Genomic DNA, 71,622 nt, shown 5'->3' on the forward strand with positions numbered 1-71,622 from the left:
GATGAATAGGGGAGTAGATGTGTGGATGGCAGGGTCTAGTATTAACCCTTTCCTTATTATATGTAGATGAGAGGGTGGCACTAGATGATGTCTAAAGTTTACTGTTCTGCAAATATTTCTATACACTGATCTTGCTTATTTCCACTCCTTGAGATTCCGGTTTTGTGGAATTTATTTCTACTCTTTAAGCTTCACCAGTATAGAGAAAACTATAACTAAATCGGTGCCGTTTACTTTAGCTGCTTTTTCCTCTTCTCAAAGCAGACAGAGATTTTGTATCTATTGTTTTGTGTTTCTGAGAAAACAAGCACTAACAGCTTCGAGGATAAATATGCTTATCAAAGAGAAGTATCTGTCCACTGTCATATTAATTTCTATCTGTAAAGAAAATCCATTCTGTGTTTATTATTTTGTATCATTGCCATAGACAATGAAATCCTGATACAATTTCAAACTGCCATCACTGCCAGCAATTCTCAACAATCACATACAGCTGAATCAAGGCATCAAGATGGCAGAGGAAGAGCCAGCGAGGCTTCCAGAAGCATGGCTCATACTAAAGGAGCAGCAGGTGCCTGGGCATGCTCATGCCACGGTGGAGGGCTGGAGGACCAGAGACCAAGTCAGACTACGCAGACACATTCCAAGCCTCAGCTGGGATGTGGCCAAGGTCATGTCCACCACTCACATTCCATTGGCCAAAACAAAGCTCACGGCCAAGCCCAATATCCAGAGGGCAGGGCAGTACACTGGGTTCACGCTGGGGAAGGGAAGAGTAAATATTTGTTGGATAATAGGACACGGTATCACAGGGGGTCATTCAAACCTTAACTCTCAAGGCCCCTGTTGCCTCCTCTCAGTCCCTGGGAGCTCTGCCTGCTTTTTATGTTTTGGTGGCTTTTACCACTTAACAAGTAAAGATAATAACAAAGTGTGTCCTCACTTACTGAGTACTTAATATGTCCCTGCCACTTCCTATATATCTATGTATTTTAATTCTCAGCACAGATTGGTCAGGTAGGAGCTGTTATGTCCACATTACGTGTGAGAAGGCTACAGATCAAAAAGAGAAAGTATTTAGTCCAATGTCACTAAGCCCATGCCAGAGATAGATGGCAAGCCCAGTTCTAGCAGCCCATCTAATTCCCCATGAGCCCTTTCCATCTTCTTAGGGGTGCTCAGTTTTATTGATCATCTTATCTGATTGACTGACTGATCGATTAATTGATGCCAGTGAAGAACACAATGAAATAGTCCTACACACCAAGGACTAATTTAAAAGATTCAAAATACCAAGTGTTTGGAAGATGTAGAGTGTGAAGAACTCCATACACTGCAAGTGGCAATGGAAATGGGAACTTTGGAAAGCAATCTTCCCAAGCATGGACGTGATGTATGGAGACAGAGATGTAGATGATGTAGATACAGATACAGGCATAGACACACACATAGATGTATAAGCAAACAATATTTTTCAAGGTTTCTTTTTTTTCAGATCTTTATTGGAGTATAATTGCTTTACAACAATATTAAGAGGAAAAAAAAAAAAAAACTGTCTCAAGTTGAGAGGACTAAAGAGGGAGAAATGTCCTTCAAGAAAGCCAGGATCCTAAGGTAGCAAGAACATAAGGTAACATTTAACAAAAAGTTACAGAATACAGGGAAATTGGCTGGTGGGACTGTGAGTTTTGGAGCACTGATGGAAGGGTTTGGAGAATCAGAAAGAATGGGCAACAGTCACATTAAGGATTAAGAGCTGGCTGGGATGAAGACACTGGGAAGCTTGAACTCTGGGTGATGACTCAAGTAAGCAGGAATGCACAACGGTATTCATCTGAACCGTCCATTGGGAGAAGGGTAACCATTTCTACTTAGAGCCTCACCTGGAATTGCCTGGGGGTGGGGGGGCTCAGGACCAGTTCTTCAATCAGATCACAGAGATTGAGACCCTCCCTTGACAGCACCCCTTAAACCATGCAAAGTTGAAACCGGGAGACTGAGCTAAGTTATGCCTCCTTGTGCATGTTATTGAAACAATTTCACAGACTCAAATTAATCGCTGCTAAAATTTATCTCGCTAAGTCAAGCCCATTTTCTCAGCCAGCTGAAGGTTTTTTCCATGTATATATGTTCAGTTTTTCCCAAGGGTTCTTCAAAAATTAAAAAAACAAAAACAAACAAAATAACAATTCAAATACTACTGCAGAGGGCTTTTGTTTGAAAAGCAACCCTCTCCCACCACATACTCCCCCACTCACAGCTCATAGGCCTGCTCTCAAAAGGCTCTTTTACCATCTCTAATAGGAGACCTCCAGTGGGTTAGTTCATTTTTCTAGATAATATACAAATTATCTTAGTTTTTGACTTGCCAACCTCAGACGACGTGTATTGGCTTTTTATGCCAGTTACTCTTCATTTACCCCCATCCCAGATTGATCCTGGCCTTACTCATGCCCAAAGGAAGGACGCTGCTAGTAAGGGCGTATCAGCAGAATGTCCAAATAGGTTCGGCCAAAGAAGGCCCCCACATGCGGCAGGTGGAGTGAGGCCCTTAACCCAGCACATCCTCAAAACTCTGTGAGTCCATTCCTTTCATCATTGTCACTCCAGAGTCCCGAGAATGATGGCAGGTTAGCACTCTGGCACCACCCCACTTCCTTCCCCCTCTTTCTTCAAAACTCAAACAGTTGTATCATTATGTTTGGTCTTAGTTGATTGTCTTTGCAACTTTTCACGAGATGTGCAGGGTGCACACCTGTGTCATCAAATGCCATCCATACCTCCACACCCTCTGTGTCAATCAAGAATACCAGCATCCTTCCCCTCCACCTCTATCACCATGGACCTGGACTTGCAAAATGTTATCAAAAACTGCAGTCTGTGCTCTGACCCCAATTGTCTTCCATGGTATTATTTTATTTTTGTTTTTTGGTTTTTTTCTATATGCTGATTCTGAACCTGAATACCAATTAACAGTGTCTTTGTGTGGTAGCCACAGAACATTTCCACTGCAGAGCCCAATGGTGTGGGAGGTTTATGTCTTCTGTTCTTGGGGTCCAACATCTTGATCCCAGCAGTTCCCCAAAGAGAATGTCCCCAGACTTGTGGCAAAATGAATGATCTTTTCTCACCTTCCATAAATGACCCCAAATGATGCCCTATTTTAGTTGACTTCAAATTTGGACCATGACTTATTTGTATAGATTTTTGTTTACTTTCCTGGGGTTTTAGCCAACATTATTTTTTCCTTGTGGAGAAGATATGTATGCATTCTCACCGCATTTTCAGGTGTATCCAGCCATTCACTGTCTTGTCTCCTGCAGCATTACCCCTCCTGAAGTTCACCAACCCCCAGAAGGAAAGGAAAACCCTGGAACCTCCCTGCTCTCCAGCAACACCCACTGTTGCCTGGATCCCAGGACTCCTCTGCTGGGGCAGTCTCCCTTTTCTGGCAAATTTTATCCTCCAACAGCTTTCTTCTGTTTTTAAGAACTAAGTGTTTTGAGTCTGTGCATATCCAGAGGTATCTTTATTCTTCTCTCACAGTCAATTGCTCTTTCAGCCAGGAATTAGATTAAAGGTTCAAGGGCATCTCCACCCCCTTGAACTTTGAAAGCACTGCCTTGTTGTCTTCTAGCATCCTGTGCTATTCATGTGAGTTCTGATGCCAGTTTGATTTTACTCTTCTGTAGAAGGTGGCCCTGCTGCCCAGCCCCCACCCACTGGCCTCTGAAAGCTTTTAAAAATGTTCTTTTCATCCTTGTTGCTCTGAAGTTACATAATACAGAGATATATGCATTTTTCCAATTCAGCCCTTCCAGTCTGAAGACCTATATTCTTTTTTAGCTCCGGACTATGTCCTCCTTCCTTTTTTGTCTTCTTCACGTAATTTACATGTAATTTTCTCCCTTCCATCTTCTCTGTTCTCTCTTTAAGAAATTCATCCTAGTTGAACCTCCTAAGTCATCTCTCATCATTTCTCTCCTGTTTTGCCCTGAGTCTAGGAGAACTTCATTAGCTTTAACTTTCAAACTTTCTTTGAATTTTCACTTCAGCCATCATCATACTGTTAATTTTCAAGAATTCTTTCTGATTATTTGATTTTCCTTTTTCATAGCACACTACTCTTATTGTTTTAATATTTTCTGAAATCTCTGAGCATATCATAATTCTGCCTTTGCCCCTTCGCTTTAGGTTTTTTTCTTATTTATTTCTGTTTCTTTCACTGAGATTAGTTTTTCCTTTTGTTCAACTTGGCCTTTTTCTTTCACGCACTGGTTCTTGTATGTGACTTGGTGGTCATATACAGTTGTCTATCAACATTTAAAAATGAAAGACCAGGCTGATTATTCCAAAGGATTACTAGTAACTTCCTCTTCTATTCTGTGAATCCATCTGCTTCCTGATCAGCCTTTCTTTGGGGAGGAAAATTCTGGCTGGGAGGTCTGTGTTCCTGAATTATACGGTCACTGCTTTAGGGTGTGTGGAAGTGGAGCTTCCTGACAGCCTATGGTCCCCCATATCCCAGAAAGAGCAGGGTTTTACTGAAAAAAATCTCCTTTCCACACTTGCAGCCTTGGTTCACTTACACAGTTTCTTAGTTTTCCTAAATATAGCCACATGTTTTTGTCCCTGGGCAAAGTTCTGTGGGGGGACTGACATTTTGTTCCCAAAGGTTGGGAGGGGGGAGGAGTTGCCCCCATCCCAAATGGACCTTCAGCAGATTTCCTTGTCTTCACCCCCACTTCTAACTCCCACCCTCCAACCTGCTGACTTTGAGCCTAAACTCTGTGTCTCTGAAAGGCTTAGTCACAATCCCCAGCCTGCCTACCCCACCGTGGCCAACCATCCAGCCTCCCCCTGAGCTTCTCAGGGCTGGAGCCTCCATCTCCCTACTTCCCCCCCTCAACCTGCTTCACACCCCATCCATCTTCCTGGAATTCTTGAAATCTCGTACATGCTGAAGGATCTCCTTAAAGCCTCCTCACTTTGGAAGCGAATTTCTTTCTTTTTTTAATTAAAGTATAGTTGATTTACAATGTTGTGTTAGTTTCTACTGTACAGCAAAGTGACTCAGTTATACATATATCTATTCTTTTTCACATTCTTTTCCATCATAGTTTATTACAGGATAGTGCATAGATTTGCCTGTGCTCTACAGTAGGACCTTGTTGTTTATCCATTCTCTATATAATAGTTTGCATGGAAGCTAATTTCTTTTATTATTCCTTTCACATAATTGTAATGAGCTATCAAAAGTGAGAAAGCACAAAATACACTAAGTTTATTGTCCTAAGGCACCTAAAGAAACTTTTACTTTATTTTATTTATTTATTTATTTACTTATTTACTTATTTACTTATTGGCTGTGTTGGGTCTTCATTTCTGTGCATGGGCTTTCTCTAGTTGTGGTGAGTGGGGGTTACTCTTCATTGTGGTGTGTGGGCTCCTCATTGTGGTGGCTTCTCTCTTGCTGTGGAGCACAGGTTCTAGGTGCATGGGCTTCAGTAGTTGCAGCACATGGGATCAATAGTTGTGGCTCATGGGCTTTACAGCACAGGCTCAGTAGTTGTGGCACACAGGATTAGTTGCTCCACGGCACGTGGGGTCTTCCTGCACCAGGGCTTGAACCCATGTCTCCTGCATTGGCAGGCGGATTCTTAACCACTGCACCATCTAGGAAGTCACAGCTGAAGAAACTTATTATAAATGGGAGAAATAGAAAAACAGTCACTCCTGTCCACATGACCTTGCCATGACCATTCCCATCTGGAGGTGGGCCAATTATATCTAGTGGTGGTCATGGCACATTTGTGTCTATCTGTGTGTTTATTTCCCGTGATATTTTAATTTTTTTTCTACGTTCCTTTGCCTTTATTATTGTAATGAATGTGTGAGCTTCCAAGGGGGACCTGCATCAACTCCCTAAAGCACACCAGTGTGGGTGTACATTAACCCTAGTTAGCACATGAGAAGATTGGTAGGCACAGACACTTAGCAAAGTGGCAAGTGGTGAACCACGAGTGAGAAGTCATGTGGCCATGTTCCAAATCCTGGTCTTTCCTTGCTCGTGAGACTGCCCTGGGGATTAAATGAGATGAAATAAGTAGGGCTCACAGCAAAGTCTGGCAAATAGAACCACCACTGCAGTTCCCTCTTCCTTGTCACAGAGCTCCATACCCAGAAATCCTCCCTCCTCTTGGCCCAAGACAATAAAAGCCACAACAAAAAGTCAAAGGAGGAAGCTGCCCCTTCCCTTATTGGGCCCAAGAGCTCAGCTGGGAGCAGCTGGAGAAGACATTTTTTAGCTCAGTTTCATACCAACCGCTTATATCCAGAAAGAAAGGGCTGTGACCCAAACAGGGCTCCCTGGAAGTTTGTAATTCACTAATTGCTGGAAGATTCTATTTCCCTATGTTCTGATGGGACCCCCTGGAAACTCGTCCAGCAACTCTCTGCCTTTCCTTGTGTCTTGGAGCCTCCAGCATGAATAGCCTCCTTAAGCTGAATAGGAAACCAGCAAGTCACCAAGGAACACGGGGCTGAGCCAGAGGGGTTCTGAGGAGAGTGACCTGGCCACCCTTCCCCCACAGCAGAGCTGTCCCTGAGGAGTTGTGTGAGCAGGAGCAGTTTCTTCACCTCTCTGGTCCCCAGTTTCCTCTCCTGCAAAATGAAGAAGATGAAAAAGAAAAAACAAACAAAACAAAGCACCTCCTGCCCTGTAAGGACACTGTGACATTAGCGACAATCACTTGTGAGAGGTCCTCACGTAGCCTCAGGCCTGGCATGTCCTAGGTGTTCAGGAAATTGTCCCTATTGGTCCCTGTGCCTGCTGGGATGTGTTTCCATGGAAATTTACATATTCCCTATAGTGTGGGAACCACCCAGGCTGACCTCCAGGCTGTGCCCTTTGCACGGACTCTTCTAAGATTCAGGCCAGCCCCACCCTCCATATTTCTCTGCACTCTTTTTGTCAGTTTGTTAGTTAGTTTGTTTGTTTGTTTGTTTGTTGTCCCAGCCTGAAGCTTCCTAGCTTATCTCAATCCTAGCCCGTAACAGGCTGACTTGAGATATGTCTCCAATGTGTGAGATTTTGCCCATAGTCACTTCTAACTATCCAGACCACCTGGCATTCCTGCTGGGTTTCCATGCCATCCCTCTTCTCTAGCTCTGGTTTGGAAGCTTCCAGAAACAGGCCATTATGGATGCTTAAAGATCTGTCCTTGGATAAGGCGCTCTGTAAGTCACACATGGGCCGTAGCTCAGGGTCTTGCAGCCTCACTGACTTTGAACTTGGGACACCCTCCTCTCTGCCTGCAAGCTGAGAGCCAGCCTTTAGCAATGTCTAGACCAAAGGGGGCTGACAGCTCAGTGTTAGCGACCAACATTAGATCTCCTCCCTCTCAGCCTTCACACCTCCTCACTGAAGGATTCTGAGAAAGACCTGTGTGCTGCTGAGTTTCCTGGGAGACTGCAGAGCCTGCCACCCTAGGTCTCTCTGTGCTTCTCTGCACCCTGCCTTCTCCACTCTGCTCCCCGTGGTCATCATTATTCACAGCTTGTGACCACATTACTGAACCAAACCCCTGTTTCTTCTCTCCACTCCTCTTAAAATACACAGAGCCACAGTCTGGTTTCCTTAAAAGCTGCCAACTTGCCAATCAGATAAGTCAAACTATTTCTGTGCCAATGGGAAAGAACCAGAAAAAGACCTAAGGAGAAAATATTTGTAATACAGTAAGTCCTCTACATAGGAACCTTCAGGTTGCGAATTTGCAAAGATGCAAACGTGCCCAAATAAAGGACAAAGAGGGACAAGAGGAAGAAGTAGCTGAAGAACCAAAGAGATTCATGATGCTGGAAATGGCAGGGGGATTTTCTTTATGTGAGGAGGCACTGTTTGTTTTTGAGGCACAGGACCCAAATGTAGAAGGGTACAGAAGGTTGCAGCAGGCATTCAGAATGCAATGCCATGCTATCATGTCATCTATCATGAGAAAAAAAGAGCTACTACCCAGACATCACAGGACTGCTTTTTCAAGAATGGAATATTACTCATCCATAAAAAGGAATGAAATTGAGCTATCTGTAGTGAGGTGGATGGACCTAGAGTCTGTCATACAGAGTGAAGGAAGCCAGAAAGAGAAAAACAAATACCATATGCTAACACATATATACGGAATCTAGAAAAATGGTACTGATGAATCTAGTGGCAGGGTAGGAATAGAGATGTAGATGTAGAGAACAGACTTGAAGACCCCGGGGGGAGGGGAAGCTGGGACATAGTGAGAGAGTAGCATCAGCATATACACACTAACAAATGTAAAATAGATGGCTAGTGGGAAGCTACTACAGAGCACAGGCAGGTCAGCTTGATGCTTTGTGAAGATTTAAAGGGGTGGGATAGGGAGGTTGGGAGGGAGGCTCAAGAGGGAGGGGACATGGGGATATATGTATACATGTGGCTCTTTCATTTTGCTGTACAGCAGAAACGAACACAATACTGTAAAACAATTATACTCCAATAAAGATTAAAAAATAAAATAAAGAGTGTAGCTAGAATTGAATCCAGCAAGGGACCAGAACCTGTGCCATCAACATCAGGCGGGAGTGAAACTGCAGCTCGCCCTCCGTCTCCTGTTGCTGACCATCCTTCAGCTCCAGCATCTCCCACCTCCTGTCCCTCCTCCAGTCAGTAACTCTTCTTGCCTGTTCACTCAATGTCAGCCCCTATACGCCAGCTCTTATACTGTACTACTGTACTCTTCAAGGTATGCTACCGTAAGATTAAAAATGTTTATTTTTTGTGTTTGTTTTTATGTATGATTTGTGTGAAAAGTATTATAAACCTATTACAGTACAGTACTGTATAGCCGATTGTGTTAGTCGGGTGCCTAGGCTAACTTTGTTGTACTCATGAACAAACTGGACTTACGAACATGCTCTTGGAAAGGAACTCATTCATGTGTAGGGGACTTACTGTATACATGAAAAGGCATTGTTGCCTTTTGTGTGTAGAGTTCAGATAAATCAACAAGAAAGACGTTAACTCCCTCTCTGAATTTGGAAACGGCATAAAAAATATATTCGCCTAAAAGAACATGTAATTTGTAAATATGCCTATAACAGCATATTCAACCTCACGAGTCATCAAGAAAATGCAAATGCAAATAACTACATGTTTCTCAGCTACAGAATCTACAGAATGATTTAAAATCTAATGCTTAATTCTGAGATGAGCACTGGTACTCTTGATTGGAGAGAATACAAATTGTTACAGCCACAATTCATGAATGTATCAAACGCTTCAAACACACTCTTAATCTTTGATGCAGTAATTCCACTTGTTGGGATACAAGCTAAGGGGAAAGAAATATATGAAATTAAGATATTTATGTTCACAGGGTTATCAGAGCAGTGTTTAGCGAAGAAAAGGAAACAACTTAGTAATTAAAATGATTTAAAATGCTTTTATACTTCTACATGGAAAAACGGTTGTGACATAATGTTTGGGAGTGAAAACTCAGCACTCAAAATCACATATTCAGGAAAATCTCAGTAGTACAAAAGTCCACAAACGCAAAAAAAAAAAAAAAAAAAAGGTTAGAAATAAATATATCAATGTACTAGAAATTATTAGCAGTTGCTAGGGTTTGAGTTTGATTTTTTTCTCTCACTTTTTTTATACAAAGACCATCTATTACTTTGATACAGGGCAGAACTTTTTATTAGAAATTTTAAAATTTTTATTCGAAATTAAAGTTCAAATTTTAAAGGACTCAAGTAAAATCTGTCCACCTCTGCCTATAAGAACTAACAGCCAGAAGACAGCGACCACAGCAGGGGTACCTCCAAGCCCCCTCCCAAGAAGGGGACCAGCACTGAGTGTGTGTTAGTTTGGGGTGGGGATAAAGCAGGCAGGGGTACACCCCCCCATGGGCAGCTCCTGCCCTGTGTGGCACTGGGAAGGAAGAGAAAATCCCCTGTCAGGGCCTCCATCATACCCTCTCACCCCGGGAGACCTCAGCACCTTATACCAGCCCCATCCCACACACATTCCAGAGCCTACCAGAGCTGAGTCTCACTCCTGACTCCGCTGCCTTGGACCAGTTCTTGTCACTGTTGCCAACCTCAGTTCTTTCACCTTTAAAATGGGCTCTTGGCAACATCCTCTTTGAAGGTATTTATGGGAAATAAGATAAAAACCAATTTATTTTTACAAGATATAACTGAGTTCTTTACTCCATTAACAAACATCCAACACATGAAGACACACTTGCCATGTGTTGCTGTGATTTAACGTCAGACTCTTGCCATATAATCTAATGGTTCATGTAATTATTTTAAATAGCCCTCGTTTCTTTAAAATTAGACACTTCCATGGTTAAATCTTCTAAAATATACCAAACGTGTTCCTGCTAGCTGAACTACTCACTATTAAATACTGCTTACCTTCTTTTCAGAATGGCCTGGGGTCCTTACCATAAAACAAGTGTTCCTATGGAAAGGAAGGGGACCGATATCTTTGCTTATATGTGCTGAGTAAGACATCATACCATCCCATTCATGATTAATTGTCTAATGTATCACTCACAACAACCAAACTTGGCAGATTACTTCAATATCATAGACGAGAAAAGGGAGGCTCAGAGAAGTTCAGCAAAATGCTGACGGCTACCCAGCTAGAAGGCAGTAAAGATTCAAACCCAGATAAGTCCCAAAGCCTCAGCTCCTTGGTAGCCCACCGTACAGTCACATCTTCCACATAAGGATGGAGCTGAGATGTTTTAGCTGTATAATAAATGCTACTTTGTTCTTGTATCTGAACTGTATAGTTTGTCCTGCTTTCTACCTTTGTTGTTCAGTTGTTTAGATAGTTACTTAGTTTTTGGCTTCCTGTCTATAAGGAATTGTTGTTGGTTTTTGATGCTTTTAACCTGTCTACCCCAAGAAATTAATTAAGCAAACCTCTTATGCTTATGCCTAAAGGCCAGTTAACTACAAGTCAGTCTCTGAGAAGTTCTCCCATAAGTGAGATGCAATGACCTAGGGACTTGTTCTTGGATTACCTGGTGGGTCTTTGGCTTCCTTTCAGCTCCTTAGCTGCATTTCAGATAACTGAAGTTGTTTTATGAATTCTGAACACAGGGGATACTATTACCCAACATGGACCTATATGTATTACAGAACAAAATGTTAAATTGTTACAGTAATCATTGTGGGCTTCTACTAAATGTCTTTCCTGCCCCACTGTTATTTTATAGATGTTGCCTCTCTAAAACTCTGTGATGTAAGTGGTTTTGTCTCCATTTTACAGATGAGGAAACTGAGAGTCAAAATTTCCACACCTGGCCAAAGACATTCTGTGAATAGTCAAACACTGTCATGTCGAGCATGAAAGTCTGATTAAAGACCTATACACATTATCTAACTAAAGAGAATTAGGAATACTTTCCCACTGTGTCAAACAGGCAGTTGTAATAAAGATGCCTGGATAGGATCAAGATGGCGGAGTGGGAGGACGTGCACGCACTCCCTCTTGCAAGAACACTGGAATTACAACTAACTGCTGAACAATCATCAACAGAAAGACACTAGAACTCACCAAAAAAGACACCCCACATGCAGAGACAAAGGAGAAGCTGCAATGAGACAATAGGAGGGGCGCAATCATGTTAAAATCAAATCCCATAAATGCTGGGTGGGTGACGCACAAACTGGAGGACAGTTATACTGCAGAAATCCACCCACTAAAGTGAGGGTTCTGAGCCCCATGTCAGGCTTCCCAACCTGGGAGTCCAGCAATGGGAGGAGGAATCCCCAGAGAATCAGACCCTGAAAGTCAGCAGGATTTGATTGCAGGACCTCCACAGGACTGGTGGAAACAGAGACTCCACTCTTGGAGGGCACACAAAAAAGTGTGCTCACCAGGACCCAGGGGGAAGGAGCAGTGACCCCATAGGAGACCGAACCAGACCTACCTGCTGGTGTTGGAGGGTTGCCTGCAGAGGTGGGGGGCAGATGTGGCTCACCGATGAGACATGGACACTGGCAGACTGGGACACTGGCGGCAGTGGTTCTGGGAAGTGCTCACTGGTGTGAGCCCTCCCAGAGTCTGCCATTAGCCCCACCAAAGAGCCTGTGGTCTCCAGTGCTAGGTAGCCTCAGGCCAAACAACCAACAGGGTGAGAGCACAGCCCCACCCACTGGTGACAATCAGGTTAAAGTTTTACTGAGCTCCACCCACCAAATCAGATTAAAGTCTTACTGAGCTCCGCCCACCCAGCCCTACCCAACATCTGTCCCTCCCATCAGGAAGCACCCACAAGCCTCCTAGATAGCTTCCTCCACAAGAGGGCAGACAGCGGTATCAAACAGTGTCAGCAGTATTTCATCTTGTGAAACTGAAAACCACAGCCACAGAAAGATAGAGAAAATGAAAAAGCAGAGGACTTTGTACCAGATGAAGGGACAGGATAAAACCCCAGAAAAACAACTAAATGAAGAGGAGATTATTCCAGAAAAAGAATTCAGAATAATGATGGTGAAGATGATCCAGGACTTTGAAAAAAGACTGGATGCAAAGATCAAAAAGTTTACTAAAGACCTAGAAGAATTAAGAAACAACCAAACAGAGATATGCAACACAACAACTGAAGTGAAAAGTACACTAGAAGGAACCAATAGCAGATTAACTGAGGCAGAAGGGCAAATAAGTGATCTGGATGACAGAATGGTGATAATCACTGATGTGGAAAAGAATAAAGAAAAAAGAATGAAAAGAACTGAAGACAGCCTAAGAGACCTCTGGGACAATGTTAAACACACCAACATTTGCATTATAGAAGTCCCAGAAGGAGACGAGAGAGAGAAAGGACCTGAGAAAATACTGGAAGAGATTATAGTTGAAAACTTCCCTAACATGGGAAAGGAAATAGCTACCCAAGTCCAGGAAGCGCAGAGAGTCCCAGGCAGGATAAACCCAAGGAGAAACACACCAAGACATACAGTAGTCAAGCTGACAAAAATTAAAGACAGAGAAAAGTTATTAAAAGCAACAAGGGAAAAACGACAAATAACATACAAGGGAACTCCCATAAGGGTAACAGATGATTTCTCAGCAGAAACTCTGCAAGCCAGAAGGGAGTGGCATGATATATTTAAAGTGCTGAAAGGGAAAAACCTACAACCAAGAATACTCTACCCAACAAGGACCTCATTCAGATTCGACGGAGAAATCAAAATCTTTACAGACAAGCAACAGCTAAGAGAATTCAGCACCACCAAACCAGCCCTACAACAAATGCTAAAGGAAATTCTCTAAGCGGGGAAACATAAGAGAAGAAAAGGACCTACAAAAACAACAACAAAACAATGAAGAAAATGGTAATAGGAACATACATATCGATAATTACCTTGAATGTAAATGGAATAAATGCAGCAACCAAAAGACACAGACTGGCTGAATGAATACCAAAACAAGACCCATATATATGCTGTCTATAAGAGACTCACTTCAGACCTAGGGACACATACAGACTGAAAGTGAGGGGATGGAAAAAGATATTCCATGCAAATGAAAATCAAAAGAAAGCTGGAGTAGCAATACTCATATCAGATAAAATAGCCTTTAAAATAAAAAATTTTACAAGAGACAAGAAAGAACATTACATAAAGATCAAGGGATCCATCCAAGAAGAGGAGATAACAATTATAAATATATATGCACCCAATATAGGAGTACCTCAATACATAAGGCAAGTGCTAACAACTATGAAAGAGGAAATGCAAGGTAGAAATAGAGACACAGATGTAGAGAACAAACATATGGACACCAAGTGGAGAAAGTGGAGAGGGTTGGGGGAAAATGAATTGGAAGATTGGGATACCAAATTGTACATTCTGAATATATGCTGTTTATTGTCTGTTAACTATATCTCAATAAAAGTTCTTTAACAAAAAAAGAAAGAAATTAAATGTGATAAGGAAAAAAAAATTCCTGGAGTGGTCCAGCCTGGGAGGAACTGGACACCTGCATCGCACACCTCCAGGGGGCAGTCTTGAGTTGTGTTCAATTTGGAAGGTACTCCCAACCGCACACACATTGTACAGACAGCTGGAATGGTGCCCCGGGATTGCAGCAAAGATGAGGACTGTTAGGTAAACAGCAAAAATGAAAAGCCCCACAAGAAAGATCAGACGTAAGACGGGATAAGCACAGGGTGTTTCCTGGGACTGGGATTTAAAACAAGGATGACATGTTCTCAAGCTCCCTGCCTTTCTCTCTGCCGGATGAGAACATAATGCTACATATCACATAACATACTTTTTGGCTGAGATGGGTAGACTCCACGTAACTAACCAGAGGGTCAAAATCCATTTCGAAGTTTTTATTGCCTAATAAAGTGAGTTCTCCACAAACTCCACTCTGTCTGGAAGCCTCACACAAAGGTGATCCAAATAAGACACAGGGTCTTTGTCCAACAATCCTTTTTCTCTAAGAATCTTTCTCAAACATTCGCCCATGGATTGGGACGGTGCCCCTAAAGGGCCAGCAAGCCAGGAACTCTCCCCAGGCCACGAAAGCTCTGCGGCTCTGCGAGGGCGCATAAGGACCTGCTCAGGCTCAAACGCAGGTCTGGCCGTATTTGGTCACCGTCCCGGAGGGTGGCGGGGCAGGCCATCATGTCACAGATGGGAGTTTTTCAGCACACACACGAGGTAGCTCTCAACCACAACCTCTGTATCTGGTAGCTGCAGATGGAAACAGAAACTAGTTAGAAATATGTGATTCTTGCGCAGGAAAGTCGGAGCACAGAAGAGTTCAGAAGTGGGCGGGAGTCTGCGTTTAAAAAAAAAAAAAAAAAGGGTGGAATCCCCACCAGCCAAGTCTGCAGAAAAAAACTAAATGAAGTCTGCCTATCTCCGGGCCGGAGCCCCTCCCCTCGGGCCGCGCCGAGGAGCGTGACACAGGTGCCGCTTCCTCCCGGCTGCTGAGGGTCAGGAGCAGCCGATCGCGACCCTTGCCACCGTTCCCCGGGCCGCGCCCCGCATCGGTCGGCGATGAACAGCTCCCAGGTCACGACGCCGCCGCCGCCCACGCCCCGCCAAGGTGAGTACCCGCCGGAAGACGGGTCCGCGGGGGCCGAGCTGTGCGCAAGGGGCCCCGGGGCTCCGGCCGCGCGCCCAGCCTCCTGGGGGACGAGGGGCACGCCCGGCCGCGTTCCCGGGCATCGCGGGGTCTCGGGCATCACAGCGTCCCCGGGTATCGCGGGGTCCTGGTCCAGAGCCCCGAGCCTGGTGCACGGGCTCCGCGCGCCCTGGGCCTGGAGAGGCCACCTCCGCCCCCGCGGCCATCCGCTGGCTTTCTGATTCTTTGTGTGGTGATGGGGAAGTGCTTGTGGCCAGAACTTTTCCTCGAAGAGAAGAAAGAGGGAGCGGTAGATCCGTACCCAGCGCGGAGAGAAAGCACAGTTGTTTTCCGCGGCTGCCCGCGCAGGACGGTGGAGGCGCGTTCGGAGAAACTCTTGAGTTAACTCTGCCGACTCGCGGACTCTCAACCCGGGCCGGGCGGGAACAAGGCTCACGCAGATGTTGCAGGGATCCGCTCGCCTTGACCGTAGGGGCGGTTATAATTCTTCCGAGCCTGTTTTCTTTCTTTTTAAAACCAGCACATGCTTTCTTGTGGACAGGAAATCGGCCAGATTCTCTGTGACTCTCAAAAGCAATGTTCGAAAACACTGCTGGGCCTCCCCCCACGCCTCCCCCACCACTGGGCTTTTGTAATAAAAAAGTAAATTTATTAAAAAAAAAAAAAAAAAAAGAATGCTGATCCCTCCTGTCCCCACCCTGGCTAGGTCTGATCTATGAAACTGTCAGAGAGGATACGTTCTGAGTCTATAATGTAATCACGTTAAGTAATTAATATGATCATGACATGGGTTTATAAGTCTTCAAAAAAAAAAAAACCTGTGACCTTAGGCGGCAAACTTGAGCCTGGGTGAGTGCGGCTGGGTCTGTATTTGCATACTCTGTTCCTCTGTGTGTACAGGGCCACCTGTGTGCGGGTGAGGGTGTGTAGTGTGTTCTGGGTGTGCCCAGAGCTGAGTCCTGGACTCAGGGCCTTGCTGCCTGTGTTGGGACCGGGTGTGCCACTTATTACAAGGACCTGAGGCAAGCCAACCTCTCTAAGCTGTAGTTTCATCATCCACAAAATGGAAATAATAGGATAGTGTGTGCTTCTTTGGGCTGTGAGAATTCAGTGCACGTCAGGGACTCTAGTGCACCTCGGTGGCTCAGCACAGAGATGAACACATGTTAAGTGCTTGGTAAACGTCAGGCATCGTTATTTTCACTTTACATCATACTGTGGATTCATGAGCTCGTGTGAGTTAGTGTCTACATGTGTGTACGTGTCTGTGAGGGTGAGTCAGACACTAGTGAGTGTGAGTGTGTGTGTGTCGGGACCAGGGTTGAGGGGGGAGGCACTGTAATCCTTCCAATTCAGGCATCGAGAAGTGCGGGCATATAGGCCTTCCAGTCTGGAGAGGACAGGCTTGCTTCGGGTGCCTTGCCCCTGCCCTTGATCACCCCACTCTTCCCACTCCCCACCCCCCACCCTCCACCCCCCCCCACCCCCCCACCAGCAGTTCTCCAGGATTCAAGTTTCAGACCTTGACCAATGACTGCAAACACTTCCCTTCCGGAACTGATGGGAATGCAGCCCTTACTTGGATACCATTCCAGATTACCCTTAGGATTTACTTTCTAGCAGGATCTCTGCCGTGGGAGAACCACAGGGCTCCATTTCTCGTCATTAACTCAGGCAGGATGTGTCCACATCCTGTCTCAGTTTACATCACTGCCCGTCAGAACCAGAGGTTAGAACAGAGAGGAACCCTTTGCTCCCTCTTGGTCAGGCCTCCCCTACCCAGCAGGGTTCAGCCAACTCCCATAAGCCCACAGGCCACAATTATTGCGGAGGAGTCATGTGCAGAAATCCATCGCCTTGCCCTTGGAGGGAAGGGGTCAGGCTCAGCGAGGAGATAGAGAGGCCTGGCAGCTTTATATAGAATGTGCCACCTCTGGCAAAAGCAGGGAGGATTGCGTTCAGTGCCAAATGAAATTCCATCACAGCCATTGCTCAACCCCTCCAGATATCTGTGGCTTTGAGAGTCACATGGCCTTGGCACAGCCAGCAGCTGGACCTTCCAAGGGTGCCCAGAGTTGGGCAGGTTATTTCTGGGGACTTGCAGTGCCCCCTGGGAAACAGGAGTGTGGGGTAAGAGGCACTCTGTGTTTGCGGTGGGAGCACATGTGCCCATCCACCATGGGGAGAGACCAGACAGGCCCTTCACCAGCACAGAGACTGGCAAGTCAAGTCAGTTTGCCTCTTTGGGTGACAGATATGTAGTCCATCAAATGCCCTTCTGAGACCCCAACTGAAACCTTCCAAAGAGTGAGCAAACACAACAGGCCCAATAAGCAAAAGCTACAAACAGAACAAACAAATTTAAACAATGTGTGAAGAGTTCATGATAAAAAAGGATACTTTCTTCCCACTTCCAGGGCAGTAAGGTTATCCATTTATGAGAATCCTTCTAGAAGTATTATATGTATATACAATTACTTTTCCAGTTACAAAATGAAACATATATTTGACTTCATCTTTTTTTTTTCATAAGACTGTATCCTACAGATGATACCTTATCACCATATATAGACTCATCGTTCCGGGGCTGCATAATGTGAATATATAAATGAATTGGTTATTTTATTTAATGAGTTCCCCCACAAATGGACATTTGGGTTGTGTACAAATTTCTTTTTTTAACCAGACACAGTGCTGCCATGCCAATCCTTGTAAGTAGGGTTTTACATGCATGTGTTTATATACCTTTAGGATAAATTCCCCCAGAATGTAATTTCTGGGATGAAGAGTATGTACATTTAAAATGTTTCAGTAGATACTGAAAAAATGCCCTCCAAAGGGTCACATGAATTTCTAACACTTACCAATAGCCAATGAAAATCGTTATTTCCCCACATCCTCCTTCACACTGTGTGGTTTTTATCTTGGCCAATCTGAAGAGTAAACCATGTTGTCACTTTTTAGTGTGCCTCTGTAATTACACGTGTTTCTGTACCTCTCTAAGATACTGTATTCATTTTGCTAGGAAGTACCTTATATGCCTTTTGCCCACTTCCTACCAGGTCCTCTGCCCCCAGGGAGGAAACACGCCCCAGAAGTTAAATGATATATCCTTTCTCTCATGGCGAGTTAGACGGTGGACCAGATCCCCACACATGCTGTGGAGTCAGACCAGATGTGATCCCATCCCCAACACTTACTGGCTTTGGGCAGGTGCACGACACCTTGGAGCCTCAGTTCTCTCATCTGTAAAGTGGGAATGATAACAGCTACTATGCAGGAGTCACGTGGTGAACAAGAGACGAGGGGACTGGCGCCATGCCCAGTGGTAGTGGTATTTTCGGCTGTTGTTGTTAACAGAACCTATCAAAGCAAACCTGGCCTGCAGGTGCTGGTTTTCCGGGAGTCTCGCTAGTGGACAGCAGCTGGGTTTGTGTTTGACAACGTAAGAACAACGTCAGTACCTACTGCCAAGGCCTGTGGTCCAGCCTTGCACGGGTCCCTCCTCCACAGCCTGGTCTCACAGGCATATTCTTCCCTGTTTTGCAGATGAAACTCTGGAGTCTGGGGGATGATGACCGTCACCAGGGCTCCCAGGTCCCAAGGGCACAGCCAGGCTGTGGACACAGGCTGTCAGACCCCAGAGCCAACACAGGCCACCCTGAGGGGGGGGCATTAGGGTGCACGTGAGCCTGCTGCCCCTTGTGTGCCAGGCAGGGCCTTCCACCGCCCTCGCACACTGTGAGAAGTATGCCCAGGAAGTCACGGCTGTGACTTTGTGCAAACACTCAGAACCTGCCAACCACACCGCAGCTTTTCAGCCAGGCCTGTGGTCCAACCTCAGCCCACGGCTGCCCGCCATCACCCCCTTCTCTGTGGTTAGGCCTGACCCACACCGGGCCAGCTGCTGCCCTCCACCCTGCCTGCCACCTGCCAGCTCAGGCTGTCCCCTAGGGCCCCCCTCCATGCCTGGATCACCCCATCCCTCCAGCTTCACCTTCACACCTGCCTGCTTCAGACCCCCAAGCTCTCTGGGTACCACTCCCCACACACACCTACACCTGCTGGTCAGTTAAGGCCACCTTGGGCCGTCCCGACACTAGAAAACCACCCACACTGGCCTTGGTGACACTTTGCAGGCCAGACAGATTTCTGAGTCTGTCACCTTCTAGGAACCCTGACTTCCAAGAAGCTCTGTGACCCCACTTGCCCCCTGTCACTCGGGGCTAGCTCAGAGAGGTGCTTAGCTAGCAACTGGGACACAAACAATTGGCTGCACAGACCACCCAAAGGCCAACGCTCCCAGGCCTGTGTCCCCTCCAAAGACAAAAAGCTCCTTTTAAAAATCATCCGCTCAGTAGCTCCTAATCCAGAACTTGGAGGACAGTAAATAATAAATTGAAATGGACAGAAAGTCAAAGCAAAACAAATTCTAAGATGATGCTGTTGGGTCCCAGCCATCACCACCTAGCTCTCCCTCCCACCCAGCACCGATTGGGTATTTCATCCTCTCCCTCCTTCCCCCGCCCCTCCCCCTCATGCCCTTCCCCATCCTTTGCTTAGGGTTTCCTTCAGATCATTTTATAATCTGAACTTCTTCAGGAACACCACTTCCTGCCCTTAGTCATTATAAACTTTAATTTGAGAACATCCTTTCAGAACAAATGTCAGTGTGCAGAATCTTAGCCAACGGCAGATACTGTCAAGGGCCAGTTCTCTAGCATGCAGGCGAGAGCCTGAGCCCAAGATGCTGGGCTCCTTCACAGGCTGAGCCTCATATAGCTCCCGCCACCCTTCCTTCAGCTACCTGAGAGGCTGTGCTCCCATTCCCTGCGGTCACAGACAGCCACCTGCCTGCATCGCCTGGTGCATCAGAGCATCACTGGCTGCCCACCTGCCTGGCTCTGAATCCCTGCCCTTCCTCCCGGCCTGACATCTTCTCCAGCTCTCATTTATGACTCTTTAGGATTGATGAACTGCTGGAGGAGACTCAGTGTGGACACTTCTGAGAGTAAAGACTCCAGGGGGGCCCAGTCATTGGGAGCCCCCCCCCCACCCCCGCACCACAATATCATGAGATCCATCTCCTGGAGTTTGAGCAGGTTCCCAAGGCACATACTGGAGAAAAGTCCTCTTGAGTTTCTGGCAGGAAGGAGGGGACCAGTGCACCTGTTCATAACAAGGTCTGGCCTCAGGGAAACTAGTTAACCAGAGTCTACCACTGGGATACTATCAGAGCATAACTGACCTGAGAGAAGGGAAATACCCAACTCCAGCCCATGCTAGCCATTCTGGAGAAAAAAACATTGAGGTGAGGACCACTTGTGAAGTTCACAGTGCAGAGGAATGGGCTTACTAAAGACAGACCTCATCTTAGGACCATAGGGTGCTTCCCCTCCCCCACACCTCACCACACCATTACAATAGGTCCTTTTACCCAGTACATCACATCTCACTGCCAAGAAAAATTACAAAACATACTAGAAAGCAAAACACAGAGTTTGAAGAGCCAGAGCCAGAACCAGAACCAGACATGGCAGAGATGTGGGATTATCAGACTGGGAATTTAAAACAACTGTGATGAATAACTCTTTATGACGCTTTTATTATAGTCTGTCTTGTATCTGCCACACCTCCCTTCTTTTATTACCAAAACATTGTGGCCGGCATCCTCTCTGGGGCTCTGCGGACACACCCGTGACCCCTGCCAGGTCTCTGAGGGAAGGAGGCTCACATCTGGGGGCCCTTGGGAGGGACAAGCTATGAGCAAGGATGCTCCGTCATCTCACTGCTCCTGCCACACCCAATGAAGGCATTTTATCTCCACTGTGATGGATGGACTGGCACGTCACTTGTAGGGAGCACAGCTGGAACCTCCTACTCTTTTCCTCCTTCATATAATGCACACTTTTATAAGGGTTCAAGTATGCAGCTGCCAGCTGACCCTGGGCCCCAGCACTTCCCCCCTGGACCCTGGAATGGAGAGTCTTCCTATTTTACCCATAGCTGTGAGCACAGGTATTCTCAGGAGTGTCTTAAAATGAAGGGAATTGTGGTTTGCTGGGTCAAAACCAGGTAAACCATCCTGCCTGCCTGCCTTCTGTGTTGGATTCCAGTCTGTGACCTCTGTGTTCACCGGGCAGCAAAGACCACTGGCTGTGAAAGGCCTTTTCTCTTGAGATGCTCGCCAAACACTCTCACTAGAACTGTACACACAGCCTTTAGCAAATAGGGGCTTCAAGCTCAGCTCCCTCTGCTGTACTTTTTGAAGGCATTTAGTGCAAATACACTTGACCTCAACTGGCTTGGAGGAGGAGGTTTAGAATACCAGCTTTGGAGTTCAGGATTTGGATTTGAATGTGGACCGGCTCTGACCTGGCTGTGGCTTTGAACATGGCGCTGGCCCCTTTGAGTCTCACTTCAGAGATAAAACTAGTATAGTGCCTGGTCCATGTGCATCACTGTCCCTGCCTGAGTGCTTGAAGCGTCCTCAGTGAGTTCTGGCTCACTCTCCACTGCCCAGCTCCCTCCGCGCGCCCAACTCCTGTCCCTGTTTGATCATTTGCCACTGAAAATAATGCAAAGAACAGGAGGTCCAGACTGCCCCAGTCCTTAGGCTTTGGATGGGCAAGGCCCTCAGATCCAACAGGGGAGCTGCTTTTGCAATAGCCCTGGGATGCTGTTCCCTTCTGAGCTAGGAGAGCTGCCTCCAAGGCATCTGCTCCTTCTGGCATTTATCAGAGTGGGCAAAGTGGTCGGAGAGTAGCAGAGAGCATGTGTTCTCCCCCACCAGCTATGTGACTTTGAGCAAAACGTTTATCCTCTGCAGTTCAGTCTCCTTACCTAGCACCTGAGGAGAACCGCCCTTGCTCCTCCAGCCTCACCTGAATACCAGCCGCCTAACAATAGGGGTCTCAGCTGTTTGGGAAAGAGTAGCCTCCTTAAAAACCTCATGAATGAATGGATAGATAGATGGAGGAAGGGGTGGATGGATGGATGAGTGGATGGAGGGAGGGATGGATGGAGGGAGAGAGGTGAAGGCCCAACCAGTGTAGACAACCCTGGTCTACACAGAATGCTGTTGGTCCCATATACACTTGCATCCTCTCGCAGTCGTGTGTAAGCCCGGCCCCCTCAGTGGGTCACAGTGGCCTCTGGCTCAGCTCACTGACCTGTGCCCACCCAACACGCCTTGTGCACCCCAGCCTCTGTGCACGTGGGGCCCCTTCCCTCCCACCTTTCAATGTCTTCTCTCTCCAGCATTGTTCTCTTTCCCTTGATGTTGCCACAGAGCTGGGCCTCCCGTCTCTCCTGGGAGGGCCCCCTTCTCGCCCTTCCCAGGCTCCACCCTGTGTTTGAACTCTTGCGAGGAAGCCAGGCCTTCTCTGCTTTTGTCGTGCCCTGGGACTGACTTGTCATTTCATTGGCCCTCTTCAGCTTCTGCCAAAGTTCTCATTTCAGTGATTTCATTTCAGCTTTGGCTGAAAATCCCGAGCCATCATTTCCTAAAATTTTACAACTTTTTTTTTTCTTTCCTTTTCTACAAATTCTGTAAATTAGCCTGACCAACTGTCTCCCTGACTCAGAGTGTAGAAAGTCGGCTGCACTCTGCTTAAGTTATCTTATTTCACCCTCTAGCAGCCCTACGGCAAGTATTTTTATCTCCATTTTGCATGTGATGATACAGAAACTCAAGAGGCAACGTGACTTGCTGAGAACCGAGACCCCTGGATCACACACAGCGGGTGTTTCTAGGAGGGGCTCCGCCAGGGCCACCTTGCATATGAGGCAGAGTGCTTAGAGCTTTTAGAGAACCACAGAAAAGTTTTGTTTCTTTTCAAATCAAAAGAGAAAAATGAACTTTTAACACTAAACCTTGCATTTGTCTGTATATCACTGTCCCTTTAAAATACAATTGTTAATATTTGGGGGGAAAAGGAACCCAGGAAGGCAGAGAACCTAGGCCCATGAAGGCCACCCTTTGGCTGTGGCTCAGCCCATCCAGGCCCCGGGGCCAGGTGCCCACCGGTCCCTGCATGGCTGCTCTCCCTCCCCAGCTCTGCCCAGCGCCCAGAGTCCTGACCCTCCTCTGCATAGCTTCCGTCTGGAATCCTACCCCTCCCCCAGCCCCAGCAGTCCTGCCCACCAGAAGCATGGCAGGGCCCCTAGGCTGAGCAGCTGCAGTGGCTGCCCTGGGCCTGCTCTTTGCCTCTACCCTCGGGAGATTTCGAGAATCAAAAGGAAATGCTTGAGGATACCCAGGACTCTCTCTCTTTTTTTTTTTAATTTTTTTTTCTGGCTGCACAACAAGCAGGATCTTAGTTACCCAACCAGGGATGGATCCTGTGCCCTGTGCGGTAGAAGCATGGAGTCTTAACCACTGGACCACCAGTGAAATCCTCTCTCTCTCTCTCTGTCTCTATCTCTGTATTTCTCTTATCCTCTTGCCTTTTTCGGCCATGAAATTAGGCTGTTCTTCACTTCAATGTTTAAAATCAGTTTCCTTTGCCCTGTTTCACTATGAAAGAAGCAATTCCTGTCCATTGTACAAGTGTATATACAAGACCAAGAAGAGGGATATAGGAAGATTCTCTCTAGAGCAGAGGTGACTTTCAGGTACCCATGGGACAGCCATGCGACAGCTGGAAGGCAGTTCAGAAAGAGACCCCAGCAGGGATAAAGAGGGAGGACCTCAGTGTACGGAGGCCACCAAGCGGGGGGCCCGGGGGGGAGCCACGAAGAGCCTGCTGGGGTTGCACGGATCACTCTGGATGGTGTATCTTAGCCCAGGTGCACAGGCAGGGTGGGGAGTGCACTTGGCCACACCCAGGGAGGATACACATGGTACCTTGTTCAACCGGAAGATGTCACCCAAATGCAGATATTAACTCCAGTTTAGAAATATGGAAACTGAGGTTCAAAGAGGTCGTTCCCCCTGGGCATCACTGCACTGTTCAGCCTCAAGCCAGGTGTGTCTTTCCGCCTCTGGGCTGCAGCAGCCCACCATGCTGGGAGGGGGTTTCCCACGGCCTCCTGCCCCTCTGCTCAGCTCCATGCGGCCCTCAGGTCACTCTCCTGCCTCAGAGGAAAAGGCCTTTCTTTATCCGCCCCACCCGGGCCACTTGTGCTGGCTCCGCCCTCCTCCGCGAGCCCCCACCTGGCGGCCGAGCAGCTGCTGATGAAATGCTCCTCGTGGCCCACAAGGGCTGGGCTGTGACCATGCAAGTGCTGCCAGCTGAGGACAACCCACACAGACGTCCCACTCATCCCCAAGGAGGCAGAGGGCAGCTGCCTCTCAGGGTCCCTGCAAGGGCACCAGGAGAGAATAACGCCCCCACCAATTGCTGGCCGATTCCTGGAATGCCTCTACCATAGACCCACCCCGGGCTGGCAGCGTTGTCTTTTGTTGAAATATCACTAGCCGTAGGACCATTCCTGCCTTGTGTTCTCCTTTGCTAGGCACATTCAAATCTAGTTCCTTTCTTCATTCAAGAGTCACTACTCGCTGTTTATCCATTCTCTATGTAAAAGCTTACGTCTGCTCACCCCAACCTCCCACTCCATCCCTCCCCCAACCCCCTCCCCCTTAGCAACCACCACTCTGTTCTCCTACTGTATACCACAGAGAACTATATGCAATATCCTCTGATAAACCATAATGGAAAAGAATATTAAAAAAGGATTACGTGTATATATATATATATGTATAACTAATTTGTTTTGCTATACATCAGTAATTAACACAACATTGTCAACTATACTTCAAAAAAATTAAATTAAATTAAATTAAATTAAATTAAATAAAACAGGCACTGCTTGCCTCTTCTGGTAGGTAAATAAAGTGAAGCTCAGAGAACTTAGGAGAGTTTACACAGCCAGATGTAGTATGTGGAGTGCAGGTCTCTGCTTCCTTTAGGGAGTGCACTGTTTCTGCCATGGAAACTCACTCATCAGGTTTGTAAGTGGGGACAGGATAGGGTGATGTTGATTCTGGGACTGCAGAGCGACCCAAAGGAATGAAGGCCACCCATCCCTGAATTTCCAAAAGCAGTGGCTTCCCACCTGGGGTTTCTACCCTGAAAAACACACATGTTAAAAAACACTGTCATAGCGACAAATCTCCATTGCAGTTCTTTTCAGGGGAAATGACATTTCTACATAATATATTCTTAGATGAAGTCTGGAAATATGAAAGCGATAGAAGCCTATCTGTTGGAGTGGAGTTGGGGATAAGAGGCCTGGTGACCCCACCCCAGGGCCGCCTTGTGATGGTCACTCTCGAGTCATTGCTGGACACCGAGGTCTTCATGTAACCCAGTTTGCAGCCTTCTGGCTGGTGCCTCCTCCCAGGATGGTCACCTGATGTCTGGTCACTGTTTGTCGTCAGTGATGAGGTTTTGGGGCTTGTACCTCGGAGGATCCTTCCGTATTAGAAGTTTCCATCACTTGAAGTCTTAAAATGCTCTCACTGTGGTTAAATTATTTACCTACAGCCAGACTGCAGTGTATACCCAGCTGTCAACCACTTTACCAATTAATTCCCTGAGGAAGGTTCTTATCAAACTTCAAGTCTCCATTACAAAAATCTGAAAAGCTAGAAAGGAAACTAGATGGATAATTTCATTAGGAAAGCAATTTATCCACAAATGTTTCCTAACCACCATGTACATCTATGGTTCATCAGAAACCTATGATGTGTCCATCCTATCATCTGCCCTAGGGAGTCAGGGGGAGACAAAGAATGTCTAAGACAAGATCCCTGCCCTCAAAACATCGTTGGGCTTCTTGGGGCAGCAAGACACATCATGACAGGGATAAAAAACATCCCATCCTCCTAGTGAGAAATTTCTTATCACACGAATTCAGGTTTCAGATCAAATTGCCTGTGTGTCTTCTTGTGATGCTTCATAGCTAAATAGACATCTAGATATTTAGAGAATACCTTAAGTAAAATAATTTCTCAAACATAAATTGCTATCTAAAATTAGCTAACATTGATAGCTAATATTAAATTATGGTGAATTTCTCCTTAACTAGATACAAGTTTATCTTGTTGAATTAAGATTTTGTGCTTAAAGAAGTTGTCAGTGACCTGTCAACTGAAAAAAAAATGCACAACCTGGAAAATTGAGTTATGTGTTATTCGATGGACCAATCTGAGGACTTAAGCCGGGGACACAGTATTCCAGATGATTCTGAGAAACGGTTCCAAAGAGGCAAGGTGGGGAGCCAAGATATATAGGAGTTTTTGCAACAAAAGATCAGGTAGCCAGAACATCAAAAGATTACTGTTAATCAAAGAAAACCAGATATCTCAAGTTAAGGAATTTAACACTTTTCTATGTGTGGGAAGATGCAAGAGTCTGGACTCATTGAAATGATTCCTTTGATATCCGTCTTAGTTCTCTGGGCCCAGCATCCTGTGCTTTCTCATCCTGAGTCTCCTTAGGGGGCATCTTTGGTGGGGACGGGGGGCGGGGGGGGGATGGCTACAGAGGCTGACTGCTAGATGGCGGGCATCCTGTTTCCATCCTGAGTTCCCTCAGGGCTCACCGTTGGTGTGGCTGTAATGTGATGGCTTGATGGCTGCAACATCCTCTGTTTACTGATATAGCTGCAGCATTTTAGTTCACAGACCGGTGTTGACTGTTGAGAATGTTCTAACTCTGGGGAAATGACTTAAGTTAAGACAAGTTGCAAGGATGTAAAAAGACAAAAAATAGTGAAAGCGTATGGGGTATCTGCTGTGAGCAGGGATGGTCTGGCGTGTCATACGCGCTGAGCAAATGTTGGTTCGTAGTGTTTATTCCTCATCGCCCTCATCCCTCCCTGTGAGTCGGGTCTGTGGATGGCGCCTCCATCTTCCAGACGCAGGACAGGCTGTGAGTGGCAGGGCTCTTACTTGGACCCGGATGCTCCAGCCCCAAGCCTGTCTTTTCAGCTCAGCTCACCACCACCATTTGTATGTGTAGGAAATGGGGAGTTTCAAAGGAGAACAAAATGCTCTTTCACAGGAAGACTGAAAGAAAGTTGGTTCCAATAGGCTTTTTAACTCCACTTATTTATATTGGGCTTTGGTCGCTACCCCTAGGTCATGTCCTATTTAAGAATCTTGGAGCTTCTGAAAAGATCTTCTGAAACATGCTATTTTTAAAGAACTCAATTGAGAGAAATGATGTTTGTCATTCACTGCAAAAGCAAACAATGCTAGAGGAAGTCAGAATACATCTCTGAGGACATTGCAGTCAAAGGCAGATGAGACCCATGGTTTCCCTTCAAAGTTCAGACACCCTGGAAGGCTGTGTTTGCCACTCACAGGCACTTCCGGGCTGTTTATTTCCTGAGGCTCTGGTCTCTGGCCAACTCTTCACCATCCTTTATGCTTTTGGTGAAAGCCATGGGGTCACATCACCCTGGAGGCATAATCTTCTGAGTTCCTGCCCTCCTTGCCCTAGTGCTCTGGGAACAGAGGCCTGACTGTCTACACAGATAAAAGGCTAACCTCTCACCGCCCTGCCTCCTGCCCAGGGGCCCCATGGTTCTCCTTTGAGCTCCCTTGAGTGGGGCCCTCCCGGAGGAAAAATGAACAGAGGGTGGGTGTTCTCCTCTGACTCAGTTCCTGAGCCAGCCAGCTCCACTCAGGGACCCTCATACCGCAGCAGGTCGCCGCCCAGACCTCCTCCGGCCTCCCCGGAGCAAGCCCTTCATATAGCCAGGCTGTGACCACTTGGATAGGCCACTTGTCCTGTTCTGGGACCTAACATCTCAGAGCTCAGGATTCCCTGGAGAGACCCTTTGTGACCAGACCATGCCAATCAGCGCAGCCATCCAGGAGAGATAACCCAGAGCCCAGTTAGAGAGGACAAGGCCACAGCCCTCACCAGCAGAGATGGCCTTGACCCTGTGCAAGGTTTAAATCAGAGGTGGAACCCCCCCACCCCCACCCCACATGCCACCTCAACAGCCACTGTCTTAAACCCCACCACTAACCAGTGTAGGTGAACTTGGGATGCTGACTTCACCCTCTTTGGTTTCCACTGCCCTGGTGCCTGCATCCCCTCAAACTCACAGGGTGTTCAGAACGCAGTGAGCCCTGGGTGAGGCCAGACTCCAGAATCTGTACAAAGTGGCCACAGCAGTGGACAGTGGCCTGCATTCTAGTACTTAATGATCACACAGGTTGAAAGTATAGGCTGCAAACATGACAGACCTGGATTCAAGGTGCAGGCCACTCGGCCACTCATGGCTCCATCCCCATGGGCATCTTAAATGGGAAGATGTAGCAAAGGCCCAGGCCTAGCACGGGGCAAGCACAACGCAAATATTAGCCAGAGAGGGAAGAGAGAGAGAGACTCAGTGCCACAGAGACTTAAGCCAGGGGTCTGCAAACGAAGGCCCCTAGGCTAAATCCACTTGCCACCTGTTTTTATAAAGAAAGTTTTATTGGAACACAGCTGCACCCATTTATTTCCACATGCTCATGACTGCTTCCATGGGACAATGGCAGAGTTGCCCTTTATTTAAAAAGTTTGCGAATCACTGTCTTAAACCAATAGGAGCGTGGCCAGTGGCTTGACTTCTAGGTCTAGAGCCTGCTGGGCCCCTTTGCACCTCTTTCTGGGAAACCATCGCCTCACTGGTGGAGGAGAAGCCACAGAAGAAAGTCCTACAGCTGAGGCCAAGGACCAGGCAGCAGCCAGGGAGGCCCATCAGGCCAGGCCCCGCTCACCTGGGTGCAGACGGGGTACCTCATTCCCATGACCTGATCCACCCAGGCTGCCAAGGGGAGGGTCCCTCTTGTAGCCTTCACCTTCCCTTGCCCTCTGGCCACCCTGCTGCTGCCCTGCAGAAAATCCTTACCCCAACTGGGCAGGTGTAGGAAAAAGGACCACACACCAAACAGGCTCCCCCTGGACCAGCCAGCTCTCCCTCTGCATTCAGAAAACAGGGCTTCTCACCAGGACCCAGGCAGGTGTTGGGCTGGGGGCATTGTCCTGAACTTATTTTTTATTTTTATTTATTTTTTTAAACTTTTTATTTTATATTGGAGTATAGTCAATTAACAATGTGGTGTTAGTTTCAGGTGTACAGCAAAGTGATTCAGTTATACATATGCATGTGTCTATTCTTTCTCAAGTTCTTTTCCTGTTTAGGTTATTATAGAATCTTGGGCAGAGTTACCTGTGCTATACAGTGGGTCCTTGTCGGTTATCTATTTTAAATATAGCAGTGTGTACATGTCAATCCCAAACTCCCTAACTATCCCCACCCCTCCCCCCTCTAAGTCTGTGAGTCTGTTTTGTAAATAAGTTCATTTGTATCATTTTGTTTTATTCTGAATATAAGCAATATCATATGATATTTGTCTTTCTCTGTCTGACTTACTCCACTCAGTATGATAATCTCCAGGTCCACCCATGTTGCTGAAAATGGTATTATGTCATTCTTTTTATGACTGAGTAGTATTCCATTGTGTGTGTGTATATATATATTTATATGTACAACATCTTCTTTATCCATCCCTCTGTCGATGGACATTTTGGTTGCTTCCATGTCTTGGCTATTGTGAATAGTGCTGCTGTGAACATTGGGGTGCATGTATCCTTTCATAGTAGAGATCTTGTCTTTTCAGGGCACATGCCCAGGAGTGGGACTGCAGCAGAAGGCATTATCTTATTCTTGTTTATGGCTGAGTAATACTCCATTGTGTATATGCACCACATCTTCTTTATCCAACTTATTGACATCTTTCCCCATCTCAGGAGGTTATTATCCCTCTTTTCAGATTGGATATGGAGACTCAGGGGGGAAAAGTGTGTCCACATTTCACCAGTTATAAAATAGTGGATCCTGATTTCAACTGTAGTCTCCCTGAGTCTACACCCATGCTCTTTGCCTCTGCTGCCAGCACCAGCAAGATTTTAGCCCAGGAATCACAGTCCATGAGCCTGTTTTGCGCACCAACTGTGTGTCAGGCCATCAGGATGTGACAGCGGACAAACCAGCAGTCACCTCAGAAGGGAGCTCATGTTCCAGTGGGGATGGACAGCTGGACACAAGACATGTGGGTAGAGTGCTCGGTAGGCCAGATGGTGCTAGGTGCAGGGAGGACAGTCCAGCCAGGAAAGGAGAGAGGGCCGAGGGATGAGAGGGGGTGCCATGTTAAAGAGAATCTTCACTGGGGAAGGTGATGTTTAGGAAAGACCTAAAGGAAGCCAGGAGCCAAACAGGAATATCCGAGATGGGGTACAAGAAGTGGAGAGTATGGCATGTGCAAAGGCCCTGTGGTAGGAGCAGGCTTGGCCTGATCAAAGAACTGACAGGGGCCAGTGCCCTGGGGACAGGAGCATGGTAACTGGTAACTAGGAGATGAAGTCCAACAAGTAAAGTGGCAAAGGGACAATGGAACTGTCTCCCAGCACCTGTTATAGCAGCTGGAATTCTGCCACCTTCCTGAGTGTCCCCTGCCAGAATCCTTCAGACTCCAAGCAAGAAGGCCTTTAGCAACTTCGCTAATGCTCTAGTAAGGCCCTGGGCGAGCCACAACATGTGGTGGGAGCTGAGAGGGAGGGAAGAGAATGACAGAGAACTCCCAAGCGGTGCCTGAGATACAGGGGAAGACAGGGGAGCTTTCACCAAGTGCCTGTTTGCTCTCAGCTGCCCTGAAAGATGCCTTAGATGCAGGCACACATGTGCACACACTCACATACACATGCACAAAGGCTGGTTTTCAGAGCCTCTCTGAAATTGCTTCTTCCAGGTGGACCTTTTCTGCAGGACCGTGCGGGGCTTTACAAGGAATGAGTGTGGAAGTGGGTCCCCTAGCACCTGCCATTACAGGCACTCAGGACCCTCAGGGCCAGCTGGAAGCATGACAACACGGGTCAGAGCCCCACACAAGGCCAGAGTGGAGTACGCTGGCCCCTCTCCTGCAGCTCCTGGGGTCACAGCCCAGCAGAGGGCACAGAGCAGCCCCCGGGGGTGAAGGTTCTGGCCCAGCAGGGGTGGAGAAGTGAACCAGGAAAGGGTGTGGACAAGGGTTGTCTCGAGCTTGAGACTCCTGGGGTCCAAGCTGCCACCTGCCTGGGGAAGGAGGTCCCTGCACCACCCTCAGCCTCACCCAGAAGCTTCACCCAGAAGATGCAACCAGCAATTCCAGAAAGGTTTCTGAAAGCCGGCCTCTGTGTGTGTGTGCACCTGTGTGCCTGCATCCCTGGTGGGATGAAAGAACAGCCTAGAAACACAGGCTTCTCCTCCCTGAGATCAGAGAGGTGACCAGCACAGGGTCCTACAGCTCAGATTAGAAGCCAGGACTTTACTGCCTCAGTCTCTCTGCAACTCCCACGTCAGAAGCACAAATTAATACAACTGGTCCCACTAGCAGCCAGGTTCATAAGGCGGGAACGGAGGTTGAGAGGTTATTTTCATCTGCTCAATATTTACACACTGTTGTGTTTAGTCTGCTGAGCAGCTCTGGGAACCGTCCGGTTAAGTGACCAGGACCACATAACACAACCCAGGGGTATCCTGGGTGCCTCCTGTCCTCAGATAACGTGATCCCAGCACCAGAATCCACATGCTACTCAGGTGACTGGCTTCTCACCTCCAGGACAGCCCTGCTGGAAGTTGGGCCACCCAGGCACCAGTTTGTACTTGGAACGGCTCCCAGATACCAACGCACAGGCGCATTCCTTATCTCCTTGTGTCCGCACTGCAGCCTGGTACAGGCTGGAGGGCGGAGGGTGTGGAGAGGGCGTCAGCATCTCCTGAGTCTCTCTAAGCCAAGGTGCCCGGGTGGGCTGTCCATGTGCCCACTGGGGAGGGGAGTGCTCTTATACACAGCTTAAAAGAGGGGTCTGAGGTCCTCACACAACCCGGCATCCTGCGTGCTCCTGGAAAAGGGATAAAATAACCATCCCAAGGCCACACCAATAGCCCATAGCAGAGTCAGCCCCGCCATCCAGGTGTCATTCAATTCCAAGCTCTGCATCCCACAGGCTCACCTACAGGCAGGCAGTATCCTCCCCCATGATGCCGGGTGCTGTTTGTGCTACAAATCTAAGGGGCTTTTTAACCCAGCCACAAAAACAAGAATGAAATAATGCCATTTGCAGCAACATGGATAGACCTAGAGATTGTCACACTAAGTGAAGTGTCAGAGAAAGACAAATGTCATATGATATCGCTTATATGTGGAATCTAAAAAAAAAAAAAAAAAAGATACAAATGAACTTAAAAACAGAACTAGACCCACAGACAGAAAACAAACTTACGGTTACCAAATGGGAAAGTGGGGAGGGATAAATTAGGAGTTCGGGATTAATATATACACACTACTATATATAAAATAGATAACCAACAAGCACCTACAGTATAGCACAGGGAACTATATTCAATATTTTGTAGTAATCTATAAGGGAAAAGAATCTGGAAAAGAATATATATACACATATATGTATGTATTGAAATATACATATGTATAATATATATGTATTAGATATATATGTATAACTGAATCACTGTGCTATACACCTAAAAGTAACACAATACTGTAAATCAACTATACTTCAATAGAAAAATAAAATCTAAGGGGAGAAATGCTTCATGCTTAAGCACGGCCTGACCCTGTGACACACACACACACACACACACACATTCACACACACATGGAGGAGACCTGGCCAGCAGCAGCCTCAGGGAGGCCGCCTCTTTGCTTTCAGCTCAGGCTCCCCCTCGCCCCTGAGTGGGGTGGCCCAGGTGCTGCCCTGCAGCCACAGTGCGCGCAGCTCGGCTGTGTTGCATGCAAAGGTATGGCATTTCTTCCAGGGTTTTTCCCCCTCCCTTTATTCACGCTGATGGAAATGGCTCCTTCACCCAGGCCTGCCTCTGATAAGGCTCCAGGCGGTTTCAAGAAAGCAGAGCTGAGCCTCTTATCAGGCAGCGGCAGGGGATCTGGTGCCAGCACTGGGCAGGCCGGGTGCTGATAGAGTGCGCCTGGGCCCAGCGCTCACCAGCTGCTCTCCCCGCCCGCCCCCAGGGCCCCATCCATCAGAGTGCGGGCAGTGAGACCCACGTAGCTTCTTTACTTTCTCAGACACTGGAGCTGACTTCTGGTGACCCCAGGCAATAGGACCTGATGGGGAGCAACTGGGGACAAAAGTTTGGCGCAGAGGCTGGTGGGGGAAAGGACCCCACAAGGCCTTGGGACTCCGGACATGGCAGTGGGAGCCGGCTCCTCCCAGAGGCATAAGGGGATCAGCTGTGTGGTCTGAGCCCTTCCCTGTGAGGTGCTACTGTTCCCAATTCCTGCATAAGACACTGAGACTAAGAAAGGGGTGGAGTGGTGGTGAAGGCATTTGGTCTGATGTGGTGTGAGTGAGTTTGAAGCAGCTTTGCGAGCCCCAGAAGCTCAGGCTGCTTGCCCCCTTCCTGAGAGCTCTGATTTGGAGGAGATCAAAGAGCTTCTCTCTCTCTCTGTGTGTCTCTCTCTCTCACACACACACACACACCCCATTTGAAGACAGAAATTCTACCTTCAAACATTAACTTCTTTTCCTTTAAGTTGGGTCACTGTAAAACTTCCTGTCCTTAGGGTAGGACAGACTGGACTAGCTGACTCTTTCATGGCAAGTGACTTGGCCTTTCTGGCCTCAGTTGTCCCGTCTATAAAATGGGCTGGTCGTCCCTGTTTCACAGGTGGGAGGGTATCTCTCCTCCACCAGCTGCCAGGGTCCACCCTACACTGGGAGGCAGGGCCAGGGCTGGCAGCAGGGTCGTCAGCAGGAGAGCTTTACTCTGGGCTTGAGTCCCAGCTCTGTCCTTGGCCGCTATCTCTGAGCTTCAGTCTTTTCATATTTAAAGCAGGGGTGGACACGCCTGGCTGGCAAGGTTGTTCAGGGGAGTTCAGCTCATGAGAGGTACAGGTGATTTGTGGCTGTCCTATGAGTGTGGGTTCTGAGTGAGATGCGTCTTGAGTGTGAGATGATATAAGTGAAGCCCCAGCACAGAGCAAACCCATTAAAAAGCAGCTGACCTCCTGGCTGCCCTCTACTCTGGGCCCTTATGCACCAGGGACGCATATGAGGCTGAAGGTCCCTCCAAGACCAGGCAGAGGCAGTAGCCTTCCATGCAGGGCTGGTCAGGCAGGGCCACCTGTCACCCTGGCCAGTGACTGGAGGTGCAGCCACCCAGGGAGCCTGCAGGATGGGTGCAGAGGGGTGCAGCTTGTCTTCAGATGACCTGCAGGAGTGCAGTCAAAGCAAACCTCATGGAAAGGGTTGGCAGCACTGCTGGGGGGAGCAGCTTCTGAATCTTAAGTCCCGAAAGCAGGACCACACAGGTGGTCAGCCCTGCAATGGACACTGAGTTGGAGACCTGAGATTAGAGCTGAAATATGGAGAAGCCAGCCTCCCCCAGACACCGAGGCTGACAAATGCTGAAAGCCAGAGGAAGGTCAGGCTGAGGGGCAGGGCAGGAGGGCCAGCCAGGGTGGCTGCTCACGTGAGCTGGTGTCTGAGGAAGGAGCAGCGGGGTCTCTTAAATCTCTCCCCTGGAATCAGTCAAAGCATCATTGGTGATCACGAGAGCCAGAGGACTAGTGTGTGTAAATGTTCTGTGTGGGGAGATAAAGGCAAGGGATGGTCTTAGCACCTGGCACCTGGTAGGTGCTCTGTTCCATACTCCTGCTTTTGTAACTACTCATCTGGATGATTTTTCCTGCTGCATTTCACTGGACTGCGGGGACAAGCTTTTACTCAGCAAGCTTTTGATGATCCTCTTCTATGTTCCAGTCACCTTGCAAAATGCCAGGACACCAGTAGGAAGATACCACAGCCCTCCCTCTACCCCAGAGTTATTTTGATGTGTTTTCTGAGTCTCTCCATAGAAACAAGAGGTCACTTCCTCCTGGAAGGTCAGAACAGATGCCCTGCATGGGTGGAGGTGGACCAGTGTGTGGGTTGATATGTGGACATTCATCAGATAAGCCAGGTGGAGTGGACATTCCAGGCAGAGGGCACAGATGAGCGAGAAACTGGGGGCATAAGATAGAACTGGAATCCTTGTGACCTCCAAGGGGCTGACATGGGACAGGCAGGATGTGATCGTGTGAGATGATAGTGTGGGAATTTGGGCTGGCTCTGGGCTCAGGCCTGGGAGCCCCCAGTGCTCTCCTGTGGGTGAATCCCTATTAGGAAACTCACAGTGCATCTGATGAGTTGACAAAAAACCGAACAGTCTGTGGAGGTGGCATGCCATATTGGGGACATACTTACACTAAAAATAGAGTTGTTATTTATCCAAAAATCAAATTTAACTGGCATCCTGCATTTTATTTGGCAACCCTAAGAGGATGGGGCCTGGACATGGGTGTTTCTTGAAAGGTCCCATGAGATGCTATGCTATTGCTGTGAGCAAGCCCACCGTCTCAAGCCCCTGCAAAGAATTCTGAGTAGATGGAGCATTTTCAGCCTTAAACACATCTTCAGGGAAGCTTTTGAGATTTCCTTCTTATTCATCCTTTCCATCTATCTCGTGGATACCTCCCACAGTGGTGAAAAGCCTATTTTTTAGTATAAATTTGAAAATCTGAAACCCATCTTAATTTTTTAATACTTTAAATGATGTAATTGTGGGAGTGATTCAATAACTGGATATACTTAAATACAAAACAGTAAGCCCATATTCATAATGCTCCTACCACCCCCAACACACTGATGTCTCCTTCATGAACTTGTAACCACATTCCTTCCAGAACCTCAAACTCTCTAACTCTCGAGACTCCCAGCCTTGCCAGGTGTGCCTTCTTGGAGCCCCCACCTCACACCCATACCTCCTTCTCCATGTCCACAACTCTCAGCCCTGTTGGTCTCTCACTGTGCCATGCTGATCCGGTCTTGGTAGCTCCCAAGGGCTCTTCTAAACTTGGAAGAGAGAAGGCTCTCCTTCTCTCCATCCCTGTACTACAAAATTTCTAGATTCCCTTTTTCTAAATCTCTCACATGCCCATTGCCTACAAGAGAAGACTCAGCTTCTCTAACCTGACCTTTAAGACTCTTCATTGCTCATTACTCACCAACCAGGTGAATGATAAAGTTTGCTAATGATATTGAATGCAATAGTGATGGTAGAAGAAGTAATAAGACAAGGAAGAGGAAGACAGGAAAATAAACTCAAGATGCACTGAATTTAGTCATTTATATTTTTTCCTTCCTTCTCCTATTCCAAATAGTTACTTGAAAGGTGTAAAATTAAAAATTCTATTTGTTTCAGTGTAAAATCACCCATGCTAATAAGGATAAAGTTATTGGAAGTCTATGTTGTCTTAGACCATCTGGCTTACCTGGGAGTCCCTCCCTAACCCTGATCACTCAAATGGATCCAACCCTGCAGCTGGCTAATGTCTTTTTTGGTAACTCTGTTTCTGCTTTCTTATCAATACTTGATTTTCTTAAGAAATCAGTTCACCAGTGCAATAGAATAGTAAATTGTGTTTGTACTTACCCTTCACCCCCTAATCGGTATTAGATTTCAAACCCAGTTTTGAGGTGCTAAGATCCCTGATGAGGCAAGATGGGCAATGCATCCTGTTTATATTGGCTGTGTTAAAACAGCAGGAGGGTGCAACTCACCATTCCTGCTGGTCAATAGATGTTAACCAGTTGTACAACTTTAAACAAACCACTTACAAAATTATGAAGTGAAACAAAGTCTAAGTTTGTTGGCTTTCTTTGATTAGTCTCCAGGGCATTTATCACTTTCTATGAAAGAAACATTTAATTTAGATGGCAGTTGATTTGTGTCGTGGGATTTCAACTGACAGGAGGAAGAGTTATGTATGTGTTTATGGCTTCTTTGCTTTTAAAAGATTAATGTTGAGGAAACATAAATCACAAGATCTTTAGGGGAGAGAGATGCTGGGAAGACAGAGCAGGAATATGCCAGGGTGATGGATTGAGACATATTATAGAGTATCTTCATCAGCTGGGAGAACAGTGGGAGGATGGGACAGGGGGGTTGTGGGGCGGGAGCAGTCAAGAGAAAAGGCTTTTCCTCCCCGAGCACAAAGACAGCACAGGGGCTTGAACCAAGGGTGGGCAGCTCCCCAGCTCCATTGCCTGATGGCAAAAGGAGGAGGTAAACGGGTGACTTCCTGAAGCCCGTTTCCTGCCTTGATACCCAGAGGACAAAAGTGGGCTAACAGCACAGAGGAAGTACTCAGGGAGCCCAACTGTTTTGGGAGATAAACAAGCACTCCTTGCTCCCCAAGTCGCGGGAACTGGTCCCCTGCCCTTATCCCCAGAGACCCTGCATCCAGAGGCCAAGTGTGTGTGGGTGTGTGTGTAAGAGAGAGAGAGAGCGAGAGAGAGAGAAGGAGCTATTCTCAAATAAATGGGGATAATAAGAAGAGCTGTCATGTGTTGGGTGCCACCCCCTTGGGAGCCATGCAGGCGTGTTCTTCTCTACAGATCAGTGAGCTGAGGGTTGGAGAGGGTCCCATGCAACAGGGTCACACGTCATAGTGCAGGAGCCTGGACTCACAGCCGTATTTCTCTGGCATTGCAACCCATGCTCCCTTCATCCACAACAAGATGCCCTCTTGAAGCACTTTCAGACAATTTTTGTAAAGAGCAGTTTGTTGATGTGCATTCGCCCTTCTCTTTACCACCACCCCAAGCAACACGCTCCCAGGATTTAGATCAGAATGCACCCTCTCTTTTCTAGCACTCTTTTCAAGCACTACTCCAGCAGAAAAAAACAAATCACAGTGTATCACTCGTAGCATCAGCTAACGTGTATTGTGCACAGACTCATCCTGCGCCATCCTGCACATCACCGCATGTCATGCTCACAGCCGCCCCCAGAGTCAGGCTCTCTCATGGCCCCACTGCACACATAGGAATACTGAGGTCAGCGCCTCTCTGCCCTGGGTGCGAAGAAGACAGCATCCCTTGGTGCAGCCCCCTCCCTAACTTGAGAGGAGGAAAAGCATTCCAGGGGGTGGAGGAGGAATACGCTTTCCTTCCTTTGAGGATCCTTCACTCCATCTCCACCTTTTGGGTCCATGAACTGAAGGTCCTGCGTCTCTGGGTCACTTTGGCCTCCTGTTAGCACATCCTGGGGGGAAGTGCCGCAGTCTGTCTGCAGACGTTGAACACTTCATCTGACAGGCTCTCCCTGAGGCTTTGACTGAGTCCCAGGGCAGCACAAGTCCCCTGCCACCTCCCGCCGCCCTCACCATCCTGCTCGCTTTCCACACACAACACGGGGCCCTGCCAATCCTGCCTAGCAAACCACACGAAGGGAGGAGGAAAACATTTTCTGCCTCCTGTTTCACCAAGTGATGAGCCTTCTGGAAACCCAATAACAAAGTGTGGCTAATGACATCATCATTATTTACACATGCAGCCTGATCGAGGACATTTAGTCATGTAATTAGGTACCTAATTATGCTGAAAATGCAATTATATGATCTTTTAAGTGAATTAAGTCCTTGGAGAAGTGGTAAGGATTAGCGCACTTGATCCAGCTGGAGAGCTGGGCCCATGGAGGGAACGTCGGTGTGACCATGGGATGCACAGAGGCCGAGTGGTCTGTGCTTGAATCACATGGGTGAGCACGTGTGTGTGTGCAGACACGCACAGGTGTGCACGTGCACGCACACTCACAGGATGTTGGCTTCACCTCGACAGTGGTCTGCTGCAAACCAGGAACTTAATTAATGACAGCCATTAATGTCACTGGGAGCTTTGTATACATTTGTGGAGTGACTGTTTAATAGCTGACTTGGAGACTCTCAGGGAGGTCATTTATTTAACACGTGAGAGGCAGGTGTGTAGAAAAAAGTGATAAAAGAGTCAGTTGGGACCTGTCAGAGGATATTTTATGCAACATCACTTATCCATCTGCCTAGCGTTGTGCAAGATGGTGAGGGGTCAAATATTAAACAATCCTCACCCTCCAGTAGCTCAAACATTAGTGCAGAGGCAGACGACCACAAAGCATTTTAATGACGATTTGGACGAGTTGTTTGGCAAACTACAGCCTGTGGGCTAAACCCAGCCTGCGACCTATTTCAGTACAGTCAACTAGCTAAGAAGGGTTTGTACATTTTTAAAGGGTTGTAAAAAAAAGCAGACAAACAAACGAACCGATAAAACAAAGAAGAATATGCTCTGGGCCTCAAAGCTTAAAACATTTACGAGAAATGTTGCTGCCCCTGCAGGAATAGAGGAAGGAGCACACAAGCCCCAGGCAGAAATCAGGGAAGGCTTCTCAGAGGAGGTGACGTGGCCTAAACTCCATAGCTGAGCAGGAGCGTCTATAGCGTGGTGCAGCATCTCTGCCTCCCAAGAGCTTCCTTCTAGCCAGCCGGGCCACCACACACAAGAAACAACCATAAAAGACAAATTTAGAGGATTCATACCTGAAATGAGGGCTGGGAGAGTCCAGAGGTTCTGAAATGTTGTGCAGTGGGACGTGGACTCAATGGGCAGTAGAAGGACCAGGTGTGGCTGGCTGGTCCCCAACACTAAGGCAATGGAGAGGGACAGACAGCTCAGCTTCTCAGGCCCCCGTGGACTTCGTACCAGTGATGTTAGCCCTTGAATCACCAGAGGGTCCGTGCTGGGGACTGATTGATGTGGAAGAGAAAAGCAGCTGCAGGGAAGGGAGATGGACACACAGATGCCAAGGATGCCTGGATCCCCAGGACTTCCGGTCATCCCATCCCCAGACTCAGCCCCCCACCCCCACCCCCCCCGTCTCCTTGACATCTCAGCCCATGGGGACCATGGGCCGCACCACCCAGCCTCCAACCCCACCCTGTTGAGCACACCTCCCCTCCTCTGCAGCAGACGCTGTCACCCCAGGACCCTGCTGACCCACTCAGGTGGTGGCCATTTCCCTCCCACTCTTGTACCACTGGGCACAGCGTGGAGATGGGGGCCACACACACACACACACACCCCACTTACCTCAGTTCCCTCCTTTGGCATCAGCTCCTGCTCCTGCATTCGTAACCAGAATGAGACATTCGTGGGGACTTCTAAAGTCTTCATTTCAACCATCCTCCCCTCTGACAGCTCCGCACTCCAGCAATTCCTCAGCCGCGTGGGCACATTGAATCCAGTATCTGACCACTTTCCGCCAACCACCACCCCCTATCTCTTCACTTCCTCCCCTGAGCATCTTCAGCTCCACAGCCCATCAGCAGAATCCCTACAAAAGATATTCCAAACCCACCACCTCTGTCCTCTCCCACTGAAGTCTGAGCCACCGTCCTCTCTCCTCTGGACAGTACCATCGCCCCCAGCTGGTCCCCTTCCTCTGCACAGCAGCCAGAGCACCTGACAGCATGACAGTTAGTTCACGTTACTCTTCTGCTCAAAATCTTTCCATGGCCCAGTCTACTTCAGAATATGAGCTGAAGCACGTCCAGTGCTTTCAGGGCCCATCGTCTAGCCGCTGTTAATTCTCTGACTGCGTCTTCTACAGCTCCCTCCGGGCTCACTTCACTCCAGCCACACTGCCCTGCTGGCTGGTCCTTAAATACACTGGGGCTTCTCCCACCCCAGGGACTTTTCACCTGCTGTTCCCGCTGTGCAGGACCCTCTTCCCCAGATATCCACGTATTCCCTCCCTCACCCCCTTCAGGTCTTAGTTGAATGCCACCTTCAGGACTTCCCTGGTGGTCCAGTGGTTAAGACTCTGCTCTTCCACTGCAGGGGGCATAGGTTCAAGCCCTGGTCAGGGAACTTAGATCCCACAAGCCATGCAGCATGACCAAAAAACAAAAACACAAAAACCAAAAAAACAAAAAGCAAAACAAAAAAAGTGCCACCTTCCCTGGCCACACTATTGAAATTTGCGACTCCCACTCACAGACCCATCATCTCTTCTGCTTTGTTTTTTGTCTTCACGCTGTCTAGTACACTCCTTAGCTTGTTTGTTTCTCCTTTTTATCATCTGTATCCTTTCCCTTGAATGTAAACTCCAGAAAGACAAGAACTTTCAGCTATTTTGTTTACTGCAGCCTCCCCAGAAGATTTTTTGTTGATTGAGCACATGAACTCTCTTAACCTTTTCTCCTTTTCTCCTACTGGTCCAGGCTTGGATCAATAAATACAGCTCTTCCCCATTCTGTGTACCTGAACTCAAACAGCTGACCATGGCTGGGAGCACACCGCCCCCCCCCCCAAACACACACAAACACACACATCCTCACAATGACCTCACACTGAGGTCCCAACCTCAGTGCCGTGATCCCAAACCTGAATTCTCTGTCCGGCAAGCCCCCACCTCTCTCTGTCCAATTCCTTCTCCTGCCTCCTATCCCTCCAAGCACCAACATTATGAGGGCAGCTCATGTCAATGGGAAAAAAAGCATCTGAAACATCAAAAGAAGGTGTAGAGGGACTTCCCTGGCAGTCCAGTGGTTAAGACTCAGTGCTTCCACTGCAGGGGGCACAGGTTCAATGCCTGGTCCGGGAACTAAGATCCCGCATGCCACGTGGTGTGGCCAAAAAAAAAAAAAAAAAAAAAAAAAAAGGTATAGAAATCTGTTTGAGGAGCTTTGCTGTAAAGGGGAGCAGAGAAAGGGAGTTGGAGGGTGACAAGATGTGAAGGGAGGCTTATCTTTTCTTAAGTTTGGAGAATAGCATCCTGTCACAGCAGGGGGGTGGGGGGGGAGGGATCCGCTAGCTGGAGACAGTTTGATGATGCAGGAGAGAGGGGGGAGGTCTCAGCGGTGAGGAGGTGGAGTCTAGTACACACACAGACCCCAGGGAGCACAGGGCAGCCGTAAACAGAGCAGGAAGAAAGCTGTGATGGGGCGGCGCAGCACTGCAGGGGCCAGTTTTCCAGGTAACCCTCCCCCTGGGCTCCTCCTGGCTCACTGCCTGCTTCGTCCTGGGTTCCAGTGCCAGCCCCACATGCCCAAGGCCCAGGGCTCAGCTCAGCTTCTCTCCTTCATTTCCGCTTGCTGGGGTCCTGTCCCAGCCCGTGGCTGTGAGCACCGTCAAGATGCTGGAGACTGCCTCCCCCCAGCTACTCCCTCAGCCCTCACCTCTCTGGGAGCTCCAGTTTCCTCTCTCCAGTGGCCTGCACTGCACCTGCACTTCAAGTCTAGCAGGCTCCCCAGGCACAACACATCATCAGCCAGCACTGATCTCCTCCCCGACCAGACCTTGACCCCAGGCCCCCCTCCTAGTGAACCGCAACTCCTTCCGCTCAGGCCCAAACTGACTCTTCTATTTTTTTTTTCTTTATTTGCACACTCCACATCTCATCCGTCAGCAAGTCCAATGTGCCCCAGAGTCCTGATATAGCCAAAATCTCCCTGTTCCTCATCACCTGTGCCACCACGGTTCTGGTCCAAGCACTTGCCTGGACCACGGCCATAGCCTCTCCCATCCTCACCCAGGGTCAGTCCTCAGCACAGCAGCCAGAGTGACAGCCCTCAAGCACACACAGTTCATACGGTTCCTGCTGGAGCCCCGCCGTGGCCTCCCATCCTTCACAGAAGCCCTTGGGGTCCAGCCTGTCGGGCCATCACCGCATCTTCTAGCACTGCCCCTCCCTGACCCTGCAGCAGCCACACAGTCCCTGGCTCACCCGGGGAACACATCACCTGGCTGGTGTCTGCTTGGGACCCTCCTCATTCAGATGTCCGCAGGGCTCACGGGCTCCCTTATTTCAGCCCGTGTTAGTCCTTTCTGGCTGATATAATGAGTACCACAGACTGGGGGCTAAAACAACAGACATAGATTTCTGACAGTTCTGGGGCCTGGGAAGTCCAAGATCAAAGCACCAGCAGATTTGATATCTGGTGGGGGCCCACCTTCTGCTTCACAGGCCACCATCTTCTCTCTGTGTCCTCATGTGACAGAAGGGCTGAGGGGTTGTCTGGGGTCTCTTTTGTAAGGGCTCTAATCCCATTCATGAAGACTCAACCCTCATGACCTAGTTACCGCCTCTTTCCAGTGACCTCCTAATTCCATCACACTGAGGGTTAGGTTTCAACATGTGAGTTGGTGGAGGAGGGTGGGCAGACAAGCATTCAGTCTAGCACAGCCCAAAAGCTGCCTCCTCTGGGTGGCCTTCCCGATCAGTCTCCCCTTGTCCCTTCTTCATGTCCTCAGGATTTATCACCCCTTGGCCTTATAGCATGGATACACATTTTTAATTCCCTGTTGTCTGCTCCCTCCCCTGGAGTGGAAGCCCCCTGAGGGTGGGTCTCTGCATTGTTCACTGTTAGACCCTCAGGCTTTAAAACAAGGAACATGATCTGGGCCCTCAGTGAACCTTCTCTGAAGGGATGATTCTGAAACAAGCTTTGGAATCAGACTGAACCCATCCCAATCCCTCCTGTCACCATTGTGTGACCTCGGGCAAGTTCCAGTTTCCTCCACTGTATGGTGATGGGCATTATAGCATCCACCTCAGTGGTTCTTGTGAGAAATCACACCAGTACAGGCACTTGTAAAGTGAGCCCCCAAATGGTGCTACTTATATCATTATGCATATCCAGAAAGGAAGGTTTCAGATGGCAAGAGACCCCAGGCAACAGAGTCACTGGAGAAGTGGGGGCTGGGGGGCAGCCCGGGCCTTGGGGTGTGAATGGGAGAGCAGACAAAGGCCACACAGACCCACCAGGGGCAGGTCCTGCTTTGATGGGGAGGGGAGTCTGGGGGAGGTGACATTCTCTTCAGATAAAGCTTCAGAGAAGCCAGATGTCCCGGGTTCCCCCAGGGAGAGGCTTATAACCCTGGCCTCTGCTCTTCCCTAAGCTGGAGAGGTCAGGTCCTTGGTCCCCACTCTGGTCCCCCCAGCCCGAAATCAGGACCTGGGAGAGCATCGCAGGCCCACTTCCTGGCCTCTGCATCTCACTGAGCGGCAGCTGCTCCTTACAGAACTGTCTTCCCCATCACACCCCGGATTCTGCCCACCATTGACATGCTTCGCCCTGGCTGGGACATAACCATCAACAACCTGAGATGCTCCCTGTCCCGCCAGTGAAGGCTGGGGACCATGCCTTAGAGAAGGACCTGCGTCAGCCCAGGCGGGGCCACTGGCAGGGCTGCGGGTCACGGGAGGCTGTGTGTGTGTGTGTGAATGTATGTGTGGGTGCGGATGTGTGTGAAAACTATATATCAGAAAGCAGTACCCCCATGACCTAACCCCCACCTGTAACCACCCAAATGCCACCATCTCAGGAAAGTATATTCCTTTCATTCCTTTTACTAAGACTTATTTTTACATATTTAACATTATTTATATTTAGAGTCCTGTTCCTTTCCGTTAAATCATACTGTAAGCATTTCCTCCTGTCACTAAGAATTCCCGCGCATCCCTTCAGTAACTGCAGAACAGTCGATCCTGTGGGTGTATCGTAATTACGGAAGCAATTTCTTGACGTGGAACATGTAGACTGTCCTCTCTTTTATTTTCCATTTTAAACCCAATGGCAATACACCGTGCCACGCATGAATTTTTGTTCCTGTTTCAGGTGATTTCTCCAGGATCAATGCCTAGAAATGGAGTGTTTGATCCAAAGGGTGACACGCTTGCTAAAGAGTGTCTGAGAGAATGAAAGTTGCCCACTTGTGAGGACCCCGCTTTGAGCGAAGCTGTGTCAACACTGTGGACAAGGGTAGTAAGTGATACTCAAACAGCCAGTGTACGCCAGGCGCTGTGCTGGGTGCTCACCGCGCGCTAGCGCACGAGGAGACTACGGAGTACCTCCATCGCATTTGACACAGCAGGAGACTGCGGTTAACCCTTCCCAAGGAGGTCAAGGTGTGGGCGGGGGGCTCAGTCGCCCTGCGGGACCGGCCCTCGTGCTGCCCCCGTCCACTCTGTGCCTGGCCGCCGTGCTCAGCTCACCGGTATGGGGGGGGGGGGGGGGGCGCCTACCTGGCAGGTGGGGCGTTCTGTGCACCCTTGGTCTTCCCCACATCTAGATGGAGCTGGGGCTGGAAAAGGCATGTCCAGAGCCTTTTGAGCTCCAGCTGGTTCTGGTGGAGCTGGGATCTGGGAAGCCAGGCAACCCTGATCGACAGTCCCTCTTCTGGCTCCTCAAAATATTGGATTGGCCCAAAAGTTCGTTGGGGTTTTTCCCTACCATCCTATGCGAAGACCTGAACGAACTTTTTGGCCAGCCCAATATCTCCGCGAATCCACTTCCTTCCTTTGCCATTTTGGCGCCCCAGACCCCTTCCTTTGGAGAAGCACTTTCCATGCTGCATCATTGGAGCCCAGGTGTGCCAGGCTGAATCAGCAGCGGCTCTTCTTCCTTCCCTGGGTCTCACCCCAGTCACTCAGTGCACACACGGGCATCTAAGGCAGCTGAGGACCCTTTCAGAATTTCCAGAGAACAAGGCTGCAGTCTCCTGACTGGGCATTGATCAGAGGGTGTGTGCAGCTACCAGACCCTGGCACAGACAGCATCCCCTGTCCCTTGGCCCAGCCAGGCGGGGGAGCCGGCAGAGGTGACAAATGCTCAGAGGGTGTCACTGTGCCAAGGCTCCAGCTACATCAGCTGGTCCTGAGCTCAGGCCGTGGCCAGGGCAGCTGTGATGGTGGCTGCTTGTTTGCATTGATGAGAGGGTACCAGGCCCCCCCATTTCTATCCACTGAAGCCTAATATCACCCCCTTGCACAGGGTGGTGTGTAACAGCGTTTGAAAGGAGCCACGCACTCTGTAAGCAGCATTTACGGTCATGAGCTCAGTGGTTCTCAAAGGGAGGCTCCCGGACCAGCAGCATCACCTGGGAATGTGTGAGAAACGAAGCATCTTGGTCCAACCCAGGCTTGCTGACTCAGAATCTGGATGGTGGGGGCAGTGACCCAGGAAGCTGGGGTGTAACAAATCCCATCCCTCAGGCACTTCCGCCACACACTCAAGTTTGAGAACCAGGGCCTGGGCTGTCAGTCTTGTTAGGCTGGGATTTTACTATCTCTGTGTTACAGATAAGGAAAGGAGGCTCCAGGATGTGGGGTAACTTGCCTGAGAAATTCTATCCTACGCTGCAGGTGTCATCCTGCCTCAAGATGGGAAGGGTGGGGACCGTGCCATTTGAGGAGACTGGTAAGACTCCTACGGGTGTTTAATTCCTTCCCTCCTTAGGGCCTTGTGTCTTGTACTCAGTGGGTGGTGTGTACATTTATCTGTTTCCTTTTTATCCATAATTTAGCAAATTCCTCCCAAATGCTTCCGGGCTCCCAGTCTCCCTTTAGCCTTGAAAGAAAAACAGAGATAGAAGGATGTTCTTTCCCCCGGGGACCCGCCATACTGAACCCTCGTTCCGTGCTAGGCTTGCCATGTATGTCTGCCCTGGGAGTTAGGCATTCTTTTCCTCCAGGGATCAGAGGTCAGAGGTCAGAGAGGCATCCCCTTGTGAGCTGCTGAAGCATGTGTAAGAGTCCAGAGGGGAGTCGAGGGGTGAGTTCTCAGCAGGCAGAGCCCCTCTCGGGAGGATGAGACAGATGGGCCCTTGGGAACGGACTGTGCCTGGGGACCTCTGAGCCCACCCAAGCCTGGGGAGCCTGGGGCTTAGACAATGGGCTGGATCTGGGTGGGGGTCAGGGACAGAGCTGCAGAACTGCCCATGAGGACAAATCCCACCCCCAAGATGCCGCCCGGCCTGGCTGGATAGAGCAAGGCCAGGGAGAGGGCCATCAGCTGGGAATGGCCAAGGCGTAAAGGGCCTTGACACCAGCTCCACACACTGATCCGGGCCTCACACAAACCCCGGAAGCTGAGCACAGCCCTGTGCACACACGGATAGGAGGGCTCCAATCCATCCCTCTCCCAGTGGGGCGTGAGGGCCTCGGAGCCTGGATCCTGACCTTAGTCGGAGCAGGGACACTGCCTCCCTCTCAGGCAGCATCCACCTCCTCTACTCCTCAGCTTCTCTTCCCTCTTAACCTTGTTCTCCTTTCAACGTGAAGATCAGCGAGCTTGATAAAGGAACTGGTGCCAATCAGAAGTTACATAGTTGGGTCTCCTCTCCCGGTGTGCTAAAGCCACCCCTGTGAGGGGGTGAGGAGAGGTGGGCTCCCTGCTCTGGACAACAGAGCCATTCCTGGGGTCGGTAAACTGAGAAGATGCAGGCTGGGGGCAGAGGCAGGAAAGGGGGTCTTCCTGCCTCTGGATCCTTGCTCAGGGAGTCCTCATATCCAGGCATTGTTGTTTGGGGGATGTGCTCAGAGGAGGGGAACTGAAAGCTGAGGATGCTGTAACTTACAACCCAGAGTATCTGCTTCCAGGCTCTTTCCTCCACTTGTATTTCCCTGCTATTATCCCTGAGCCTTTTTTTTTTTTAATAGAGCCTTATTCCAATACAATGACCAGCCTGCCTCAGTTGAGCTACAGGGTCTAAGTACTGATAAAAGGAAAGGCTACTTTGTCTCCATTCTTGGGGCCAGAGAAGAGCAAACTTGCTGAGTTCCTTTCCGTGGTCACCGCATTGTCTTAAGTCTGAGCTTCTGGCGGTGCCTGCTGAACCAGACACCCCTCCAGCCCCTCCCCGGCCTGAGCAGAGGACGGAGACCAAGCGCCAGGCTCCTCCCCAGGACCAGACACAGCCCCCGGACTGGGATCTTCTCCCCAGCCCTTCTCCCTGTCTCTTCTGATTTCCATTTTCTTAGAAATCCTGCGCTCCTCAGGAGGGAGTGGGGAGGGCGTGGGGAGGGAACAGCAGTTCCCTTTCCTCACTCTGTGCCATGAGGATATTTGCTGCCTGCTTAAACCCCAAACCCCACGCGGCCCAAGCTGACAAGGTCCCCTCTCTCAGAGGAGCATCCGCACGTGGGCAGTAGTGACTGCATTTGCCCAGCAGACCCTCGTCTCCCCAGATGCCACCCCCCACTTTAGGGCTTCTTGCTGTTGCCCGCTGCTGCCACCATCCTGGGCTGGGGATACGGTGGCTCCATTTTTTTAATTAATTAATTTATTTATTTTGGCTGCGCTAGGTCTTCGTTGCTGCACGCAGGCTTTCTCTTGTGACGAGCGGGGTCTCCTCTTTGTTGTGGTGTGCAGGCTCCTCACTGCGGTGGCTTCTCTTACGGCAAAGCACAGGCTTTAGGCAGGTGGGCTTCAGTAGTTGTGCACGGGCTTAATTGCTCCATGGCATGTGGGATCTTCCTGGACCAGGGATCGAACCCGTGTCCCCTGCCTTGGCAGGTGGATTCTTAACCACTGCACCACCAGGGAAGTCTTCCATTTTTTATACTCTGGACCCAAAAACGGAGGGAAAGCATCCTTTCCTTTTATCAATACTTAGACCCTGTAGCTCAATTGAGGCAGGCTGGTCATTGTATTGGAATAAGGCTCTATTGAAAAAAAAAAAAAACTCAGGGATAATAGCAGGGAAATATAGGTGGAAGAAAGCCTGGAAGCAGATGCTCTGGGTTGTAAGTTACAGCTTTCAGTTCCCCTCCTTTGAGCACATCCCCCAAACAACAATGCCTGGATATGAGAACTCCCTGAGCAAGGATCCAGAGGCAGGAAGACCCCTCTTTCCTGCCTCTGCCCCCAGCCTGCATCTTCTCAGTTTACCGACACCAGGAGTGGCTCTGTTGTCCAGAGCAGGGAGCCCACCTCTCCTCACCCCCTCGCAGGCCCCAGCACTCCACCCACCATTGTTTCGATGTGGCTGGTGTTTTGCAGCTTGCGAGGCTTCGGTACCCGCCAGATATCTGTCCTTGTTTTTATACAGTAGCATCAGGCACGGGGCAAAAGGGAAGGTGGGATCACGTCCAGGAGGAGGAAAGCATGGCTGGATCATTGGATGGGGTCTCAGAGCAGCATAATGACCTCGCACAGAACTTTGGCAGCCCTGGGATTGGGGAGATTGTTTATAAGGTGTCACACAGAGACCCTGAGAGCAATCATTTTGACCTTAGACTGGCAGGCACATTCTGACAAAAGTCAAATTCACATTGGCCTCGCCTGCAAGCCCAGGGAAGTAGACACAGGCTCTCTGCACAGATAGGAAGGGTGACCTGCTGGAGGCTGCAGGCAGGTAACCCCCCCACCCCCCGCCCCCACTTCATCAGTGTACAACCAGCAGCTGCCGGGAGCCCAGCCCCTGACAGGCCCACGTGGAGGTCCTCTTGCCTCACCTTCCCACCTCGAGCTTTCCCTCCATGTCCTTCTCTCACCACTGCTGCTGGCATTGCTCTCCCAGCATCCCAGCAGGCCAGCCTTGGGGACTGCCTCCTCCAGGAAGGCTTCGTGAGAATCCAGAGAACGACCCTTTCCGAAGTTACCCACAGACATCCTTGTCTCTGCTATACGATCTGCTCCTTGAAGATGGGGGTCTTGCCTCAACTGTTGACCAGGTCACTGGGATGTAGTAGGTGCTAGAGAAAGTTTGCCAAAGGAAAGAATAAACAAACAAAATCCTGAGCTGCCTCTCTGTCCTAGAAGCTAAAAGTTCTGGGGCTGAGTCCCCCCTACAGCAGCCCCAGGCACATTGTTTTAAATTAATTTTTGAGTGTAGTTGATTTACAATGTTGTGTTAGTTTCGGGTTTACAGCAACATGAACCATTTATACATATACATCTATCCACTCTTTTTTAGATTCTTTTCTCATATAGGTCATTACAGAGTATTGAAACAAGTTCCCTATGCTATACAGTAGGTCCTTATCAGTTATCTATTTTATATGTAGTAGCATGTATATGTCCATCCCAATCTCCCAGTTTACTCCTCCCCCCGTGCCCTCCTAGTGACCATGAGTTTGTTTTCTCCATCTGTGACTCCATTTCCCAGGCACGTCTTTATTACTCATTTCGACACCTGATCACACAGAGTCTAACTTTTCATGTAAATGTGTCGTGTCTCCTCAACCAAGTCCTAAACCTTCTGGGGACAGACCTCATCCTCTTCGCATCCCGTGAAGCCCGGGGCTGGGCAAATGCTAACTGCTCAGCCAACCTTGGCTGGCTTGCAAGTGAGATGGACAGTGGATAGTGAGCCATCCGTTCCTTTCCTTGGGGCGCTTACATTCTGAGACCAATCCTTCTCCAGTTGTAGCTTGAACACTACACCCTTTCAGGACAAGACAACAGCAGACCATCAAAGAAAAGTAAACATCTTTATCTTACCTTTGTCTTACCCCAAAGGAAAGTCACTAAAGGTCAATCATCAGCTGATTTGTACTTTACTTGCATCAGGCCTTTGAGGCCAAAAGCTAGAAAAGGAAGGAGAAACTCCAGTGCGAGCCAAGGAGGACTATCTATGGCCACAAAGGTTCCTGTCCTTCCCCTGAACCCAAAGTCAGACTCACGCAAAGCCATCACCCCGGAGAGCACTGGGTAAAGTGACTTTTCTGACCAGATCTGTTGGCTCCCTGAAATAGAAGGTTCTCAGCATAAGCAGCACAGAGCAAACCATCCAGCCACAGTCATAGCTGCCACTGCATTGCTGGCATTGACACCGTTGTCGTGACGCGAGTTCTGCAAGGACTTGATGACAAACCTGCGTTTCCCTTTATGATTCTGAGGCTAAAATAATCTTCCTCTTCCAAGAGTCCTCTGCCCTGTGCCTGAATTCTTCCCCTTGTGTGGACCAGGTGGGCGATGGGAAACAGGAATGGGGTGCTTTCCTCCAGGACCCCTGAGACAAGAGGAAAAACCATTAGAGGTGGGTGGGGAGGTGTGAAGACAAAGCCTTGCAGGAAAAAGAACTTCCCAGCACAGCTTCATCGGAAAGCACAAGAGAAGCAAGGCCCTTGGTGGCGATAGGTGGGTCAGCGTGTGTCCCTGGGGCCACCGCCTGACCGCTGCTCTCTGTGGACATCTGAGAAACACCACCGGCCCCCCGAGGCTGCAGCTGCTGCTGAAGTGCTGCACCGTGTGAGCTGTGCCCAAGCTGCCCGCCACAGCGGAGAAGGTCGCCTGCGTGGAGGGGCAGCACCCGGCTGCCTCCCAGGGGCTGCTGCCTTTGACCAGGGGAAGGCAGCTGACCACCCTGCAGACCTGGAAAATAGGCAGGGCTCTGGCCGCAGCCACATTGCAGCTGGCTCAGGAGCAAGGCCGTTCCCAACCGCAGCAGCTGGCGCGCTGGAGAGAGCACACATGTTAGTGCCGGGGAATTCCAGGTTACAACACAGGCTCTGCCCCTTTCGGCTGTGAGATGTTGACCACTCACTCGAGCTCCTTGGGCAGCATTTTATTATCTGCAGCTCACAAAAAGGGACAAACACTTCCCTTTTGCTGACTTGCTGTTAGGAGCATAAGCGGCAACTTCACTCAGTGCCTTCTGCCTAGTAACTCCTCCTCCCCGTTTCTCCCTCCCCCCAGGCTGAGCCCCCAGGATGTGTGTCCGCACTTCCCTATTCCCGGAACATTCTTCCCATCCCTGAAATTTCCCAAGGCCTCTAGGAGAGCATCAGCCTCCCTCCCTGATCCCTGCCCCCACCCCGCCTCCATGGGTGGTGGTCACTTCCCCACATGTGAGTTGGGGGCAGGAACAGCCCTTCCCTTCCTCTCCCTCTCTGGATCCACAGCTACGGGAAACATCTGCTGCCCCTGCGCTTGGCCTTGGCCTGCAGCTGGGTGGCCACACAGGGGGTTCAGAAGTCCAGAGGTATCAGACTTCTCAGCCTTTCTGCCACCATCACCCACATCGCCTTCGCTGGTGTGAGGCTGTGCTGTGTTCTCCATCCTTGCTTGATCTCTTAGTCGGCCACCCTTGAACCCCACACTGTAGGACCATGGGTTTCGTTTATTCCCTCTTGTCATGTTCCTGTCTAAACCACAGTCTGCAAACATCTTGGTAAATGCTGCCCTCAGTAAGAAACGCCATTCACACTGTGACTCAGATGCATGTGCTCGTGGTGCGTGTGCACAAAAGAGAACAGAGCTCCCCAAACAGCATCCCCGCTGCAGGTGATGGCCCTGGTGCTTTTTAAGCTTCTTTCTCTGTCTCCTCTCTCTCTTCCTGTTTTGGTTTCTTTATTTCTCCCTCCCTTTCTCTCTCTTTGCCTCCTTCTTTCTCTAGCTGGCTGTGACCCAGCAGTGGCTTGGGGCTTCCTGCACGACAAACACTGCCCTAAATAATTCATCCACCACAATCACACCTCCCAGGGAAACCATAAGTGACCTGAGGTCAGAGACTCACTTTTCATTTCTTGGAAGCTCTCCTGGTCCCTGCAGTGATAGGGGGAAGAGAGCCACTGAGCATCGGTGCTGTTTGACTGTCAGCCGGATGATGCTGGGAATTCACGACCAGCGCCCAGCGTCTGCCTGGACCCACAGCATCTGGGAGCTGGTCCCTTAGGTGAATGGCAGTGGGTTGCATGCACACCATAGTAATAATGAGACTCAGAATCAAAACAGTGGCTATAACTGATAAACACCTATTCTGAGCTACGTACCATATAGTAACTGTCTATATAACATACATACAATATTTATCACGTGTGTCCGTATCATTTCTAATGCTTCCCGCAAAGTGCGTTTGTTTTACACATGCAGAAACTAAAGCCATTATTAAGCATTTGGCTGAATATGCTGCTGTTAAGTCAGCCAGGCCAGGATTTGAACCCAAGGGTCATCACAGCGACGTGGACAGTTTCATCCTCTGTTTCCCAGAGGGAACTAGGCTTTCAGATAACTCTCAACAACTATTACTCCATGCCAGGCAGGCAGCCCTGCTGGGCACACAGCTGTGAGCAAGACCAATGTGGTTCTGGGACTTGTAGAGCTTTGTCTCTGGTGGAGGCATTTGCAATCTTGAGGAGAGCTAGGAAGGAAATGTGCAGGGCACTTTGGGTCTCTACAAAAAAGGGTGGAAGCCCTTCATGCTTGTCCAGTCTCAGGAATAGACCATTGTCTTTTCTGATCTCAGATATGCGCTTGGCCATAAATAACACCTTGCTTTGCCATAAACCACCCCCTCAAGCTGCTTATCAGCCCCCACTCCAGTTCCTGAGCTCAGAGTGGTCCTAATCCCAAGCTTATACTTACCCTTGAACCTCAGCAAGGGGTAGACTTTCATTCCAGGCTCGTAATCCAATAGCACACTAACCCATCACCTTCCTGGACAGCATCCAATCTCACTCCAACTAGCCTTTTGCAAATATCCCATATCATTGCTGCTGGCTGAAACAGCACGAGGGGGTTTAGCCAATGAGGATGCTCACTGCAGCATCTCCAGAGGCAAGAGATCAAAGCCCAGGTTTCAGAAGCCTAGGTGCCATGGATGGCAAGCAGTCATTTGGGGAGAAAACTGAAAACTAGAGAGAGGGGAGCAGTGTTGTAGGGGCTAAGCCCTCTGACTAAAATGCTTATACTCTTGTTTGTGTGTCAAACTCCTATTCATCCTTCAAGGGCCCATCCTGAGAAACCCTCTGTAGGAAGCCTTCTCTTACACCAGCAGTTCTCAGCCCTGAGAGCCCATCAGAATCACCTGCAGGCCTGTTACCACAGATTTCTGGGCCCCAGACCCAGTGTTTCTGGTACTGTAGGTCTGGGGTGGAGCCCAGGAATGTGCATTTCTAACAGGCTCCCAGGAAATGCTGCTGTTCCAGGGACCACACTTTGAGAACCACTGTCTCGCACCATCCCCACCTTCCCAGACATGCCCAAGCTTCCTCCTCTGTGCCCGTTCTGACCTATGTGGCACGTCCAGCCAGGCTGAAGTGTCACTATCCTGGAGTCAGTCACATGGTGCAGCTCCAGTCCCTACACACAAGCCAAGAAATTTACCCCAAGTGATCCAAGCCAAATACCTCCGGTCCTCACCCAGCTGACCCAGGCTCACCACTGGGCAGGGCCCTGCAGGGTTAGGCGTGTTGTCTTGAGGCTGCTCAGGCTCGAACAGGAGAGACCCAGGGAAACCAATTATGCTTTTCTGGAACTCAGCTTCCAAATCTGTAAAAAGGGAATGATAATAAATGCTACTGAATGGCATTGTCGCAGGGACTATTTGAGTTAAAACACGTTAAGTGCTAAGAACAGTACCGGGTGCATGGTAAGCAATTGCTAATTGTCTTGAAAAGAAGAAACAGTGGTCCTTTCTAATCCTGGCTGCATTGGACAAACTGACTTAAGAAAGGCTTGCTTTTACCTGGAAAATTGCTAACAGCAATCCTGGGTATTTGAGCTTCTACGACCATCCATGCCAAATTAGGTAAGGGGCTCTTCTTTCTTACTGAACTGTGAAGTGTTCAGTGATGGAGTACGTTCTCGAACTCTGGCCTCTGCATGCATTCATTTATTGCGTGCATTCATCCCCTTGATCGTGCATTCCATAGATATTTGAGTACCTACTATGTGCTAGATACGAAGTCCCAGGCTGCACTTGACCACCCTGGATTGCAAAGTCCAGCATTCACTTGACCTTCTCCTGTCTGCACCTCCCCCCCCCCCCCCCGCCCTGACACCGGCTCTGTCTCTTTGCTGACTTGAGGCCTTCTTTTCTCCTCTCCCCCACCTCCAGGCTCTGCACTCAGAGCCCCCAGCCTGGCTCTGCCCCTCCCGGCCTCAAGCTTGGAGCCCCCACTTCTTCCCACCAGCAGCTTCATATCAGAAAGAGGCATCTGGCAGCCCTGCTGGGGAGAATGACCTCATCACGCTATAATTAAAGTGGTTATCTGAGCGGAAATGACTATTATGAAGTAGAGCCCTTGTAATGGGAACATGGGATTTCCATGTGAGCACTATTTCCGTGCTCTAATAAATCCTCTCACACATCTTGCAGAGGAGAGCTTCCTGCTCTCCTGGACATCCTAGCCCTCTGACCAAACCACTGAGCTTCAGAAAAAAACGCATTTAGTAACTTGGACAGCACCGCAGAGTGGCCCTTGCTGCAGAAGGACGCAGAGGCCTGCGGACAGCCTCAGGGAGGGATCTCTGGACAGGAGCCCACCTGGGAGGGGCATCTTCAAGTGAGAAGAGAGACAGGGACCCCTAGAGAGTGCCGGCTAAGTCCCAGCCTCAAGCTTGTCCACTGGGTCAGCTGTGTGAGGGTGGGCACATCACTGTCTGAGCATCAGTGACCCACCTGTGACATGGGCTAATAATACCACGCAGCTGGTATACTAGATGGACAGCAACTAAAAACCAACGCCTGACACGTGTGGACACCCCACAGGTGGTCTGTTTTTACCATCATCATAAGAAAAGCTGAGGCCTGGAGAGGCAGGTGTCACTGCACTAAGCACGGAAGCAGGCAATTACCCTGATGTCGCGCCTGCCATCACGCCCCGCACAGGTGTCTGGTGAGCATCTGCAGGTGCAGGCGGGGCTTGGGTCAGGGATGCACCAGGGGTCCCTCATGCAGCTGGCTTGGTCCTGGAGATGCCGTGATGGTGTCTGACAGCCCTGGGGTGACACAGTGCTCTCTGGCAATGGTCAGCGGCCAAGGAGAGCCTGGGCCCCACTCTGTGCGCCCCCAGCCAGAGGCCTGTCCTCACGCCATGCTGTTTCCTGTGCACCTGAGCCGGTGCGCCTGCGAGCAGGGGGTGCAAGCTCGGTGGAGTTACTGCAGGGCACGGGCAGACGTCCTCTCTTACCTCAGGCTCTTCTGCTGCCTCCACAGAGTACGACCCCAGGATGGACTCGAGTAAAATGGACATCGCCGTCATTGCAGGTATGCTGTCCGGGGGCCCCGCAGGCAGCCAGGAGGGTCAGCGGGTCAGGATCCTCAGGGGAGGACCTGCCATGGCCCCGCTTTCCTTCCCTCAAGTGTGGTGTGAAGGTGGACCAGGGGACTCTGGCCCGGTGAGAAAATGTCCAACACAGTGTCCTGGTGGGCAGGGTGCCTCAGCACCCACGTCAGGGCCTGTCATGGCCCTAGATCCACAGGGAAGGGGGGCTGGAGGGAGAGCCACGTCGGCAAGGGAGAGCTGGGGTTGGGGGGCTGACCAAGGCTCCCTGACGTCCCCCCCAGCTCCCTCGAGCCTTGTCCTAGTTCTCACGCTCCTGCGTCTCCATCCTAACCCCGTCCTAGCCTGGCTTTGAACCCTGTACTGGCCCCCAGTGGTCACCGCTGTGACCCCAAACTGTTTCAGGACCAACCAAGTCTGCAAGGTACAGTTTGCGGTGTCCTTCTGAGATCCACGCTTCCCACTAGCTCATCTGTAGCTAGGGAATTTCACAGCTCAGTATGAATAGGTAGAGGGAGGCAATCACCCTGATGTCCTGCTACTCACTGGATGGCTGAACCTTCCTTTTCTTAGACAATACCATCGACATCAGGCAGACAGAAGTGTTTGCAGACAAAATTGTCCTACAAAGCTGGGACTTGCGAAGGGTTGTAGCCTCTGCATATTCTCCAAAGGCCCTTACCCCAATAAACCCACCTTCTAAGTCAAGGCAGAGGGTTTGTTCTGGGGTTTCAAAGCAAACACGTGAACTTGAACCTCCCCCCATGAGAGTGCCGCCCATCTGTTCTACCCGAACTCTTCCAGCCTCCCGCCTCACCCCATCACGCCAAGGCCCTGAGTGACCTGCTCCTTCTGACCACCCTCGAGCCACATCTCCTGACCCCTCCTGCAGACCCACTTCCCAGCAGCGCAGGGGAGCTCTGGGGTGAGGAGCACACACCACACGTCACCGGACCTGCCCCCAGCACCAGGGACAGCCCTCGCCCCCGCCCCCTCCTGGTTCCCCCAGCACCAGGGACAGCCCTCAGCCCCGCCCCCTCCTGGTTCCCCCAGCACCAGGGACAGCCCTCGGCCCCGCCCCCTCCTGGTTCCCCCAGCACCAGGGACAGCCCTCGCCCCCTCTCCCTCCCAGTCCCCAGAGGACAGCCAACTCAGCCCGGTTTTTCCGGCACTTCTCCGGTTTTACACTTTGAGTCCCATGCCCAGGAAACCCCTCAGTTGGGATTGTCCTGCTTTTAAAACTCTAACTTCTCAGATTTACAAAGTATAGCAGATATACTAAGGGATGGAGTGATTTGTTCTGCAGGGGAAGAAGAGCAGGGCAAAGGAGTCTTCTTAGAGGAGGTGGTAGAGGCTGGATTCTGAAAGCAGCATCCAAGTTTACCAGCAAGACAAGGGGAGGGGAAAATAATTTCAGCAGAGAGAACATATGCAAAGACATGGAAAAAATGGTCAAATAAGTGTTTGGAGAATTACACATTGGCTAGATGGACTCCAGTAAGAAGAGTCTGAAAATGATTGCAAGTTCCAAATACTAGTGTTACAAAGGTTTAGAGAGCGTCATTCATCCAAAGATTGAAGAACTTCGATTAAACATGAATGCTTCTTGGGAGGGTGGGACATCACATTGTTAACCGTGGTGATTTCTGAGCCAAAGGATGAAGGACCTGTTAGTGTCCATTTACATTTCTCTGTATTTGCCAGGTTTTAAAAAATGATGGTGTCTTTATAAAATAATTTCTCCACCCTTTTAATATCTATATATAAAATACCCAATTCTTTGGAAGGAAACATCTCAGAAAAAAAAAAAAAACCCAAAACGTCCTTTGAACCTCTCAGTTTTAGGCAAACCCACGCGTTGCTTTCAGTGGGGGATCCACGTGGGTCTGCCGTCCTCGATGGACTAGGAGCGCCTTGGAGTGGGGTCAGTTCTGGGATAACATTCCAGCCTCAGTCTGAGGATGCTGAGTGCGGGGAGAGAGGAGATCAGGGGTAGCTTAGATGGGCCTAGGTGAGCGAGGGGCAAGGGCACTGGGCAGCGAAAGAGTAGGGCAAGAAGGAGCCAGCCTGGCTGGGCTTGGTGTTTGTCCAGCAACGTGTCTGTCCTGGCACCATCCTGTGGGTCCTGCCTGCCCCCTCCCCCACTCAGTCTGGCCCCTCCCCCACACAAAGCCGTGTGCTTCCACACCTGCAGGTGTGATCGCAGCCGTGGCCTTCGTACTGGTCTGCCTCCTCCTCCTCATTCTGCACTACATGTACCGGCACAAGGGCACGTACCACACCAACGAAGCCAAGGGCACGGAGTTTGCAGAGAGCGCTGACGCTGCCCTGCAGGATGACCCATCCCTCCACGACAACGGTGACAGCAGCAGAAAGGAGTACTTTATCTGAAGGACTTTACCAGGACTCACCTCCCCCCAGCGCCTCCCCATCCAGGAGAGAAAGCCCCACCACCCACGCCACCACCTGCAGCACCAGGCAGCCGACGAGCACCCCTCGCGCCCCAAGATACGCACCTTGCCTGGGACACTGGGTGCTGACCCGAGTGGGATGGGGAGCAAAGGGGGCATCCAGCCAAGGAGGCCTCTCCCAGGACCCAGGGATGCTCTGGCAGAGGGAGGAGGTCTGGGTCCTCCTGAGCAGTGCAGGTTGCCACCTGTGTGGAGTGAAAGTCCTCTCTGGGTGTGAGTGGGGTGGTGGGCCTGGGGGCTGGGGAGCAAGGAGTGAGTCATCGACACACTGACTGCAAATAAAAGCATCAAATGTCAGCCCTTGACATTTGGGGGGAACAGCAGGTGCCGGAGCTCAAAGGCACCTTTGTCTCTCATGGATGCAGCTCTGAATAATTGGAAATAAATCTGAAATGTAACAGAGCATTCAGAGTCAAATGACATGCCTGTGATTGTCTAGGGAAAGATAAACGCTGCCCAGGGCTTCCTTGTTATTACCCATGCAATTTTGTGTTCTCTGATCAACCCCGCGAGCTGATGCTGGGATGGCCGCTTCCAGTTCCACTGGGCAGTTGTCAGAGAACGCAGTCCATACAGATGGTTCCTGGGCCCCACCAGGGAGGGAGGAAAGGACCAGTGACCAGCGTGTGTCTTCCCCACCCCGGCACAGCTTCAGGAAACAAATGCACAAGTGCAGTGGCCCTCTAGACATAGGTTGTCCCAGCCCCCAGGCACTGGCTGAAGGGTTGGTTCCCAAATGCCTGGTATTAGAAAGAATGGACATGTTAAAAATACGAGTGAACCCCATTGGAAAAGGGTTCCCAAGCCCAGTTCCAACGTGTGGTAGGAGGCCTCCCCACAGCAACAAGCAATTCAACTCAATGCCGACACTGTCAACCCAGAGACAGAATCAGATTCCTTGGGCAAAGGGCTTCGTCCCACAGGACCACCCTCACCTTAGATGTCAGTGACAGCCCAGATTGTCACCTGTGCTTCTGACCCACCAGCTGCAAACTGGAGGTTCCAACAACCCCCTCCCTGGGCTTAACTTGATAGAAGGGCTTACAGAGCTCAGGAAAACCAGTTTACTCACAGATTACCAATTTATTATAAAAGCCTATAGAACCCCAAACTGCGAGCTATTACATATACAATGGATAAACAAGAAGGTCCTACTGTATAACTCAAGGAGCTATATTCAATATCCTATAATAAACCATAATGGAAAAGAATATAAAAAAGAATGTACATATATGTATAACTGAATCACTTTGCTGTACAGCAGAAATTAACACAACACTGTGAATCAACTATACTTCAACTTAAAATATATATAAATATATAAAATATATATACAAAAATTTACATAAATGTTATACATAATATATATGTTTATATATATAATTTTTATATATAAATACATATTATATATGTATATATATATAAATATATATATGTGTACACACACACACACACACACACACACAAGAGTGAGTCAAAAATTATCCACACACTGCAGCCAGAGTGCGGATAATTTTTAACTAACCCTTGTATATATAAGGTTGTTGATGATTAGGAATCAACACCCAGGTGACAAGATAATGTAGGACAAAGTCCTGAATGGGAGCCCAGCACAGTGGCACAGAAGCATTCTGGTTCCCCCAACAAGGAAGCTCTCTGAAAAAGGGACAAAAAGTTGTCCTTTTGGGTTCTGATGAAGGCTTCATTACGTAGTCATAATTCACTAAATCGTTGATCAATGGTGACTAACTATCAGCCTCAAGTCCCACTCCCACCCCAGAAATCAAGGGATTGAGACTGAAAGTTGCAAACCTCTAATCCCGTGGTTGGTTCCCCTGGCAACCAGCCCCCAACATTAGGGGCTTCCAAAAATCACCTCATACAAATCTCAAAAGACACATTTATCACTCTCAGCACTTAGGAAATTTCAAGGGTTTTAGGAGCTCTGAGCCAGAAACAGTGGACAAAGACCAAATACATGTGAGAAATACATTTTGGTCATCTGAACAACCAAGTACATCACAGCATCACCCCATCCCTCCCATGATAACAGTTAGTGACGATGGCTCCCCACGGCTGGAATACAGACTGCAGGGCCCCACTGCCTGGGTTTGGGCCCTGGCTCCCCCTGTCCTGGTCCTGGGATCCTGGGCAACTCGCTTGACCTCCCTGGCTGACTCCCAGAGTTGATGGCAGGAACAAATGTGTTGGGTGCTCAGCACTAATTACCTTCAGACGTCAATAACTGCTGCTGGACGTACAGTGGGTATCAGTCAATGAAAGTTCCTCAGTGCATCATCACTTCTACACGCTTCCTCAGGAGTAACCGTGAGTTAAAGTGAACTTACTAACCATCCTCTGACATGAGAATCTAGGACTCCCAGCAGCGCAGCAATCCCTCACTTGGAGACCAGCAACTCCAAAATTAAAGACTGCAGCCCAGATGACCAGGAACTTCCCCGGGTTCAGGTTTCTTGAGGCTGAGCCATCTATACAAGGAGTCATTAAAAAGGTCTCCTGGGCTTCCTAGGTGGCGCAGTGGTTAAGAATCTGCCTGCCAATGCAGGGGACACAGGTTCGATCCCTGCTCCAGGAAGATCCCACATGCCACGGAGCAACTAAGCCCGTGTGCCCAAAAAAAAAAAAAAAAAAGGTCTCCTATGACTCTCCCTAGGGGAATAATGGAATCCAAGCTCAGGAAGAAATGGCCACCAACTAAGGGAGCCAGAAGTCACAAGGGGGAGAAGCAGAGGGAAGGAAAGAAGCAGAGATGGAAGAGACTTAGTCAAAAGCTGAGGCCTTTCCCTGGGGATGTGTGGTGAGCTTGCTGGCTCTTGCTTTCTCATCTATAAAATAAAGGGTTTGGCTGTATCCATGTCCCAAAATGCTATAGAACACCAGCTTGGCAAAATGATGGTATATAGCCCACCAAATAAGTTTGGAGAATGGCCTATTAAGGGAAGTTAAACTAGTATGTCTCCTCAGCATCTTCAGTATCCCAGCATCTTCGGTATCTCTCAAAGTTCCGGAGGCCAGAAGTCTGAAATCAGGGTCTTGGCAAGGTTGGCGGGGCATGGAGAGGCAGGCAGCATTGTCCAAATGTATTTGGCCAGAGACTGCATTTCTTCCCTGTTGCAAACTGTGAGCCAAGAGTTCCTTGAAACACATTTAGAAAACACTAAATGACTTCTGACATTCCTTTCTGCTGTGACATCACTTTAGATTTCCGAGAATATGTGAACACAAGGCCTCCTCTTCAAGGAGTTTGAACACAGATCACTGTCCAGTGGGCACAGAGGAAGCACCCAGAGCCCACACACAGAAGTGATGCCAAAAACTCAGCCTCTCTGTGCACCCGTGCTGAATTGAATCTCAGAGACAGAGTTTTGGGTGAAGTAGAAAAGAATAGCTTTATTGCTTTGTCAGGCAACGGGGGACACAGCAGGCTCCTGCCCTCAAAAACTGTGTGTCCCAGCCTGGGAGAATTTGGTGAGGAGTTTATAGCAGTGGTTCAAGAGCAGGGTTGCTGATAAGGATCAGGGTGTGTGCAGGGCCTGCACTCCTTTAATCTGGCCTCAGGTAATCTTCTGATGAGCTTCTGTGGTTCTTGAGGTTATCAAACTGTGCCCTTCTCTCTGGAATGAAGCATCCTTCATCAAGTATTGATAGTTAGCATCTTCTATTTGTTGGGGGCTTTAGTTCCGCAGAAGAGCTCAAAGATACTGTTATGTGTATCCCTTAAGGCAGAACCAGGACCCTGCCCCAAGGCTGCACTATTGTTTCCTGACTGCTCCTCCCTTGTCTCTGCATCCCCTCCCTTCCCTGATTAGCGCTGTGTGAACCTGCCCTTTGGGACTCAGGAAAGGTCATGAAGGCTGGAGTCTATTCCCTACAAATGAGAAATGGGGGGCACAGAAAGGCTTTCATACCCAGGAGCCCCACAGGGCCCTGCTCAGTTTCAGAAGTGCCTTCCTTTAAAAAGGCTCCAGGGAGAGGATGAGCCCCTCGGCTTCCCTGAAGGCCAGTGCCTGTGTGGGAGGAGGAATACTGGTCCCCCCCTCCCTCCCTCCACAGCCCCAGGACCAAGGACTGGCCCATAGAAGCTGGGGTCCCTGGCCCCTCACTTCCTCCTTCCCCCCCCCCCAGCCTCATCCTCCTGGCCTATCTGGTGTTCTGGAAGCACAGCCTGCTCCCCAGCCCACTGGGTCCCTGGCCCAGTCAGAATAAGATGCAGCCGTGATGAAACTGCCCAACTCAGAGTGGGACTTGAACCCGTGGGCTTTTAACTGAGATCACACCTGGTCTCAGGACTTAACAAAGCTCAGGTTCTTGATGTCACAGAAAGAATTCAGTGAGAGACAAAGTGATAGCTGAGAACTGGATTTATTTAGAGAGAAACACACTCCACAGACAGTGTGGGCCAACTCAGAAGGTGAGAGGCCTTAGGGTAGGGCGTTGTGAGTTTTTATAGAGGCTGGGTAACTTCACAGGCTAATAAGTGGGAGGAGTATTCCAGCTATTTTGGGGAAGGAGTGGGAATTTCCAGGAATTGGGCCACCGCCCACTTTTTGATCCTTCTGGTCAGCCTGGGAACTGTCATGGTGCCTGTGGGTGTGTCATTTACTTGCTGATGTGTTACAATGAGCATATACTGAGGCTCAATGTCTAGTAGAAGTCGACTCAAATGCCATCTTGGACCCATTTGGTTCTAATCAGTTTATATCATGTCCTCAGGCTATGGCATTCTTTCAAAGGTTGTGCCCTGCCCTCTTCCCTCCTGTTTCAGTGACACAGAAGCTGCAAGGTTGGGTCACCCAAGGAGGCTCAGTGCAGTCCCCAGCCAGGGGGGAGCAGTCCTGGGCTGACTGCAAAGGTGAGGCTGCCCCACCAAGCAGAAGAGCATGAAACACAGACACGGACACGTGCCTGCACATCCAATGCACTCTGGTGCGCAAAAAAATAGTGCTCCCTCTGGGCAGAGAGAACACTTGCTTAATCTTCCGTCCCTCCCCCAATGATGCGCTGGAGCCTGCACGCAGTGGGCCTGCAGCAGATGTTGACTGGGGCAAATGAGAGCAACTACACGCACACCCCAAGTCTCCAAGGGCTGTTCAGGAGGAAGTGGATGGAAAAGGGGTGATGGAAGGGGGGGAGGCCCGGAAGAAGAAGGGACATGCTGCATGAACCCCAGCTTTGCACATGCTCTTTCTTCATCCTCACAATAACCTCACAGGAGGGTGGCCTCATCCTCCCTTTAGACCTGTACAAACTGAGGCTCAGAAAGATGGAAGGGCTTATGGGAGGTCACACAGCTTCTAACGGCCAAGGGAGCATCTGTATGCAGGCCTGTCTGACCACTGGGCTGGGGAAGGGAGCCTCCTGCCCTCCACAGGCTGAAGCAAATCTTCCTGGGAGCTCTTCCTGGGAGCAAAGCAGGCGGTAGCAGGACTCAGGGATGCTGGAGGGTCAGGGCACCCAGGCCGGCTCCTGTGCCAATATCCCCATTCCTGCTAAGCACTGGCTGAGGACAGAGGCAGCTCGGAGCCATGGGAGCTGGCCCTGGGCAGGATAGTTATCAAGATAGAGATGGCAAGTGCTTTCAGGTCCATCACACCTCACCTACACCTCAAGCACCCCCAAAACTCGAAGCCAGGTCACTCTTGTCAAGAGAAAAATGATCAGCTAGTGACATCATGTTATCCATACTCACCTTTTTTGGATGATTTGTGCTTTTAAAAAGTATTCATTCAAAAATAAGCATATTTCATGATATTTCAGACCCAGAGACAGATGGATCACATACATCTGTATGTGTTTGAGTGCATAGCTGCAACCCACAAACATGCATTAGGCACCTAAGTGTGAGGGTGACATATATAACAGGCCCTGCTTCTAGGGATGCATGGCTTGGTGGAGAAGATAAGCACATAAGTGTACACGGAAAAGTGTTACTGCTGCTGTAAGAGAAGTGATACAGATAACGTGGACACCAAGTGGGGAGGGGCCAGTTCCACCTGGGGGATGGCATGCACTTAGGAAAGGCTTCAGAGGCAAGGCTTAGGGCAGTTGCACAGTAGACCAGGGCTGGACCGGCGAGGGTCTTGGGCCCCAGGCTAAGAAATCTGACCTTTGTCCCATGGGCAACAGGGAGCCCTGAAGGAACAGGTCAGTCTCCAATATAAGGATGCGGCAATGAGCAGATTCAATAGGACACGAGGTGACAGGGCACTGTGGAAATGTGCAAGGGTTCTCAGGGCATATCGAGGTCTGGATGTGTCCCTCACCCTGCGCACACCCATCACTCCAGCTATACTGTTGTTTAGTCTGGATTTCACATGACTCAACCCATCCTGCCCGGTGGGAAATGGATCTCATCTGCTCACCAGCAGAAAGGACAGTAGGTTAGGGCTTTCAGCCAATTGTAACGTAAATATTAGAGGAGAACTTTTTCTACAATGGAAGGAACTCATGATGATTTTATCTTGTTTATGTTCCTTTGGAGGAGAGCCTGCTCAATTGTTTGCTATTCCTCACTGAGTATTTTTTATCATCATGGCAATAGGGATATTTAAGGGACCAACAGGATTTTAACTGGCCAAGGGCCACAATGAACCTACAGGTGCTTTAATGTTACAGTGTAACAGCTCCACACGTTATGGAAAGAGAGTAGTTCTAGAATGAGAGTTGGACAAAAATCTCCCGTGACACGAACTAACTCTGTGACCCAGGAAGAGTTACTTGACTTCTCTGTTTCAGTTCAAATGAACAAAGTGAAGATAAAAATATTTGAATTTTACGGTGTTATTTATTTATTTTTCGCTATGTTGGGTCTTTGTTGCTGTGTGCGGGCTTTTCTCTAGTTGCCGCGAGAGGGGGCTACTCTTTGTTGCAGTGCGTGGGCTTCTCATTGCCGTGGCTTCTCTTGTTGTGGAGCACGGCCTCTAGGCGCACGGGCTTCATTAGTTGTGGTGCGCGGGCTCAGTAGTTGTGGTGCACGGGCTTAGCTTCTCTGCAGAATATGGGATCTTCCTGGACCAGGGATCAAACCCGTGTCCCCAGCATCTGCAGGCAGATTCTTAACCAGTGCGCCACTAGGGAAGTCCCTTTTATGGTGTTTAATATAAAATTCAAATAGAAGATAAGCTTGTCAGGAACTGTGAAGGTGCTGAGATTTTACCTGCTTTCCAGTTAACAGGTCAGCCTGTAACACTTCCGTGGGTGTGAATAGAAGGCACAGGAATCCTTCTTCAGAGACCGAGGGCTTCATCACTCACGGCACAGCCAGAACATGAATACCAGCATCTCTTCATCAGTTCTCTTTGTCCCCAAATCCCACGTGGCCATGTGGATGGTCCCAGATGGCTGCATGTCCACATGAGTGGGTTAAGTGCTGGAAGTGAGTGCTGGGCTAAGAGAAGCTGAGTCCCGTATAATGGGCAGTAAGTACGCCCGCCCGCCTGTCTTGAAGTGATTTCGGCGAGGCAGCAGTGAGCCGTGGTGTGCCTCGAGATCTTAATTCCCTGCCCAGGAAATGAACCTGGGTAGCCTGGATGAATCCTAGCCACCAGAGCAGCAAGGACTAGAGGCTAGAAGATATTTTTCCTGGCTCTTGCCCTCAGTGAAAAATGTATTTCTCACAGAGGCTAAAACTGTAAAAGCAGGTAAAAAGACTATTATTAAAGGCATAGCACAACAGCAAGTGGGAGAACACACAGATAAACTGTTTGTTTAGCTAAGATAGAAGCAAGGCAGAGACGCACACCCAGAGAGGAAGCGTGTGGGCATCCTCCCTAATGAGTAGGAGTACAGTAAAGAGGCAGTTAAGTCATTTATATGGGGCAGTTCTTCCGGGTCTTTGTTTATCTTTGGCCAATTACCTGGTTTCTTTCTCCACACCTGGCCTGCCCTAAGACCCTCCTCAACATGTGTGGGCAACTTTTTTTCCAAGATGGATTTCAGCCCAGAGGCCTATGGGAAGGCCTTAGCATCACATATTATGGGGTGGTGCCTCCTCTTTTTTGACCCCCAAAGAGCCTTTCTGCCCATGTGCAATATCTCCCTTGCCCCAAGGATGGAGAGTGTGTGACCTCTTGATCTCTTAACAGGGTTTAGCCTCTCTCTGTCCCTACCATAAAATTGTCCAATGTCTGGTTATCTACCCTATTCCTCTTGCTATTTCTTATATCAAAGTGCAAATATCAAAATATAGACAGGAGTCCAGTCATAAATATGTAGTCCTGGATCCTGCTTGTCTCTTGCCTCGGGCAGTGTAAACAGGGAGCTGGTAATGAATGTCTGGCCTGGAGCTCACCCTCTTCTCACCCCTCAGAAGGAGTTGTGAACAGGAGGCCAGTTGTAAATGCCTAGCCTGGAGCCCATCTATCTCCTACTCAGAAAGAGGTACTCTTTCCAACCTCCAAGGCCGCTTGCTGTTACCAACATCTTTGCAAAGATGGTCCAGAAGAAAGGGCAGCCTGTACCTCACTCGCAAGGTGTGAGGAATGAGCGAGACCCACAGAGAACTGTCTCCCAACAGGGTAGGTGCTGCCTAACCCCATGCCTGGCACCAAGGGCACTCAGTAAACACCTGTTGAATACATGTGCACATCCATGAAACCTCAGCAATGAGCAAAACAACCAGACCACTACCGCCTTCTCACCTTCTCACCAGCAAATCAGAAAGCATCTTCCTTTATTTTTTTTTTTTTTTTTTTTTTTTGGCATACCACATGGCTTGTGAGATTTTAGTTCCCTGAGTAGCAATCAAACCCGGGCCACAGCAGTGAAAGCACAAAGTCCCAACCATCGGATGGCCAGGGAATTCCCAGAAAGCATCTTCCGCTTTTTGAGACACATGAGGGAGTTTAAAGCAGAAGACTTTTCTGCCCCTCTTTGCAGGTATTATGAGGGAGATGGCTGCAGGTGTGATTGTTTTCGCTGCTTTGCTGTCACAAATAGAGGCAAACACTGTGGGAAGTCTTAGTTCATGGGAGAATTCATAAATCCAGAGCCCTGGCAATGCGCTTGGATGGGATTTGCCAGCCTCTATTTCTGAGGTCGTCCTGTGATGAAGAGGTCTCTCTTGCCAACATGATAGATCTCCAAGGATGCTTAAGATATGCAGACCTCCCAGTCTCTAACTTCAAGCCAAACACTTCATCCAACTCTCATTTTTCAACTAGCTCTAAAGTCTTTTTCTCTCTAAGTCAAAAAGGACTTAGGGAAAAGTTCTACATTCCCCTCTGAGGATGAAGCACCCTGTGGGCCCCTTTGATGCCTCCGAGGCAAACACACTTTCATCCAGGGAAGGACCATTTAGTCCACAGCTGTTGTTCATCAGATATTGTCTTCTAAGGGTGACAAGTGGAGATGTTAGGACAAAATGGTGGTGAGCATCCAGACCCCAGCGTCCAGGCAGTGAAACACCTTCATTCATTCCACAAACATTCTCTGAGTTTATACTACACAACAGGAACAATATCAGAGATTTAGAGGCGATCAGGGCCCTGCCACTGCTCTGGAGGACACCCACCACCACAGGAAATGTGTTGAGTTGGCTCAAGTTGTAAAGGGCCCACAGTGGAAAGCTAGCAAAAGAAACAGACCCACAGACCTAGAAAACAAACTTAAGGTTACCAAAGGGGAAAAGCGGGGGCGGCGGGGTGGGGCTGATGGGATGAATTGGGAGTTTGGGATTAACATATACACACTACTATATACAAAACAGATAAACAGCAAGGACCTACTGTATAGCACAGGGAAGTATATTCAATATCTTGTTTTTTGTGGGGTTTTTTTTGGCTGCATTGGGTCTTTTTTGCTGTGCATGGGCTTTCTCTAGTTGCCGTGAGCATGGGCTATCTTTGTTGTGGTGCGTGGGCTTCTCATTGCAGTGGCTTCTCTTGTTGTGCAACATGGGCTCTAGGCATGCAGGCTTCTGTAGTTGCAGCACGTGGGTTCAGTAGTTGTGGCACATGGACTGAGGAGCTCCACAGCATGTGGGATCTTCCCAGACCAGGGATCAAACCCGTGTTCCCTGCATTGGCAGGTGGATTCTTAACCACTGCACCACCAGGGAAGCCCTTCAATATCTTGTAATAACCTACAAGGGGAAAGAATCTGAAAAAGAATATATATATATATATATATATATATATATATATATATATATGAATCACTTTGCTGCACACCTGAAACTAACACAACATTGTAAATCAACTATACTTCAATGTTTTTAAAAAAAGGTCCGTGGGAGGTCAGGGAAGGATTCTTGAAGGAGGAATTCTGAGCCTGTTTCTGAAGGAGTCAACTAGATGCAGGCATGAGAAATGCAGAGAAATAGAGGTGAGTTCCAGAAACTTCAAGCATGTTGTTATTTTTAGACCATGAGACATGTGCAAAAGTGACCAAGGATGAGACTGGACCCAGAGACTGTGAAGAATCAGGTAGTGAGGGGCCTGGCCGCTATGCTCTGGAGTCTGGATGTTGGAAAGGTGGTGGAAAGCCCTTGGAGGTACTTCCAGCGGGGAATGGGGTGCAGATACGGTCTGGTTTGCAAATCACTTTGGAGGCCAATGTTGACGATGAATTAGAGGTGTACTCTGGGGAGAAAGATGGACTAGAAATTGTTGAGGCTTGAACAGGGAGAAGCACCTTATAACAGATCCCTCAGGATGAAAGCAAAATCCTCTTTGGACACAACTATGAATCTACCTGGCTCTGTGTTGCTTGTAGGTTGCCACATGTATGGAACACTACGGCCCCCGGAGCAAAAGTTCAAAATACAAGTATTGAGTTTACACACAAAGACTCTTCATCCACCTTTGTCACTAAAATCTGCACAGAATGAACCAAGGTCTTCAGCTTCCTAGGGACATATTTGCAGCTCCTCTGGGACAAAAGATACCTGGCTAGAACCCCAGAGGGGAAATAAAAACAAAGGATTCAGAAGGGATACCTCTTAAAGCCTGTTTCTACGGCATTGGAGATGCCCACGGAAGACCCTGTACCCAAACTTTCAACCCCAAGGAAGTCAGAAGGGCCATAATTCAAGTTTTATTCTTTAGGAAGAAACATTGCAAAGCTCTCTGCCACACACATCCTTCCTGGGGGAAACAGAGAATAGCGCGGCTGTACACATCCCCTCTTCCCTGTCCGGAAGAATCAGGGCACCAGAGCCTGGAGGCGGGAGAGCAGGGGGTGCTGAGGCTTATCTGTGTGGTGGAGGGGAGGATGGAGACAGGAGAGCACAGAAGGGAGGTGTTTCCCGCTTGATTAACTTGCAAAGGCTCAGATCTGACACCCTTCTCAGGTCAGAACACCCTCCTGGCCACATAGGACTAGGATACAGAAAAGAGGCTGTGCTTGAAGTCAGACAAAATGACCGGACATCATCCAGATAAGGTCACAGAAACCAGTAGGGGTACTCATGTCCAGTTTTCTAATTTCTCCAGGATTTCTGGGATCCTGGAGACTCCAGAGGGTCCGGCTCCACCTATGCTGCAAACACCAGCATCTGGGCAGCACTGGGCACTTGGGAAAGTCCTCCCACTGCACCCCCACCCTGTGTCCCTGGCAGGCATTGCCAGTTGGGGACAACGCTCTCCCGCTGAAGCCAGGCTGGGCTTCCCCACCCTCTCCCGCATCCCACACCCAGACATGGTCTGACAGAGGAAGGGACCCATTGGGCCTTTCCGTTGATGATCACTAAGTGAAGATGACCAGTGGGTTCCTGGGAGATGCCACCGTGGAGCAGAGTCGGGGGGCTCCCCTCTCAGAGCCTTGGTTTCCTCATGAGTAAAAAAGGGGATGTTTCAGTAATGCAAACACTGATAAAATAAATATCATTAAATATAAAAACAAAAAACCCAAAACAAACCAAAAAGGGGATGAAGAGTCCTACCGCCCCTTCTTCACGAAACTGCTAGAATGAGCCAGTGCCCTGGGACATGGAGAAGATTTTCATCCCTGTCAACACCCCGTTGAAATGTGCCAGCACAAAGATATTTTTGGTTGCTTATATGGAGGGATTTTTCCCCTACAGACATGTTTGATTGAAAAAAAAAAAAAAAAACACCAAGCTGGAGAGTTCAAATGGCCAAGCTGAGTTGGAATTCTTGGCAGCTAATGGCAGCGACCCCCCAGGGAAGGAGAAGCAAGCTCTCTAACTTGTTTATTCCACTCACTATTAATCACCTGACATTAAAAAATGATTCTAAGAGGGGAAAAATGTGCAGCTGCATTACTAATCAAAGATATAATATACACACAGGTTCACATATATATGCACACACATCACATTTTATCTTATTAATTAAGACAGAGATTATCTAAAAGGAGCTCATCCAACGCCACTGTGCCTCCAATGGGCAGACGCTGGTGAGTGCAGACGTGCCCATCACTTCTCAGGCAACGCATTTGGCAGTGCACCAAGAATCTTGTAAACGTTCACATTCTTTGTCCCAGGAACTCTACCTCTAAAAGTCTACTCTGAGAAAATACCCTGAAATTCACACCAAGATTTCAGTTTTAAAAGATCCATAATAGCTCTATTTACAGTAAGGGAAATATAGAACAGTTTAAGTGTTTATCATTAGGGGAATGTGAAGATAATTATGATGCAGACTTGTAATTAGATATTCTGAAGCAATAAAATGTTGCAGAGGATGTTTAATAAGCTGGGGAAATGCTTGTGATATAATGTTACTTGAAAAACATTAAAATACACAACACACCCAGTGCAAACACAAGCACACTAAAAAGGCACAGAAAAAAAATGGGAAAACTCACCTGCATATTAACAGGAACTGCTCAGGGTTAAGACCACTGAGAGATGTTTCCAAAGGACTCAAGAAAGCTCTTCTGGGGCGCCTCCCCCTTTGTAGTGTGGATCTTCACTGTGGCCTCTTCTCTCTTTGCCCTCAGGATGGGCCCCTCCCCTTGCTGTCTACCTCCTGTCTAAGGGGCCACATGCAGCACTGCAAGGCCCACATGGTCCCCGGGAATCTGCACACCAGGCATCTCCCTTCATCCCCAAGCTTTGCAAGGACCTCGGCTTGTGAAGCATAGCTTCTTCACAGATGGTAATAGGTAGGAATCACTGTTTGGGGATATTTCCCTCCTATCACATACTTTCCAAGTCTTCTACCAAAAATATATAATCAGGGGAAAAAAGCAGCGTAAGTCAAATGAACTATCCAAAAAGTGGCATTGTCATAGATGCAGAGTATTTTACAGCCCACCCTCCCCACTGAGCCCTCCCTGTGAATCCCTGTGTGAACTCCCCCAGTGAAGATTGTCTACCCAGGAGGGGTCTTTAGAACCAAGCAGAGAAATGGTACCCGAGTATCACCCAAGCTATAATCAAGGCCATGCGAAGGT

At 49.1% G+C, this 71,622-nt stretch overlaps 1 protein-coding gene across 2 annotated transcripts; it reads left to right on the plus strand.

Annotated features, from left to right (window-relative positions):
* The first annotated feature begins 15,002 nt into the window (after positions 1-15,002).
* Positions 15,003-58,639, plus strand: GYPC (glycophorin C (Gerbich blood group)). 2 transcript variants are annotated; one of them, XM_057743819.1, is made up of 3 exons: positions 15,003-15,112; positions 55,705-55,755; positions 57,966-58,639. In XM_057743819.1, the coding sequence occupies exons 1-3, from the start codon at positions 15,064-15,066 to the stop codon at positions 58,160-58,162; spliced, it is 297 nt and encodes a 98-aa protein (XP_057599802.1). In that variant the 5' UTR covers positions 15,003-15,063; the 3' UTR covers positions 58,163-58,639. The 2 variants fall into 2 exon arrangements, with proteins under 2 accessions (XP_057599802.1, XP_057599803.1); XM_057743820.1 differs by lacking the exon at positions 15,003-15,112 and adding an exon at positions 55,267-55,384.
* The last annotated feature ends 12,983 nt before the right edge of the window (positions 58,640-71,622 follow it).

The sequence above is a fragment of the Hippopotamus amphibius genome, chromosome 8, assembly GCF_030028045.1.
Source record: "Hippopotamus amphibius kiboko isolate mHipAmp2 chromosome 8, mHipAmp2.hap2, whole genome shotgun sequence".
Lineage (NCBI taxonomy): Eukaryota > Metazoa > Chordata > Mammalia > Artiodactyla > Hippopotamidae > Hippopotamus > Hippopotamus amphibius.

Coding starts and splice junctions, on each gene's coding strand:
- GYPC (XM_057743819.1), top strand. CDS start 15,064: ATGAACAGCTCCCAGGTCACGACGCCGCCGCCGCCCACGCCCCGCCAA. Junction 15,113..55,704: donor GCCGCCCACGCCCCGCCAAG/GTGAGTACCCGC, acceptor CTGCCTCCACAG/AGTACGACCCCAGGATGGAC. Junction 55,756..57,965: donor GGACATCGCCGTCATTGCAG/GTATGCTGTCCG, acceptor CCACACCTGCAG/GTGTGATCGCAGCCGTGGCC.